The sequence below is a fragment of the Limanda limanda genome, chromosome 18 (genome assembly GCF_963576545.1).
Source record: "Limanda limanda chromosome 18, fLimLim1.1, whole genome shotgun sequence".
Classification (NCBI taxonomy): Eukaryota; Metazoa; Chordata; class Actinopteri; order Pleuronectiformes; family Pleuronectidae; genus Limanda; species Limanda limanda.
Window position 1 is genome coordinate 4729439 of NC_083653.1, and position 70713 is coordinate 4800151.

General features: G+C 41.5%; 5 protein-coding genes across 10 annotated transcripts in view; 3 read left to right on the forward strand and 2 right to left on the reverse strand.

The window, feature by feature from the left end:
• The first annotated feature begins 17280 nt into the window (after nt 1-17280).
• Nucleotides 17281-19569, forward strand: knstrn (kinetochore localized astrin (SPAG5) binding protein). Of its 2 annotated transcripts, none has more exons than XM_061091843.1 (9): nt 17281-17345; nt 17643-17671; nt 17768-17870; nt 18353-18382; nt 18465-18564; nt 18654-18768; nt 18858-18919; nt 19213-19287; nt 19401-19569. In XM_061091843.1, the coding sequence occupies exons 2-9, from the start codon at nt 17650-17652 to the stop codon at nt 19527-19529; spliced, it is 636 nt and encodes a 211-aa protein (XP_060947826.1). In that variant the 5' UTR covers nt 17281-17345; nt 17643-17649; the 3' UTR covers nt 19530-19569. The 2 variants fall into 2 exon arrangements, with proteins under 2 accessions (XP_060947826.1, XP_060947827.1); XM_061091844.1 differs by lacking the exon at nt 17281-17345 and adding an exon at nt 17450-17497.
• Nucleotides 19570-28661: 9092 nt separating this feature from the next.
• On the forward strand, nt 28662-33400 carry mtif3 (mitochondrial translational initiation factor 3). Its single transcript, XM_061091882.1, has 4 exons — nt 28662-28714; nt 30282-30738; nt 32118-32269; nt 32994-33400. Exons 2-4 carry the CDS (start codon nt 30285-30287, stop codon nt 33234-33236), a joined length of 849 nt encoding a protein of 282 aa, XP_060947865.1. The 5' UTR covers nt 28662-28714; nt 30282-30284; the 3' UTR covers nt 33237-33400.
• Nucleotides 32967-44051, reverse strand: heca (hdc homolog, cell cycle regulator). The gene is made up of 5 exons (XM_061091881.1): nt 43530-44051; nt 37914-38934; nt 36262-36428; nt 34872-35026; nt 32967-33848 (listed from the first exon to the last, which is right to left on the reverse strand). Exons 1-5 carry the CDS (start codon nt 43765-43767, stop codon nt 33684-33686), a joined length of 1746 nt encoding a protein of 581 aa, XP_060947864.1. The 5' UTR covers nt 43768-44051; the 3' UTR covers nt 32967-33683.
• A 1060-nt stretch (nt 44052-45111) lies between these two features.
• On the reverse strand, nt 45112-49691 carry abracl (ABRA C-terminal like). 2 transcript variants are annotated; one of them, XM_061091337.1, is made up of 4 exons: nt 49607-49691; nt 48589-48654; nt 47445-47666; nt 45112-47177 (listed from the first exon to the last, which is right to left on the reverse strand). In XM_061091337.1, exons 2-3 carry the CDS (start codon nt 48647-48649, stop codon nt 47482-47484), a joined length of 246 nt encoding a protein of 81 aa, XP_060947320.1. In that variant the 5' UTR covers nt 48650-48654; nt 49607-49691; the 3' UTR covers nt 45112-47177; nt 47445-47481. The 2 variants fall into 2 exon arrangements, with proteins under 2 accessions (XP_060947320.1, XP_060947319.1); XM_061091336.1 differs by having other exon boundaries at nt 45112-47666.
• A 2225-nt stretch (nt 49692-51916) lies between these two features.
• Nucleotides 51917-70713, forward strand: part of reps1 (RALBP1 associated Eps domain containing 1) — a 19180-nt gene continuing 383 nt past the window's right edge. The window contains exons 1-19 of one of the 4 annotated variants that reach the window (XM_061091474.1): nt 51917-52644; nt 54154-54277; nt 55356-55585; nt 55934-56105; nt 56840-56970; nt 57858-58020; nt 58397-58460; nt 59105-59259; nt 61201-61322; nt 62587-62667; nt 64266-64353; nt 64895-64996; nt 65229-65289; nt 65471-65672; nt 65775-65969; nt 66238-66327; nt 67036-67190; nt 67284-67389; nt 68222-70713. The exon at nt 68222-70713 is cut by the window's right edge and continues 383 nt beyond it. In XM_061091474.1, the coding sequence (XP_060947457.1) occupies nt 52492-52644; nt 54154-54277; nt 55356-55585; nt 55934-56105; nt 56840-56970; nt 57858-58020; nt 58397-58460; nt 59105-59259; nt 61201-61322; nt 62587-62667; nt 64266-64353; nt 64895-64996; nt 65229-65289; nt 65471-65672; nt 65775-65969; nt 66238-66327; nt 67036-67190; nt 67284-67389; nt 68222-68290 (2463 nt within the window). In that variant the 5' untranslated portion in view covers nt 51917-52491 and the 3' untranslated portion in view covers nt 68291-70713. The remainder of the gene's footprint in view (nt 52645-54153; nt 54278-55355; nt 55586-55933; nt 56106-56839; nt 56971-57857; nt 58021-58396; nt 58461-59104; nt 59260-61200; nt 61323-62586; nt 62668-64265; nt 64354-64894; nt 64997-65228; nt 65290-65470; nt 65673-65774; nt 65970-66237; nt 66328-67035; nt 67191-67283; nt 67390-68221) is intronic. The other 3 variants (XM_061091475.1, XM_061091476.1, XM_061091477.1) reach the window with 3 other exon arrangements.

Genomic DNA, 70713 nt, shown 5'->3' on the forward strand with positions numbered 1-70713 from the left:
ATGGCGTATTTTGTATGTATGACTAACAACACTATGTAGTAGTTTCTGTATTTTAACCTGCTTTTCTGTTTTTTGTTCATAATGAATAAATGTCTTAAATTTACTTTGAAACTTTGACAATTAAGTATCCACCTTTCTATCTATGTATCTATCTATCTATCTATCTATCTATCTATCTATCTATCTATCTATCTATCTATCTATCTATCTATCTATCTATCTATCTATCTATCTATCTATCTATCTATCTATCTATCTATCTATCTATCTATCTATCTATCTATCTATCTATCTATCTATCTATCTATCTATCTGTCTGTCTGTCTGTCTGTCTGTCTGTCTGTCTGTCTGTCTGTCTGTCTGTCTGTCTGTCTGTCTGTCTGTCTATCTATCTATCTATCTATCTATCTATCTATCTATCTATCTATCTATCTATCTATCTATCTATCTATCTATCTATCTATCTATCTATCTATCTATCTATCTATCTATCTATCTATCTATCCATTTATATATCCATCTATCTATCTATCCATTTATCTATCTATCCATTTATATATCTATCTATCTATCTATCTATCCATTTATATATCCATCGATCTATCTATCTATCTATCTATCTATCTATCTATCTATCTATCTATCTATCTATCTATCTATCTATCTATCTATCTATCTATCTATCTATCTATCTATCTATCCATTTATATATCCATCGATCTATTGATCTATTGATCTATCTATCTATCTATCTATCTATCTATCTATCTATCTATCTATCTATCTATCTATCTATCTATCTATCTATCTATCTATCTATCTATCTATCTATCTATCTATATATCCATCTATCTATCTATCCATTTATCTATCTATCCATTTATATATCCATCTATCTATCTATCTATCTATCTATCTATCTATCTATCTATCTATCTATCTATCTATCTATCTATCTATCTATCTATCTATCTATCTATCTATCTATCTATCTATCTATCTATCTATCTATCTATCTATCTATCTATCTATCTATCTATCTATCTATCTATCTATCTATCTATCTATCTATCTATCCATTTATATATCCATCTATCTATCTATCTATCTATCTATCTATCTATCTATCTATCTATCTATCTATCTATCTATCTATCTATCTATCTATCTATCTATCTATCTATCTATCTATCTATCTATCTATCTATCTATCCATTTATATATCCATCTATCTATCTATCCATTTATCTATCTATCCATTTATCTATCTATCCATTTATCTATCTATCTATCTATCTATCTATCTATCTATCTATCTATCTATCTATCTATCTATCTATCTATCTATCTATCTATCTATCTATCTATCTATCTATCTATCTATCTATCTATCTATCTATCTATCTATCTATCTATCTATCTATCTATCCATTTATATATCCATCTATCTATCTATCCATTTATCTATATATCCATTTATCTATCTATCTATCTATCTATCTATCTATCTATCTATCTATCTATCTATCTATCTATCTATCTATCTATCTATCTATCTATCTATCTATCTATCTATCTATCTATCTATCTATCTATCTATCTATCTATCCATTTATATATCAATCTATCTATCTATCTATCTATCTATCTATCTATCTATCTATCTATCTATCTATCTATCTATCTATCTATCTATCTATCTATCTATCTATCTATCTATCTATCTATCTATCTATCCATTTATATATCCATCTATCTATCTATCCATTTATCTATCTATCCATTTATCTATCTATCTATCTATCTATCTATCTATCTATCTATCTATCTATCTATCTATCTATCTATCTATCTATCTATCTATCTATCTATCTATCTATCTATCTATCTATCTATCTATCTATCCTATCTATCTATCCATTTATATATCCATCTATCTATCTATCTATCTATCTATCTATCTATCTATCTATCTATCTATCTATCTATCTATCTATCTATCTATCTATCTATCTATCTATCTATCTATCTATCTATCTATCTATCTATCTATCTATCTATCTATCTATCTATCTATCTATCTATCTATCTATCTATCTATCTATCTATCTATCTATCTATCTATCCTTCCATCTATATATCCGTCTATCTATCTAGTCCACTTTTTTCACCAGAAATCCAAAACTTTGCTGAGAACCTTCTGACGTTCATGTTCCCCCGAGGATGAACCCTGAAGACGTTGATCCCTTCCCTCTCCATCTATCCACTTGCTTGCGAGTGAAAAACTCTTATGAACTTTTTGGGTGTTCCCCCCCCCCCAGGATGTGGATCCTACAAACTTCTTTTAATGTCGTCTAATTAATCCATTTTCTGCTAAATGCTCTCACGAGTTAAACCCTGTATTTTCTATTCAGACTGAAATTACCCTCAAATTACAGTGATGAGGAAAAACTGCTGCGATTATCATCAGAACAGATCATTTAGGAGCCTGTCGTCCCGGGTGCAGACATGAATACGACTTGTGACGGGCGTTCACCACGTTTACTCCACAGAAAATCGGGTTGAATGCAAACTGTGGGAGAAACTTGTTGAAAAGAGTGTTTGAATAATTAAATAAATAAAGCCGTGGAATTATGTTTTACTTAGCCAGTGTCATAATTAGATAATTACGTGAGGACGCATTGAGCTTTACTCTCAACAGATATAAAAATGGCCCAAACAGGCAAAGACTCGTCTACATACCAAACTTTAATAAGAAAGAACGACCATCACTTTAAAGTAGAGGAGGAAGAAATCTAATCGCTGTGTGTGCTGTTGTGTTATGAGCTGATGAATGAGTCGGGTGAAAAGTCTCTGAAAGGATCGATTAGAATGAAATTGAGTTGACCCCCGGCTGAGGTCAGCACACCCAAATGTCGGCCCGGTCAAACTTAACCCCGGCCTGGACACCCGGCGTGTCCCCGGCGTGGTGCGACAGCAGCCGCTGTTCCCGGGGGGAGGGACGGACGGAGAGAATGAGGGAGGAGCTCGTCTCCCCTGATGGCTCACTCGAGGGTGACGGTTTGGAAAGTCCACTTTGACCTTTGACGTTAGGGCTGCGGGGGGGTGGATAGTCATTCCCCCACGCCTCCCCCCCCGCCTCACACACATCCTCTCAGAGGCTGTTTGACCTTTCCAACGACCCCTGCACACTGTCCATGTCAGTCATGTCTCGCCTGTTGCGGTTCTGAGGTGGACGCAGCAGGATCCTGCAAATGTTTGAATGTTTTTCACCTTTTGTACAGCAACATAATCCTGATGTTTGAATCTGAGGAGTTTTCTCTGCAGCTAAACTCTCAAGCCGAGGAATGAACTGAGCTCCTACTTGAACAGAGATCACAAGGACGCCTGTGTTAGGAGAAAAATCTACAAATCCTTGTTAAAAACCATGGAATTCAGTGATTAACCCAAGACAATGTGAATGTCTGTTTTTATATTTAAGTAATAAAAAAACAAAAGCATAAATGTTGATAACTGTTGCAAAACTGTTGTCTTGAAGGTTTAGAATCACGTGAAAACTTTATTCTATAGGACTACTATGATTATTTTATGGATCCCAACTTGAATGGTTTACTTCTGTTTACTTAATAAACATATTTTAAGTATTCAGAGCCTCTAAAATCCTTCAAATTAACAATCACTCAACTGATATCCACACAACAGCTACTTCTCTTTTTAAAAGCTGATCATTGAGTTTCCACTGAGATGAGAACGTGGCGTTGGAGTGAATTGTGTATTTCCTGAGACCACAGCACCATCTCAAGTCTAAAAACAGAACAGCAAGAGAGGAAATGTACACAGAAGATTAATAAAGGAAACACTGAATACAATTTTAGGTTTTATTATTATAAAAAACAAGCTTTTTTATTATTATTCACATCATCAATGCCATCATCAATGTTGTTTTTGTAGGATTTGATGTGTTAAACACAAACACACATTGATAAGTGCAGTAAATACAACTGCAAAAAGAACAAGGGACAGGAAAAATTAACATTTTTAATGAAAATCTTGAAAGAGATTAAACTGATTAACAGTGAGAACAAAACAACATGAAAAGTATTTACATATGTAAACGACAGACCAGAGCTGGAACAACACGTGACAGATATACAACCTTTTGTCTTTTTAACCAACTGTAATGACTTGTTGCAGTGAAACAGTGAAATATTAAACAGGGGTGTTTGCTTCAGGACGACAGAACGAACGGTGGAAAACAACCACAGCTGCCGGTCTCAACACAGAAGGTGATCGTGGATCTTTTTGATAATCTTCGTCAGGAGGTTCTTGGTCGGAATGAACGACGCCACCACCTCTTCGATCTGTTGCCTCCTACAAAGCATCGAATATCAGTTAGTTCACCTCCATGTTAAGAGAGTAGGAGTCGTAGTATCGGAGTCGTACGTACCCAGTGTTTCCGATCACGTTGCTGAAGCTCTCGACCTGAACGACCAACAGCTGCTCGATCAAACCCACGGAGAAAACCACCTTGAACTTTAAAAGTTTCTTGAGGCTGCTGAAGACAATGTGAACCCTGGAAGAGGAAAACAGGACATTAAGCACCAATCAAAAACATATCCTACATCAATGAGTTATTCTATGATGATGATGATAGAGAATGAAAGCAGACCAGGTCCTAAGTGTCTCACCGAGTGTCCTCACAGCTGATGTCCAGAATGTCCAGTTTTAGACCCCCCCACATCTTCAGCAGACGCAGCTCTTCTCCCAGGAGACGACAGCGACTCACCACCAGGCCGACGTCATGGAGCAGCTGAGGAAATCCAACACAAAGGTTCAGTCTAACTTCTCTGTTGTTTCCTCGATGGAAAAAAACACTGGTTCTTATTCATCTTCGTCCTTTGGTACGAACCGTTGGCACGTGTCTGCTCGTCGGGTACTTCTCCAGCCAGGACGCTTCGCTGTCCACGTAGTGAGAGAGCAGCTTGTGGACGAGCCGGGCGTGGCACCGCGACTTCTCGTCTGGTGGGAAAACAAAAAAGCACAAAACTGTAAATGAGAGAGTCTAAGGAAATGAAATGTTCCATTGCTAATTTACTATTAAAACTAATTACTTGAGTAATAGCAGTCAGGGAGATTTCCTCTCAAAAAAAACAAACATACAGAACACAGGTGAACATCTTCTCCTGGCTTTGTTTTCTTTCTCACCGTTAAGTTGAAAATTGAAGTTGATGTGAGATATTTTCCTCTCGGTCTGATGATCAGCATCAGTTCCTTCAAAATCAAGACAAAAACAAACATTTGTAAATGATCATTTGTTATAAAGGAAAACAATTTCACCCCATATCTACAAAGTTAAGCTCTATAGAGTTTAGATCCAGTTTACACAAAAGTATATATTTTTTTCTACAGTTTCTCTACCATTTAAAACAATTAAGGGCTTATCATTTTCGGATCAAGACCATAATCATAATAATAAACACCTTTTGATTTTTCATACACCAGCTGCAGATGCATGGTGTCATGGAGAAACGTGTAGATGGAGCAGTTCTCCTGCTTCTCTCCAAGCTTCCATTCGTTTACCCTGAAACAAATGATTGAAGAAAAAAGTATAAACATGAACTTTATTTGTGTAGAAATGAAGAAAACAAAGACATATTGGCTCATTGATTAGATTTAGATTGATGGACTGCATTTAAAAAGAACCCTGATGAAACCTACAGATCCATGGAGGTGATGTGGTTCTCCAGGTTCCTCTTCTCAGTTTGCAGCCTGTTGAGTTTACTTGAATTCTGCTTCTTCTGCAACTCCAGTTCAGCCACTTGTCTGTAGCAGGTAGAGACAAAAAGAATAAGAAACAAATCTACATTCAGGTCAAACGTTCAAGAAAAAGTCAATATTCTCAACTCACCTGTCATTGTCGGCCAAAGCTTCAGAGACTTTCTTCATCTCTGGACAAAGAAACACAACATAAGTAAATGGTTGATGTAAGATTGCAAAAAGCAAACCAAAAGAGAAAACCAGACGAGTCCTTTACCTTCCTGACGTGATCTCAGACCTGGTTTCCCTTCAAAGCCTTTTTCTTCAACTGCAGCGAGTTCTAAAGGAGATAAACATGTCAGGAGTTCATTCTTCTCCACCTCCGTCCCGTAGCAACACGTTCACCTGTTCTCTGGGTTGTTATAAAGCTGGTGTTGGTCTGAATTGTTTAGTCCATTTATATAAAAAGCACACAGATAAGGAAGCATCATAAAGTGAACGGCAATAGGAACCACCATACCTGCTTCCATTTCATAAATACAGTCGTCCAGACTCTTTATCATTTCATCTGTTTCCTCGATGGTTCCTCTCAACTTCTGCTGCTCCTCCTGAAAACATGATAAATGAGGGTTACCATCCACAGTAATAACAATCTCCAATGTGGTCGCTCACTATGTCCGTGTGAAGAATCTCACAAGATTTGCCTGCACGAGATTTGAGTAGAGGACCTCCTTCATTTCATGCGACAGAACTTTGCCCGTCTTTCGGAAGAAGCTGTTTCTCTCTTTCAGTTTTAAACCAAAAGATTTGAGCTGTGGAATCAAACAAACAGTGAAGGTTAGAACCAAATCCTCTAACTACGTCCACACAGAGCGAAACGTGAAAAGCTTTGGCAGAGATCCTGTAAAAAAATTAAATTACAATAACATCGCAAATGGTTCTCTAATGGGGAAATCAGGGAAAGTCATATTGCATTACTTTTCATATTTCAAAAAACTGAATTATCAAATTAAACCTCTTTCTCTGTAGAATTTCTCATCTCGTCCCACAAAGGTTGATTCATCGTCTTCAGAGGTTTCTCAAGGTCCTGCAATCGAACCTTCAGCCTGTGGAAAACAATAAACAGGCCTCGTTTAGAGCCTCATTCATAATATTTGAGTTTCCAAGTGCAGGAAGTTGAGACAGCAACAAGAAAAGTTACATATGAATAGATTTAGTCTCAGTCATGACAGTATTTCAGCAGTCAGGCGAGTACGTACCCCTCCACCTTCTCTGTGAGGCTCAGGACGTCTGTCTCATACACCGTCTGTTTAGGACGACAGACGTGTCTCTCTATCAGTACGTCCATTTCTGTGCGTTCTGTGTCGGACAAAATCTGCAAAAACAAAATACAAAGTTAGCTCACTGCATTTATCTTTTAATTTAAGATTTAAAATGAATTAAAGATGAACCCACTCTGCCAGGAAGGACACTTTGCCGAGAATTGTGGATCACAAAGTCTATGTTGAAGAGTTTCAAGAACGCCAACACTGTAATGGTGCCGTCCGCCAATTTCTGTAATTAAAACATTAACAAAAAAGTTCAATTACTGACATCAACTAAAGAGATTTACTGATATTTGTTACTAAATACACTGGAAATGTACCTTTTGTGCATCACTTGTGTAATCTTCAAGCTGAGACTCATACATACTATGTTTAAAAGCTGGAAAACAAAATTCAAACAAAGAGGGATTATTGTATAAAAGAAAAACAATGTCAGAATTAAAGCTCCTCATCCCAACTGAGTGAAACCTACTTGACTCAAATGTAGCTTCACAGCGGGCGCTGGCTGTGTGGCCGCTGCTGCTGGAGCAGTCGGTGGTGTGTGTCGTCATGGTGGGAGCCGAAGAGAAGTTTCCATCATACTCCACAAAATGAGACTGGGATTCCTAAGAATAACAAACAAGAAATCAGGCTTTTATTGTGAAATTAAATGAATCATGTCCAAAAGGGAGAAGACCCGTGATGGTACGACATAGGGCGAATTGTACACTACTATTTATTTGTAAAAGGATATTTGAGTGTGTGTTTAAAACGCTCCAGCCATTTTTGAGAATTTACAGTAAAATTCCAATGGGACTCACCATATTATTGAAGTCATCGGCCTCCTCGGTGGAGGCTTTCATCCTCTTCTCATCCTCCGTATTGTTCTCATCATTTGGCAAAGGTCTCTTCTGCCCTGGGACCGCACTAATGAAGTCCTCCTCAAACACGTCTTCCTCTAGAAGCTCGATCTCGGCCTCCTGCTGATGACTCACTTTTTCAGGGATTTTCTTGGGACTTTTCGGTTTCAGCGTATCCGACACATCCTCACAGCTGTCGAGCTCTTCGTCGAATATATCGCTCACGTCGTGGTCGAAGTTACTCAGTTGTTTGGTGACGTTAACAGTCATGGTCTTCGTGTGCTCTCCTGCACAATTCAGCACCTTCGGATCACTGGGTTTACTTAATTGAGGGAGTTTGGCTTTGAACCCTCCCACCGACAGTCTCGACATCAGCTGTTTAGTCTTCAAGTTGAACGGAGTGGCAGCAGCTGGGGATTCTCCTCCTCGAGTAAGATACTGATCTTGTGTTTCCTCTTCATTGTTCTCCAAACTCACGTCGAGTTCAGGCTCCGCTGCAGGCAGGGGTTTGGTTTTGTCCAAGTCGTCGTCAAAATGAGGCAAAGTTTCCGTGCAGCTTTCCACGACGAAAGCGCCGGGAGCCGTGTTTATCATGAGACTCAATCGCTTGACCTTTGAGTGGATATCGGCTAAACTCATTCGTCCAGACTTCCGGGAACTGAACATATCAAAGTCTTGGTCAACGGCACTGAGGGAACTTCCATCGTCCATCTTTGGTGATGAAGTGGTTTCATTTCGTGGTTCGTGTTCTTTCCTGGTCACGATCTCACACGAGTCAACAGATTCTGTCGAGTTTGAGATTCCCACAGACGCAGCTTCATCGCTCTGTCGTGACTTTGCCTCAGTTTGCATCGAAAGCTCAAACTTGTGGTCCGAGTCTTGTGAGGAAGTAAAACGTTGAGGGAGTTCATCGGTGCAGCTTTGTCCAAAAATGCGGCCTGTTTGAGCTTCAGTCATTTCCATGGTCTGGTCAATTACTGTGAAGTCTGTCATGGTTCTTATTTGTGACTTCTCCAGGGCGTCATTTGTAGTATCCACAACAGGATTCTGTATTTGAAGATGGTCATTTGTATCGGCAGTCTCTGGAGGGCACTGTCCAGCAGGAGTCACTACTTTCACAGGATTAACCCACGGGCAACTCCTCCTCGAAAGGGAGTTTTTAAATCCGGGATCCAGACTACGTGCGGACAAAGACCTGCCTCTCTTCTTCTCAATGACATGTAAATCCATGTCTCTGTGGGGATCTGTAATCTTTGTTTCCTGGTGTGGAAGAACTGAATGTGATGCTGTTGTGGTGACAGCATTTACATCGAGGCAGTCGGTCACATTTGTAGCTGAATCATCTGGAGACGACCTCACAGATTCCCCTCTGCAGTCGTCCTCAGCATCAAACTTGACCTGAGCGAGTAAGACATGAAATACAATATGTTTATGGAGTTCTGGGCCAACACCACGATTCTATTTTTTTTTAAAAACATTTACCACATCAGTGAAACTAAAGAACTGTCTCATCCAACCAATGTACCACAAACTACATTCAAATTCAAAAATAAAATAAAGAGGAAATTAAGAAAAAGTTTAAGCTCACCTGAGATCTTCGCATCGTCATTCCTACAATCCGGCCTGTTTGAGCCTCAGTCATATCCATATCCATGCTAACATCGTCCTCGGGGTAGATTCTGCCTCCATGTACTGAGTCTCTCACGTTAGAGAAAGCTGCAGCTGTCGACGTCTTTCTTTCAAACACAGGATCCACTCTGGGGACACTGGTGAGGAACCTATTTGACTCTGGATCCAAACCGTGTGCTGATGAAGATCTGTCTCTCAAGGGACCACGGTTCTCACTCTCTGGTTTCTTCTCAGAAAGAAGAATTGAATTCGATCCTAAATTATTGTCAATATTCACCGTGAGGCACTGGGTCATGTCCATACCTGCGTCTTTTACATTGAATCTTATCGTTTTATCTTTGGAAGACAAAGAGCCCGGATGTTTGTGACTGAAGTCAGTGCCGATGTTGACAGTGTGACTTCGTGTCACATCCATACAGGCGTCATCTGCAGAAAACCTCACCGTCTTCTCTCTGTGGTCGTCTTCAGGGTCAAACTCATCCTGGGTGTGAAGAAGAAAAGAATAATCAGTGGAAGTATACTGCAGCATTCACCAAATGTATTTCTCTAGGAGATTTGATTCAATACATTGTGTAAAAATATAGTTTAATTCAAATAAAGCTATAAGAGTCTGAAACTTAGTATAAACAGGTGACAGGGACTCAACGTCACAACAGCAGGACGTTTACGTCAATGGTTACGAAAACCAGATTCTCCAGTTCGGGGTTCTGCGTTCTGAGTCGAGCGCTTCACTGAACTTTGAATAAACATGTGAACCAGCTCTTTGTGCAGAAGAAGCTTCACACTGTTTTGTCACAGGTCTTTACTTCCTGTTCCTGAATTACTGCAGATGACTTTTGCATTTTCAGAAAGAAAGCTGCATCTGGCATTACCACAGGCCGAATAAACAGTCCAATGAAAACAGGCAGGGCAATAGTTCAACTCTATATGAAATACACAGTTTGCAGAATGAATTGCTGTAAATAAACACACATGCATTAAAAACCTGAAGCGAATATTAGGCTCACCTGAGGTTTTTGTTTCTTTGTCTTTGAAGATGACTTCCATGAGGTTCCCATACCTAATGTGGAAATAAAGAAAAAGAAAAATAGCAAATGCAATCAAACCTATGAACCACATTCAGAAATAAACTGAACTATGGCACAAATACAGGTTTTGTGCCGTAAAACCTGCAGGGTGGTTGTTTACCTGTACGTTCAGAGGATCCCAGTGCTCCACTGCTCTTCCGTCCTGAAGTCATCTCGGCTATCTTCAGACAACCACTTTGGGGGTAGATGTCTTGTGGTGGGAAAAGACCCTGAAGAGGATCGTCTGTATGTGTCATTCCTACAATCCGGCCTGTTTGAGCCTCAGTCATATCCATATCCATGCTAACATCGTCCTCGGGGTAGATTCTGCCTACATGTAATGAGTCTCTCACATTAGAGAAAGCTGCAGCTGTCGACGTCTTTCTTTCAAACACAGGATCCACACTGGGGACACTGGTGAGGAACCTATTTGACTCTGGATCCAAACCTTGTGCTGATAAAGATCTGTCTCTCAAGGGACCACGGTTCTCACTCTCTGGTTTCTTCTCGGAAAGAAGAATTGAATCCGATCCTAAATTATTGTCAATATTCACCGTGAGGCACTGGGTCATGTCCATACCTGCGTCTTTTACATTGAATCTTATCGTTTTATCTTTGGAAGACAAAGAGCCCGGATGTTTGTGACTGAAGTCAGTGCCGATGTTGACAGTGTGACTTCGTGTCACATCCATACAGGCGTCATCTGCAGAAAACCTCACCGTCTTCTCTCTGTGGTCGTCTTCAGGGTCAAACTCATCCTGAGTGTGAAGAAGAAAAGAATAATCAGTGGAAGTATACTACAACCTTCACCAAATGTGTATTTCTGTAGGAGATTTGATTCCATTCATTGTGTTAAAATATTGTTAAATTCAAATAAAGCTATAAGAGTCTGAAAACTTAGTATAAACAGGTGACAGGGACTCAATGTCAGTGACGCTGTCCGTCAGGACAACAGGATGTTAACGTCCATGGTAACGAAAACCAGATTCTCCAGTTTGGGTTCTGAGTCGAGAGCTTCACTGAACTTTGAATAAACAGGTGAACCACCTCTTTGTGCAGAAGCAGCTTCACACAGTTTTTCCGCAGGTCTTTACTTCCTGTCACTCAATTACTGCAGATCCCTTTTGCATTTTCAGAAAGAAAGCTGCATCTGGCATTACCACAGGCCAAACAAACAGTCCAATGAAAACAGGCAGGGCAATAGTTCAACTCTATATGAAATACACAGTTTGCAGAATGAATTGTACAGCTTACTTGCCTTAAATAAACACACGTGCATTAAAAACCTGAGGCGAATATTAGGCTCACCTGAGTTTTTTGTTCATTTGTCTTTGAAGATGTCTTCCATGAAGTTCCCATTCCTAATGTGGAAATAAATAAAAAGCAAATTAGCAAACGCAATCAAAGCTACGAACCACATTCGGTAATAAACTGAACATAGAACCTGCAGGGTGGTTGTTTACCTGTATGTTCAGAGGATCCCAGTGCTCCACTGCTCTTCCGTCCAGAAGTCATCTTGGCTTTCTTCAGACAACCACTTTGGGGGTAGATGTCTGGTGGTGGAAAAAGACCCTGAAGAGGATCGTCTGTATGTGTCATTCCTACAATCCGGCCTGTTTGAGCCTCAGTCATATCCATATCCATGCTAACATCGTCCTCCGGGTAGATTGTGCCTCCATGTACTGAGTCTCTCACATTAGAGAAAGCTGCAGCTGCTGATGTCTTTCTTTCAAACACAGGATCCACACTGGGGACACTGGTGAGGAAACTATTTGACTCTTGATCCAAACCGTGTGCTGATGAAGATCTGTCTCTCAAGGGACCACGGTTCTCACTCTCTGGTTTCTTCTCAGAAAGAAGAATTGAACCGGATCCTAAATTATTGTCAATATTCACCGTGAGGCACTGGGTCATGTCCATACCTGCGTCTTTTACATTGAATCTTATCGTTTTATCTTTGGAAGACAAAGAGCCCGGATGTTTGTGTCTGAAGTCAGTGCCGATGTTGACAGTGTGACTTCGTGTCACATCCATACAGGCGTCATCTGCAGAAAACCTCACCGTCTTCTCTCTGTGGTCGTCTTCAGGGTCAAACTCATCCTGGGTGTGAAGACCAGCATGTTTCACTAACCCCAGTGCTCGACTGTTCTTCTGTCCTGACGTCATCTCGGCCTTCTTCAGATTTTCCCCGTGTGGATACATGTCTTGTGATGGGAAAAGAAACTGAAACGGATCTTCTGAACCAGAGACTCCTAAAATGCGGCCTGTTTGAGTTTCAGTCATCTCCATGGTCATGTCGATATCCGGACAGATCTCGACCCCCATGGAGGATTCTCTGCAGCTCCGGCTTGGATTCAGAGACCAATTTTCTTTGCCTGCATCAGGCATTGGTGTTTTTAACTCACACAAGGATCTGTCCATGTTGATGGTTTTCTGAGAGAATGCTACAGTCAATGGTGACACTCTCTCAATCCCAGGATTAACACTGGGGACAGTTGGCTTCGACAGACCGGTGAGGAAGTTCTTAAATCCTGATTCCGAACCATCTGAGGACACTGGCTGAGGAGCTAATGGACCAAGGGCAACGTTAACGGTGTGACTTTGAGTCATGTCCATAAACTCATCACCTGCAGTGAACCTTATCGTTTTATCTGTGTTTTCCTCTCTGGCATTAAGGTTGACCTAAAGAAGAAAAATCCCTGTTACAACATACTCACTAAAAAGTTACTTTCAAGTATTAACTGGCATAAAAAAAAAACTGATACATGATAACTGCAACTCATATTAATATACTACACAGGCTGATGGTCACTGGGTCCAGTATAACTCACCCTCCTTGGCTGAGAAGCATTTCGAGCAGGGTTCTTCGAGGAGGCCATATCTAAATCTGGAAATAAAAATGTAACAATCTTAGAGATGCAATAATAAGACATCAAAATAATAACAGATATGGCAGGACTGCTGCTTCGAGACATATTAAATGAGTCAGTTGTTAAATTCATAGAAATGTTGATACCTTTAGGTTCGGACTTGATCATCCTCACTTTGGCTGTTTGGGATTCTCTTTCGTCGGAGTGGGCGTACATGTCTTGTGTGGGAAAAAGACACTGGAATGGATTATCGTCATCTGCGACTGATGGTTTGCGTCCCGTTTGAACCTCAGTCAGGTTCATGCTGACATCAACCTCTGGGCCGAGTCCATAAGACGTTTCTTCTGCCTTCCTGGGTTTATTGAGTGACTTCTCCATCACGGCTGAAATGGACGCTGGGTGCAGATTCTCTTTGTCCACAAAAGCCTTTCGTGTTTTCACTTGAGTGACGGAGATTTTTGTGTCAACCGTGGCTAAAGAGGAAGGACCACCAGGTTTGGAGAGACTCGCCAGGAAATTTTCAAATCCCTGATCCAAACTTGACACTTGGAGGGAAGTATCTGCATAACTGGCCACGTTCATAGTTTGACTGTGGGTCATGTCCATGAAGTCATCATCTGTGGAAAACATCACAGTTTTCTCCCCAAAGCCTTCCACTGTGTCAAAGCTGACCTGGGGATGTTAATAACATATATGTCAATGAACAATTTGTCATATTCAATCTGTTCAGCACATAATCAGCTTGTAAAACATTGTAAAAGCAAAGCAACAGTGGGAATTGTGACTTCAAGCTCACCTTATCCTGTTGAGAGGCATGTAGAGGAGCATTCAGGAGGGTTTCCAGAGCTAAAAAGAAGATTTAAATTAAGTAACAGACATTTTAAATTGCAAAAAAAGAAGAAGCATTAACGTATAGTTGTCTTAAGTACAAACAAACATTACCTGTGGTCTGTGGACTCCCATCTTCAGCAACAACCACCTGGACCCTTGTGTGATAAAATACATATTAGTCAAAATTTAAAATGATCATCTGAAATACAGCTAAGTCGGTAAAGCATGAAAGTCATCTTACCTATTTTGTGCGGATGTTCCTGCTGTAGAGTAACACAGGACAAATATTACAAAGATGTTTAAATTAAAAAAAAGATTGTTGCACTGAAAAACTAAAAGAAATACATTACATACCTGCTGTCATTAATTCTTGCAAAGGACTTTGAGCAGGGGAGGGATTTTTCCCATCCCTGTAAAGATAAAGTATTGATTAGGAATATAAGTGTAATTGTATATGAATATTTAAAAGACTCAAGAGGTGTCTTACTTTGAAAACAGGAGAACATCGTTGGCAGGAGCAAAACTGACTCTTCTTGAAATCCTCTTTTCCACCGGCTTGGCAATTTCAACCTTAATCAATGCAAAAAAAATAACATAAACTTTTAAATACCCATACAGATATTTAAAAAGCATATATAAAGGTTATTAGGTTGAAATCTCAAATCAAACGATCTATTTACCTCATTTTCCTGTTGCTCCGGATCCGGGAATCTGGCTGATTTCCGTGGTCCCTTTAAAATCTAATAAAAAATAATAAATTGTAGATCGCACGGGTTGAGATTTATAAAAAAACAAATGATAAGTACACACATATTCATCTATGAAGAGATTTGTTGCACTCACTGAGGAAATGCGCCGCTTGGAGAATCCACTGCCTCTACTGCAACACAAAGCACAGTCAGCTCAAGTGTTTGTATATTAGAGGGGATTGTTATTATTATAATATTCAATGTGAATCCATCCTTATTATAAGAGACGTTTTAATCCTGCATGGCCTCTGGGTGACACAAGGACAGCACATACTGGTCAGCTGCTGTTTCTCAATACTTACTCTTTCTTTGAAAAGTCCTGGGGCTCCATCGTCTACTGTGAACATATGAAAATAATGTTTAAACCCATGATTGAAGCGACGTTAATAGAGTTTCAGGGATGTTTAGATTCTTATCCATCGCATAGCACCATCGAAACAGTGAAAACTGAATCCTACGGCCGTCACAAGCTCCACATCACGCCACAAGTAGATAGATAGATAAATAGAGTACTTTATTCATCCCCGAAGGGAAATTAAGTTGTCATAGCAGCCTGTATATTTGAATACAATACAATACAATATAATAAAATTAAAAATATTGAGGTAGAAAGAATAAAAAAACAGAAGCACAAGATAAAATACAATAAAATAGGTAGATAAGGTGCAGTGGCAAGATGATGGTAATAGTACTGATGATATGATGGTAATGGTATTGTTAGACAGTATATAAGAATAGTACAGTATATATAGTATATAATATAACATAATATATATTTATATATGATAGTAATTATACCAATATAAAAGCAGTATATGGTAATGGCAGCAACAGTATATATAATAATAATGGTGATATAATAATAGTAATTATAACATGTACACATGTATAAATATGTGTATATAGAATTATGTAAACAAGAATATACAGAGAGTATGATATGATATATATTAGAGGTATGAATATGAATATAAGTATTTGACTATACAATAGGTAATATAATATACTATGAGTCTAAGAATATGTAGACAGAGTGTGCAAAAGACAATATTATTGTATAAAATGATATATAATATCAATATGGTTTATATGAACACATATCACATATGATGTGAAGTACGTGTATATGGAGCGGAGTGTTGTACAGGTACACAGTGCAAGGAGACAGGTTTAGTGCAGTTCTGTGCAGGTCGATATGTGACGCTCAGATGATTGGGACTTGGATTTGTCAATAAACTATCTGACCGCCAGTGTCAAATTCATACTTCATACAAACACAAGGACAAGAACATCAACCTGGGAACGTATCAAGAGGAGATTATGATTCCAGAAGCCTGAACCAACCCACTGACCAAATCACAGACGAGATATTATATAGATATTTTTCGTTTTAATTGTTTTGAACTACACTTTGAGAAATGAACCCCTTTGCTCCCCCAGTTGATGTCACTCGATCTGATAATGAGCTAATGGTTTCTTCAATTACATCAGTGAAACATACTATTCATAACTATTGTGTTGTTCTTTTAAACACACACATTTGCACAACGACACAAGGATGAATACTAGTCAACAGACGCCATGTTGTGTTCCAGCAGAACCTCTTCAACACGCAGTGGATTGTAGTAACTTCGTAATAAAACACAATTTGGTATCAATGAGTATCAGTGACGAAGTTTAAAACACAGGATTTGTTTAAAGTTTTTCAGTTGAAGCTAACGTTAGCTTAGCACTACACACAATACAGACTGCGGCTCTTACCTCGCTGGAGCTACGAGCTAGTTCCTCCTGCTTCCCCGCGGCTGTTGTTCTTGTTGTTGTTGTTGTGACTCGTTTACGAACTCTAAACACTTTACATGTCGCAAGTGTTCGCCTGCTAACCGAAGCTAACCTGACAATCGAAGCTAACGTCAACGAGCGACGGGCATTTTACTGCTGCAGGTTTGAATTTAGCCGCCGCCGCGCATGCGCAGTACGCAGCGTCCCATCCCACTTACGTCGTCCACTTCTTCTTCTTCTTCTTCCTGCTTTTTTTGTTTTACTGCAGCAAAGTAATTTAACCAAATAGTTTACAACGTTTTTACAAGGAGTTGACAAAAAACAAATAAACAAACAGGGGTATAACTTTATTTTGTGCAGTACTCTACGTGAACCGGAAATGACGCAGAAAAGGGCCCGGAAGTGACTGCAGAGGGCGGGACGTGTTTTTAAAAATTTGCTGCCGCTCATGTTTTTGGGTTTGTTGACAACTTTTACATATTCAGCGTCAAATCTGAAGGTAAGTGTCGTTTATTAACGTTATTCACCAGCCGGAAACGCGTCACTTACACGTGGGCCTACGCTACTACAGCTAGTTTTCCTTCTTATTGTTGTATTTGAGCATTTCGCACCAAACTCCATTCAAAAAAATTGCCCATTTTTATGATCCGCGTACGTAATTTTTGATAACTCGTAGTTAAGCTGTTGAATCTTAAAATACATGTAATACGCATCTCTTTTAAAATGATTGAGTCGTATACGTTGAAGTTAAACAGCTAATTCGGTTAAACTAAACTTTAACTATTTGTCATCACAGGTCAACAATGTCTACAAAGATCCCCAGAGGTGAGCAGAGTCGTTTAGAAGCCGCTGAGTCAATGTGTGTGTTTTTTATTTGGTAAAAGTCAAACAGCGCTGATTGATGATTGGATATTTTTCCAGGTTTGCACGTTCCTGCAGAAACAAAGAGACCAGGTCGTAAGAATGAATCCAAAGACACAGCGAGCGCTGGTGTCCTCAAACCTCAGAAAGAAAACACACAGCGGTAAGACGGATAATAATTATTACACTCAAAAGTAGGATTTGTTTTTATTAGTGTTTATTTTTCTAAGTTTTACACAACGTCACACAACACACCTCAAACGAGAAGCAAATACAACTGAAATATTAAAAGTAAATATAAATCGTAGAGAGAGAGAGAGATTAACATTACATATATTTACAGTTCACAGATTGGTTCATGGGGATGATTGACTGTCTCCACTTCTTGAGACATTTCCTTCCAGACATCATCACACAGCAGATATAATCCATTTACCTTTTACCAACATGTTTTTTAGAGAAAATTAAAATGCCAAATGGATTTTGCAGGAAAATAATGTCAGTGAGTTAAAAACCCATCATCGGTACATCAACAGAATCACATCTTCACAACCTCCAGTCTTCTGCAGTCTGTCCGGACTTGTGTGTTTGTACGTTTGAATCACAGCTGTTAAATCACATTATTTCCCCTTTTTTATCATTCAGGAAAAACGTTGTTCCTAAAGTTCACAAAGGGTAAGTCACAGACTATATTGCATATCTGGAACCATGAGGTGAACTTCATTTTTACAACTGAACATGTTGCGTCCTTCCATAGAGTCTCCACTCGTTATGGGCAAGAGGCGGAGCTCAAGGAGCAAAATCAGCATTTGATGACCGTTAATGAGGAGTTGCAGAAAAACCTCACAGACACACAGGTACGAAAATAAAGTACTTATATTAATCCTTAAGAAGTTCTATATGAATGAATGTATGTCACTTTGTTTACTTCCTTGTTAAATTGCAGCAAAGAGTCGCCGAGTTGGAGCTGCAGTTCAGCGACATTGAAAAGGAAAATACAGATGTACAGAAAAACCTGAAGAACTGCCACGTTCTCCTTGTCGCAGCAAACATAGACCCAGGTGAATATGTTTCCTTTCCAATTTCTTAAGATGATCTTGCCCAGGTTTACTGGTTGCATGATAGAAAGTGACGTAAATATATTGTCTAGTTTCAGGAGGAAGCGTTGGAGAAGCTGCACAACAAAATGAAGATCAACGGAAAGAAGCAATGGTAGATAACGTTTTTTTTTTTACCTGCACTGTTTTATATATATTTCATTTTTCATCATTAAAGTACATTTGAATCAAACTCCCACAAATAACTACAACTTGCAACACAGAGGAAATTCTAAACATGCACATAAACCTCATAACCCAACATAAGTCCTGACAAAGAAAGACTATTTTGTGTATATGTAATGTGTATATGTATAATAAATCTATATTTGCATTTCACACATGCAAAGGCTTTCAGTTGTTATGAATAAAATCAACTCAACTCATCTTTCCTCGTCTCTTTTTCAGAGCGTCTCCGCAGACCTGCTGAGCGAATTGAGGACGTTCGGTGACGCTGCGTCTCAGCAACGTTCTCGGCTCGAGGTGAGACAAAGTCCCTCCCCCTTTCTGTCTGGATCGATAAGTTGGAGATGATGATGTTAGTTATGTGTGCGGTGTATTTTGTTAATGTCCCATCCTCGGCATGCATCTTGCAGGAAATCCAAGCAACGATGACAGACCTGGCCAGAGCACGAGAACTCATGCTGCAGGAACGGGAGAACTTCTCGCTGGAGGCTGCTGAGATGGAAAAAGCTCTCCTGGACGCAGAGGCTCTCTTACTGTGATATTATATGTCCATTTGAATTGAGTTTGTATGAGAAACTTCATGTGTTTATCAATGTTTAATTTGTGTTTTTAATGTAAATGTTAAAATAAAGAAATGTATCCTCACGTTACTCTTCCCTCATCATATTTCAGTCAACATACGATTTACCACTAGGTATTCGTATGGTTAAAGCAGGATACATGTAAATAAATTAAAAATGAAACAATCCTTTCTATTTCTAATCAAAACCTTATTGTGATCGTGAGATAATAATAAAAAATACACTATTAAAGCTATATACTAATGTCAGGAAATACCCCTGTTATTACAGCACTCTGTTTTACATCCGTACAGTTCATTCTCTTTACTACCTCGAAGTCCGTTCCTGGAGCCGAAGACTTCCTCACACCTCAGTCGTCCTCTAAAGGTTTTTCACTTCCCTTGCACGTTGATGTAGGGGTTGTCGAGTCCGAGCAGATCAGGTCCGATAGTGGTGGTTCGACTGGCGCTAGTTGAGTTATCGCTCTCGCTGGTGTTCGGTGGCGTGCTGCTCCTGCTTTTGTAGTAGTAGATGAAAAGGAAGAAACCTACAAGGGCAAATACATGTGATCAATGAGCTGCAATTTGAAGTGACGTTCAATTCAAAACAACTTTATTCGTCCCTGGAGTGCAATTCAAAATGTGTTATTAAATGTTTGATTCTTCTGAAACCACATGTATTCATTTGGTGTCATTTTTCTGGCCACCTTAAAAAATGTAGATCTATCATTTATTCCTTCTTTAGCTCTTTTCTGATCTCTGTCTACTTCTGAGGGGTAAAATCTGGCTGGAATGCAATGAGTATAAAACAGGTCTTAATTAATAATTGATACGAGATAAATTGACAGATTATTAGTTCTACGAGATCCGAACTGATCACAGATACCTTGAAAAGAATTGAGAACGGTGAAAATGTAGTAGGAGGGAATCATGAGGTCACCGTGGGCGAAGAAGGCAAAACCCCACGTGATACCCATCATTAAACACAGGCCCACGACAGTCATCAAGCTGAACTCGTTTTGGCCTGCCGGCTTGCCGTCCTTTTTGGTCCTTTTCTTGAGAATGCAGAGCCATGACAGCATGATGGTGAAGGTGCTGAAGGTGATGAGGAAGACGATAGCATAGTAGCCTATGTTGACAATGTAGTGGACGTCCCCGTCAGTTATCCAGCACCTTGGAACAGAAGCTTATGTCAGTAAAGAAAAGGAAACATATGATCCGCAGGCGTCAGGATTGTTCGACTCGCTAGACTCACATTTTCACATTTTCTGAAGTGTCATCAGCGCGTATGACTTGTTCACCATATTTGCCCAAGACGAGCAGGACAACCACGATCACACTGGGGGTAACTGGAAATGGAGGAAGGAAAATAAACAAGTCAATGACTGAACCGCAAAAGTCTGCCTTGAGAACTATATAAATCCAAGATATTATTATTATGAACTCACTCCAGCTGGCGAGGCAGACTTTGAGCATGTAACGATTGATCACGATGTTGCCCTTGGTGTACAGCTGCAGGCAGAGGTGCAGCGCCTGCACAGCAAACCAGGTGAAGGTGGCCAACATGAAGTAATGCATGAGCGCCGCCACGATCTTACAACCTATAGCGTTCTTCATATCGGCCACAGCGCTGTTGATCAGGAACAGGAGGTCCAGCAGGCACAGGGCTAACACCAGGTGGATCAGGAGCTTGGTGGAGTCAGTGGCCTTGGTCCTCCTGTGAGACGAGATGAAACAACATTTTGCAAATAGAAACATATGTGTTGAGTTTTGGCCAAGAGCAAGAAGGAGCGGGTCAGAAACAATTGATTAACTCATGTTTAAGTTTAATTAATAAAAGCACCGAATATTTTCTGCCTCCAGTTATTGACTCTATGTTGAACAACCTCAAGAGTAAATCCAGGGCGTCAGGATCGCCCCCTGCTGACAGGCCGCAGTATGGGTAATAAGACCTACCCCCTCCATGTGAGTGGATGGGACATGGGCCAAACTAAAAAGTCAAAATACATATATCTCAAGTGTTCATGTTTCTGATAAATTTGTTATTTGATGCTATAAAACATGGCGTGAAACATCATGATTGACAGCTGACTGGCGATTGAGTTACTCAAATAATGCTGGATCTATTCAAACCTGGACCCACGTAAGTAATATTTATTTAAATATTACATAATCATAACCGTGACATGGTGAGGAAAGGGTAAACACTTTTCCTTTGAAACAATGAAGCTATTCAACAGTCTCATTTCCCTGCTGTGGCTATTTTGACACAAGCTACCACATTGATGCAAATAAGGAGGCGTCACTTCTGTTATTTACTTATTTACATCAATGTTCACCACATCAACGTCACTGGAACAAGTTGTTGTTACCAAGGCTCAACTCTGCTCAACTCTTTTTACTCTGACTTCAAATTCAGATGCATCAAGCTCTATTTTCATGCAAGCACTTGGAAATGATTAATGATAAATCTGTTGTGAAGCACGTTGCACTTGAATAGAAAATGTCCCTTCAAATAAAAAGCAGGAACCAAAATGTCAATAAAAGTTAGGTACAGTTCGGTTATTGTTACCTTATAAGAAAGTGCATGAAGAGGACGATGCAGAGGAAGAACATGGACAAGCCGCAGCCGATTTTAGTGATGGTGGTGAGGTTTTTCAGATCAGCAACAGAGATGGTTTCATTCAGGGGAGCCTGCACAGGAACAAAACAGGGAAACGGTTTTGAGACATTTTGGGATCGACAATCACAATGAATTTTAGGATTTAATCTATAATGGAGGGGAATACTGAGCTGATAAAGTGCAAAATGAAAAGATGGCCGTGCAGAAGATCTTCAATAACACCAGGCAAGGAAATCAAAGGGGTGAAGTTTGGTATTAAATATTACAAACCAACAAGATGGCGAAAAACGTCAAATGTGTACACTGGCATCTGATGTTGGTTCCTTCCATCGTAGTGTTACATCCGTCAGAGGTCCAGTTTGGTAGATTGCCTGCATGTGAACAGTGCAGAGCAGAAACTGGGGCTTCATCAACGTATTTGAATGAAGATAAAAGACTTTAGCATTAACTCGGATTAGATGAAAAGCATTTGCGGCCCAGTTTACTTGTAGACCACCACAGATTTCAGCTGCATTTCAAGTTGTATTAATCATGATAAATAATTCAACTTTATTGCTACAGCAGTTACCTAAGCAAGGTCATAAAGTCCTTTACAAAATACTGCATTTTGGATGTGGACATATCCAAAATGTCATCATTGCACATTTCTACGGGCGTCTTACCTTCACCGTTCCATGATTGACAAGATGGATATCCTTCCTGTAAACAAATCAACAGCGCTGCACTGAACATGTGCTCTTGAATGGTAAAGACGTACATTTAACTATGCACTTTATTTTTTAACTTACGTAGGTCAGGTCGAGAAAATTGAGGCCTATGCCATCTGTGAGGTTGGCGATCGTGGTCCCCATTTCCACGCCTAAAACCTCATCACCTAAAACAGTGCTGTTCTTCTCATCCTGAGAAAAAAGGGATCATTACAAACTCTAACTGTAATCGTATATAAAGCTGCGTCCATCATTGAGGCGGGAAACTGTTTTTTATTTTGGTCTTACCTGAGCCATATTAGTGAATCTGATAACCGCTACGAACGGGACAGAGATGTTCGCGTTGAGAGCTTTATCCATCGCTTCTTTTGACACCGAGACCGATCTCTTAAAGGTCTGCAGAGCAGATCTGTCACTGATTATCTGCAGGAAAGAGCAGAGGAGATTTCAGGGGGAGTTGTGAGCTTTCTTCTGAAGCAGCAGATATAAAAACTTTAAATTGACAGAATAAACATCGTAGAAAATATAAATAAATATAAATATAAGAATATAATCTAAAATACCATTTTTGATTTGAAAGTTATATTAATATGTTTTTGTGTCAAGGCTGTTTCTCTTGTGCATCCAGTCTTTGTGCAAAACTACTTTAACTCACTTTTATTTGACTCAGATTGCATGTGTATGAAGGTGAGATGCACTTACACTCAAGTTGTCCTTTGGAGAACTATAAGCAAAGGAGACTTCTTCAGTCTCTGTGATTTTCATGATGACGCCCTGGACTCCTTCTCCTCCAGACAAGGCTGCTGAAGATTCGTTCATGGTGAAGGCTATGTTGGCCGTTGTTACCATGGTTTTACTGTTTACAGAAGAACAAATATTCATGTTTCCTGTCAAACATCATGGAACTCTTTAATCTGTACAGCTCCTGGGTGGTGAAAAAGGATCTTTCCCGAAAAAACTCTTCAGTTAATAAATTCAGGCGTTACCTAGCTGCAGCTGGGTCCATTTTTTGGTCAGGAGCCAAAGGTGTTTGAGGCAATGTGATTTTACTGTCGGGCTCTCTTGCAGGTTGTCTACAGTTGTAACAGGTGTTGATAGTTGCTGTTATGTTGATAATGTACTTGTCGTTGATATCTGGAGGTGAGAGAAGAAAATCTGGTTATAAGTGTCAACTCTGATGAAGCATGTGGTTATTAAGCCCTGTGCACATCTGCAGACATTTACTCCTCTAAGATTATTTTTATGTGACAAAAAAATTACGTTACTCGCTCACTCACTCGCTCATTCACTCACTCGATCGCTCACTCACTCTCACTCACTCACACACTCACTTGATTACTCTCTCAGTGACTTACTCACTCACTCACTTACTCACTCACTCGAATAAGAATGAGAATAAGAATAAGAATAAGAATAAGAATAAGAATAAGAATAAGAATAAGAATAAGAATAAGAATAAGAATAAGAATAAGAATAAGAATAAGAATAAGAATAAGAATATCATTGTTGTTATTCTTATTATTGTTTTTATTCAGGGAACTCACCAATTGCCTTGCACGTGTTATCATCATACTCAGGTTTTTCACATAGCGTTTTGGCACAGACACGTCTAATCTTGCAAGAACCTTTTAATAGAAACATTTTTTAACATCTATGCACAATCATGAAGAAATACAACACACAGAATAAAACCTAAACTAAAAAAACTACACTGAAGGGACATGACACTTCACAGACACCTGAGAGGATTTCATTTTTGATTTCATCATTCGAGTTTCTTTATAAATATTTAATTACTTCATCAAAAGACACTTGATTTATTCCAAACTTTAAATCCACTGCAAATAAGAACATTCATTATATTGTGCCTACAGTTTTTCCATCCCGGCCGTACGAGCTTACCTTCGTCATGGAGGGGGTTGTAGTCTGGGTTGTTGTTTGAACTATTTTGACAACCTGGATTATAAAAAAAACAAAAGAATATATGTATATATATATATATGGATCAGCTTTAAAGTTCATTCACATCACGAGCCCGCACATATCTAAATCTGTAGATAGTGAGGTGAGTGAGGGGGGGCTATTGGCAGAAATTGAATTTAGAGTAATCCTAGTGAAGTTTCACCCAAATTTGACCAATTGTTGTTTTCTTTACCCTAGATGAGCCCTTTATATTTAAATAGTTTATATTTACAACAGGAGCGGGTTCACTCTACGGAGGCCGCCATGTTTTAACAATTGCCCAGACTGGACAAACTAAACGCCTTTTGAGGTTTTATGACGACTGGAGGCTGCCACTGGTTCTCTTTCATGTTTGGAATGGGAGGGTGAGGTGAGTCCCAAATTTCTAATTCGACCTCATTGTCATTTCAGTTTTTCCATTCCGGCCTGGACTGTTGGTGATATGAACTTACCTTTTTTGGCGGCGGTGTTGGTGGCTGAATTATGAAAAAAAATAAACAAAAAATATATCATCGGTTTTTACCTCTCATCACATCACAAGCTCACCACCATCTAAATTTGTAAATCATGAAAAAATAAATGTCAACTGCACTTGTTCCATCACCTGTGAAGTTGCAGTGTGCTGAGCAGCAGTTCTTCCCACTCACGACATACACCGTATCAATATTTTCAGTGTACCACTTCGACAGGATTAGCAGATGAGATGAACCTTGTTTCACCATTCGAGGCCAAAAAAGATTTTTCGAGATTTCTGGTAATTAAAATAACAAATACAGCTTAATATGGCTGAAGGTTATGCTTTAAATTTCAAATTCACAGGCAGTCTCTAACCAGGCCTGACCCCTATTATAAAGAAATACACCTGGTAAACAATAGGTGGTAACATTTACAAATATAATAAACACACAGATGAACATATAATTCATCACAATAAAGGCCTGAAGACCGAAACACACGGGCCAGACAAACCAAAATAAAACGATCATACTCATGAACTTGACAAGTGAATAAATAAAACAAAATCAATAAATCCCCTCTGAGAAGGAAGCTCTCAGGTATGTTCAGGGTCTCTCTCTCTCTCTCTCTCTCTCTCTCTCTCTCTCTCTCTCTCTCTCTCTCTCTCTCTCTCTCTCTCTCTCTCTCTCTCTCTCTCTCCTCTCCCTGACTCTAGGGCTGCGGAATCCAGATACAACACTACCATACTAAACATGGCGATCACACAACTGTTCCTGGTCTCTCTCTCTCTCTTACCACCCCTCTTCCCCACTCATTTCTCCCCTCTCTATTAATAATACTGTAAGGTCTCCACCTGACTAATTGCCCTGAGATGATGCACGTTGTGATGCCAATAAAAATTTAATTGAAAAGTCTGTACTTACTGTCCAAAGTAGCCAGTTCTTTTATAAATACGAGGCAAGCTGTGAAGTAGAGTTTTTTTTAAATTATTATTATTACTAAACAAGCGTATGACCATAATATACTGCTGCATATAATCAATCTTACATCTCTTACATACTTTTTCACAATATCTTTACAAAATTCTCACCCTTATCATCCAACGGATTCGTGGTTTCTTTTTCAGACGTTGATCGGTCTAAAATTCATCAAACCATATGCACATTATAGTTTGTCATGAATCAACAATTCCTATAGTGAAAATGACTGTTGCATTTTTGACTTACTTCTGAGCATTCCAGTCGTACAATCTACTTTACTGTGCTTGTGGGGGTTTGTTGCATGGGTGAAATGGTTGAAGGTGTCAGCAAAAAAAATTATTTTCCCATTATTCTCCAAACTTTCTTTCAGGTTATTGTAAACCTTCGGTTTTCCTCCGGCTATAACAACAGAATCAAAACAGAAAAATTTACATTTCTCAAAATTATAGGTTTACACATTAATTTAACTAGAGCCTGGATGATAAAATAGATCGCTAACAGCCTTTTACAGACATATAAGTTTCTTATCGTACATATAACTTATTCTACAGAATGAACAGTAACGATAAGGAATCATAGTTGTGCCGAAGACTTTCAATTTAGATTCTCAAAAGTGAAAATTTATTCTACTTACAAGCAACTGAATTCCCCAGAAGGCCTGAGAGCAAAACCCACGTTATCCAGCACTTTGGCGTCATGTTCTTCTGAAGGCATTAAGATGTGTGGTCCATTCACTGCTACAATAAAATGAAAAACAAATATTAATTCAGTGTGTATTTTCTATCAGGTCTCATCAGACAAACATGCACTAAGTATTTCAGCTCTTACCTCCTCTCTGCTTGAAGTCACCTCCAACCTCTGAACATGAGCAGCAGCACTACGTCAGTTTGCTGACTTTGCTTTGCCGAGCTGACTTCTTTCAGCCGCCCTGTGCAAAACATTTGTCTTGCAAATTCACTTTTTTCCTGGTAGATTAGTGGGAAGGTTCATGCTGATGCCCCTGTCCTATGCAAAATTAGTTAAATAACATGGCGCTTGGATGAACATGCACGGGAGGTGTAACAGTACACAAGGAAGATGCTTGTATAGGTAAATAGCACTATTGAGATAAATATCTTATTACTTGACTAAATAACGCACAAAAAACTTCATCGGGAATCAAATTTCTCATCATCGTCAGTGAGTTATTGTGTGTAAAGTCAATGGCAAATAATCAAGAACTCCACGTTGTTACAAGAGTTTTGCAGCTGAAGCAGGGAAATGTGCACTGATAAGATCGAGCTGCTGGAGTATTTATAGCATAGAGTGTGAGAGAGAAAGAGGAAATCAACATTTTTATCAGCAGCAACAGTGGAGCTGGAATTGTTGAAAGTGTGTGTGTGTGTGTGTGTGTGTGTGTGTGTGTGTGTGTGTGTGTGTGTGTGTGTGTGTGTGTGTGTGTGTGTGTGTGTGTGTGTGTGTATGTGTGTGTGTGTGCAGGATGCAGTCACGACTACATGTTAAGTGTATGTGCATGCATGTATGTACAAGTATCACAGACTGTATGTAGAGATGGACGACATGACAGCTCCTGAAAACAACACAAGTGCTAATAAACAGTAAAAACCACAGCTTCCACTGCTGTTGATCTACAGAGGGGCCATTTTTTTTCAGTTCCTCCGACCTTGAAATTCCGACTTTAGGCCGAGCTCCAGTTATGACTTCTAACTCTGGGGTCGTAAAATTCCCAACCGCGAGGTCCTAGGAAATGGCCTAAAGGCAAACAAGGAACAACTTGAACGTGTGTGTCACTGAATCACGAGTGGCGTGATCATATATTCGTTCCCTCTGTGTAAACTGTGGCCCCTCCATGGCCCCTGACCTGGAGAAATCCTTGATCTGCAAGTTAGTACATTTTGAAACTAACAATTTAGTGGCACTTAAATATCACTTATTTATAGCACTTTGTAGTTTTGCTTTATTTTTGATAAATTGTACTGTATCTTGATTCTTGTTGTTGTTGGTTTGTGCCCTCGGGGTTGATGCACTTACTGTAAGTCGCTTTGGATAAAAGCGTCAGCTAAATGAAATGTAATGTAACAATGTAATGTAGTAAGCAGCACGACAATGGCACGGATTCATATTAAAACCATATAATATAGAACGTGTATCCCAGTAGAACCTGAAAAGATTCTGGTCTGAGGATTTTTTTGTGTTTTCCTTATTCTTAATGTTGTGTTCTCCACATGTGACCTGTCTCTGTTTTCCACCTCTCATAAATAAATAAACAAATAAATAATAACTGTGAGCTGCAGCGTCAGAAATCACCAAGTGAGCCTGCGTTTCCAGCTTTGTCCACAGGGGGCGATCCTGGGGTTTCTCTTGCTTGTGTGTTGGTTTTGATTCAGAGAAGAAGAACACAGCGGAAGTAGCCATGAGTGAACGACATTGACGCGAAGTGAGTAAAAAAACACACTATTGAAAACCAGCGTGCGTTTAATGACCCACGTGATTTGCGTTTATTTATATTATATTATATTATATAATTTTTTGGCGTTTTGCAGTAATATTCGTAACCGAGGTTGTGTTAGAGTACAATCACACGTCTGTACACACATCTACACACCTTTACACACATGTAAACACCTTTACACACATGTACACACATATACACACCTGTACACACATATACACAGCTTTAAAAACACATGTACACACCTTTACATACATGTACACACCTTTACACACATGTACACACCTTTACACGCATGTACACACATATACACACCTGTACACACACATATACACACCTGTACACACACATATACACACCTTTACACACACATGTACACACCTTTACATACATGTACACACATATACACACCTGTACACACACATATACACAGCTTTAAAAACACATGTACACACCTTTACATAAATGTACACACCTTTACACACATGTACACACATATACACACCTTTACACACACATGTACACACCTTTACATACATGTACACACCTTTAAGCACATGTACACACCTTTACACGCATGTACACACATATACACACCTGTACACACACATACACACCTTTACACACACATGTACACACCTTTACATACATGTACACACCTTTACACACATGTACACACATATACACACCTTTACACACACATGTACACACCTTTACATACATGTACACACCTTTACATACATGTACACACCTTTAAGCACATGTACACACCTTTACACACACATGTACACACCTTTACATACATGTACACACCTTTAAGCACATGTACACACCTTTACACGTATGTACACACATATACACACCTGTACACACACATACACACCTTTACACACACATGTACACACCTTTACATACATGTACACACCTTTACACACATGTACACACCTTTACTCGCATGTACACACATATACACACACATATACACACCTTTAAAAACACATCTACACACCTTTACACACACATGTACACACCTTTACACACATGTACTCACCTTTACCCACCTGTTAAAAGAATGAAGTGAGTTTGGTGTTAACCGAATGATAGAGTTGAGCCAGAAGACGTGAAAAAACAATGTGTCTAACGTGTGTGTATGTGTGTGTGTGTATTGACAGATAAGTTAAATGATCTTTAATTGGCTACTCTGTGAATGGGGGCTGGTGTGGTGGGCGTGTGCAAACTGACACAATCAGTAAAAAACTAAACCTATTTTCTGGGATTAAAACCAGAGGCTTTTTTTCATTCTCCTCCTGAAACCACTTTTAAATTCACCTCTTCCAGAACCATCCGTCCCCTGAATGTGCCTGATGGTTCAAAATCAAGATCCATTAGTTATTCTCTGATCAGAATTTATGAAAATCTTGAAAAAGGCCACCAAACTGTAACAGGTTCTCTCCAAACCCAAACCGCATCCTTCCACCAAGTTTCGTGGGAAGCCATTAAATAGCCTTTGTGTATTCGTGCTACACATCTGACCGCCTCTCCTTCTCTCCAGGCCATGTCTGCAGGTTGCGTGCGGTGGGTGTTGAACCACGGCGTCCGAGCCGTGTGTGGCGTCCCTCCTGGCTCCCGGAGCGCAGCATCGCGGTTCCTCACCTGCGGCGACCGATCAAACCTGGTCTCCTGGAGCTGCTCGCCGTTCTCCACAGCGGCCGACGATGCAGAAAAGACTCCTGCACAGACGAAGAAGAAGAAGCCGGATCCCAGATCCCACACCACGATCAGCAGCAGCGGCCGTAAGATCCCGCAGAAGCAGATCCAGGTGATGAGCGAGACGGGCGAGGACATGGGCCGGATGCACCGAGCAGATGCCATCAGGGTCATGGACGAGCAGGGTCTGAAACTGGTGCTGCTCGATGACAACAAAGAGCCGCCCCTCTACCAGCTGATGAGCGGCAAGCAAATCCACCAAGAGCAGCTGAGACTGAGGGAGAAACAAAAAGCGAAACCAGGTGTGTGGTGTCCTGAGAGAGAGGTTTCACAGCTGAGTGCGTCCTCAGCCCGTGAAGACAGTTGTTCAGTTTCCTGTGTCGGTCTGGAGCAGCTTTGACAACTCTTTAAAAGAATCTGCTGTCAGATTAGAGACAACAGAAAGACTTCGGTACACATCTGGGATTTGGAGTTTCAGAGATGCAGGCATCTAATTTATAGGGATGGGGGAAAAAATCGATTCAGTTTCAAATCGCGATTCTTGTGAATGACGATTTTAAATCGCCATGCTGCCTCCCAAATCGATTTTTAAAACATATTTATTGGTTCATACGGGGGGGGATATATGGGGGGAGCAACATCACCCCAGAGCATGTTGACCAGCTCTTGTTTTTGCACAAGAATCTAAACATACCCAAGCACTAGCTTTGCATCGGCTACATGCAAACAACAATAGCCTACTTCTTGTTTATTTCAAAGTTTATATTTTAAGTAAACTTTTATTCATTCTATTTAATTTACCTTTTATTTATTGTTTAAAAGTAGCCTAAGTGGCATACATTTCTTAATCTGTCAGTTTGTGTGCAGTTGACAGGGGCTATACAATAATAGGGCACATTTTTATTTATTTTCTCTATTGGCTGCCCGGCAGTCATTGAGTTAAAGTTAATATTTGAAATAAAACTGGTAAAGCTCTAAGTGAATTTGACTGTGTTGTATTTGAAGGAATGATTCAACATTTTTCCATGGTCCAGTATTTCGAAAAAAAAAAATAACCAAAAGAAATCCCAGGAAATCGCAATATCGAATCGCAACTTACAGAATCGCAATACATATCGTATCACCACCTAAGTATCGTGATAGTATCGTATCGGGAGGTCCCTGCCGATTCCGTCCCTACTAATTTAAGACACGTTTTTTTTTTTATTCACCTCTCAGGGTGAAGTACAAGTGAAGCATTTTGATTTAAAAACCAGCAGGTAGAACTGCTGTTTTGAAATGAACTAAGAGTTGCATGATGGGAAATGTCAGATCCAGTGTGTTTGGAGCTTCAACTATGACCAAGTCTAAAAGTCAGGATGACTTAAGTCAAGAGGAAGTTGAACCAGCTTCGTAGAACAGGATCCAGGTCAAGGACGAACATTTAGAAAATATTACACATAAAAACCTATTCTACTGTCTTATTCTCTCTAATTAATTGTGTAGTTATTTGCTAAATGTCAGCAACATATTCTCAATAGTCAAATTCGACATCTTCAAATGTTTATAATGTAATTTCCCGTTGTTTCAGCTCTGCTCACTCGTCCTTCTACTTTAAACGTAACAATCACTTACTGGAAAGTCCTTTTCATGTGAATCTGTGACACGCGGTGGAACATGTGACCGACTGTTTCCTCTGCAGCGTCTGTGCAGGTGAAGGAGCTCAGCTTCACATCTGGCATCGCACCTCATGACCTCAGCACCAAGCTGAAGCAGGTGGACAGCTGGCTGGAGAAGAAGCACCACGTGAGGATCACTCTGCGCTCGGCACGCGGAGCCCCCCCCGGCAACCTGGTGAGGACCAACACACTTTTGTTCCAAACTTCTTCAAGTTCTGTCGTTTTTTAGGCTTTTCTTTACGACAGGAAGAGACGACAGGATGTGAGAGGAGACGACTGACGTACTGTATAGTTTGTGGTCGGCCATCAGGGTTTCCATACACTCCAAATTACGAAGCATAAACAGCAAATAATGCTATTAACTCGTATGGATACAAGATACATAACTAATCAGTTCCTGATCTTCATGAACGATGATGACAGGAAATCATCTTGAAAGAACCTTAAAGCCAAAACAGCTCAAGCTCCAGGGATTTTCACACGATTTCACTCGATTCACCATATAAGGACTTTTTGATGAGACAGGTTATCACAGATTAATTGTCATGTTAGTGTTCGTCTACCAAAGAAGCGACAAACCTAAGATGTGTTTGAGGGTCATGCAGGTTAGTTTTTCATCTGTCCAATCTAACCTTTTAAAATAAACAGCTCAAACTAAAGAAAAGTATTTTTAGACTCTGTAAAGTAGAACGTGGATTTTAAGATACGTTTGAGGTAATTTAGAAATGTTGTCATGTTTATTAATCTGTTTAATCCAACCCTTTCAATTGAGGTTCCATATCTTGGTTGCAAATGACAGATTATCAATAAAGCTTTGAAGGAAACACGGATCTCTGGCAGGATCTTTTCTGTTATTTTCAAGTATCGGCATCTTACTCGGGGAAATCTTCTTTCCACAGGACACAGCGCTGGAGCAGATGGTGGAGCAGCTGGAGGTGATGGTGGGATTCGTTTCCAAGCCGACGGTGATACGTGACGGCCGAGGAGCCACGTGCATCCTGCGTCCGGCCTCGGCCAAGGAGATCGCACAGAAAGGAAAGAAGTCTGCGGCGCCGCGGTCGGACGACTCCGGGTCAAAGGTCGCCCGGAGCCAAGCGTCCGCTAGCAGCGAGGAGGCGACTGACGGCTCGACACAGCCGTGACCTGACGGGAATCGAACTTTTGTCCCGTTTCATCGAAGGGAAAACGTGTCTCGACGTGAGGAACATTTCAAACCAACACTCGTGCTCATCTTTCTCTGCTTCATTCAAGATTCATCTTTATTTCTTTTTGTTAAAAAATAAAAGTAAATTTTGGCGCACAGATACATTCACTTGTCACAGTAAAATGTGTTTGCTTGACTTAAAAGCGTCAATGCCACATTGTCGACACCGTTCTCCAACAGCAGAGATCCTGTCCCGGAACTTTGATTTATTTATTTTTTTTAAACTAGAATCATTCTCTTTTCTTATACATAAAAAATAAAAGCGTGAACTTAGAACACATAAAACCACCATAAGGCCCAAAAAAATAAAATCTTTCCTAGATTGTGTTAGAAAAAAACCAACGAGAACTGGAGCAGCCGTACGAGCATGCACACACAACATTTGTCAATAAGCCTCGAGAACTTTGTAGGAGGAGAAGGGTTTGACAAAGTGATAGTCCAGGTTGCCGCAGTGAGGGCACTGCTGGACGTTACTGTACTCGGAGAAATACTGCATCCCGACCCGCACGTCCACCACCGGCTTCCCGCAGTGCTTACAGTTCAGTCGAGCCTGAGGACGCAAAGGGAGGAGAGGGGACGCTGGTTGGTTAAACTGCATGTGTGAGAAACTAACAACACAGATAGCTTTCCAAGATTAGGAAGAAGCAGGCCTTGGGTTCTAGATTTTAGTCTGAAAAAATCTCATACTATTAGGGTTGCAAAATTCCGGGAATATAAGTTGGAAACTTTCCATGGGAATTAACGGGAATTAACTGGAATTAACGGGAATATACCGTAATTTATACTAACTGTATTTACCTTGTCATATACAGACATAAATATAAACATTTTGTTTTGTCATAGGCTGATTTGAGCCCTGAGGAAACTTTGGGCACTTGACTTTATGCTTCTGCATCGTTGTGTCATTCTTAACATAGGTCTTTGCACAGTATTTGCAAATGTACACAGCCTTTCCTTCTACATTGGATGGGGTGAAATGTCTCCACACATGAGATAGTGCACGTGGCATTGTTCTGTAGAATAAGATGAGAAAAAAGTTTGTAAAAAAACACTAATGCAATGCCAGAGATATAAATAGTTAGCCAAACAATTGGAATTGTCTGTAAAAATATTTTACAATTGATGGATAAATGAATGGAAATAGGCTAGATGAACAGATGAACAATCCTCAATCAGCATGCTAATATATTTTCCCAGTAATATCATTGAAACTTACCTGACTAGTCCTGCACACTACAGCAGGCCTCAATAGCCCTGCTGTAGAGTGAAGGATGCTGGGAGTTATCTCTGCATGTGATGGAAGAATGCTCAGTGGAGGGTTGAAACTCAACGTGCAGCGTGTGCTGCATTCCATACATCTTTAAAATAGAGTTTTGAATGATGTTTTTCTTGCTCAGCGTTAAATTTCGTAGTTTTTTTTTTCTTCAAAATTCCAGAGCTAAACTTCCCATGGAAAGTTTCCGGAAATATACAAATATAATAAACTTTCCGCCCCTTTGCAACCCTACATACTATACATGTTTGTGTCAGTACTGCGGCCGATACATCAGCTGGCAGAGAGGAGAGTTCCTACCTGGCAGCACGGGGAAGCAGCCAGGATGTCGTAGGTGTACATGGTGCCCAGCTGATGCCAGCTGCCGTCCCAGCGTGACTTGCATTTGATGCAGACGATCTTGTGGACGCCTTCTAGACAGTCCACGCAGATGGCGTACAGGTGCATTAACCTGCCTGTGAGAAACACAAGAAAAGACAATGAGGAATGCAACGGTGTGTGAAAGAGGAACATGTGTTTTTAGATTAGCATGATGCCACAGTTCTCTGCTGATGTGATTTCATTTCCTGAGCTACGATGCCACTCAGTGGTCACCTAGAGTAAACCAGGCTGCACCGAGTTACACACACTCACAAATAATCAGCTTCTTTTCATCAAGATAAATAATTTGTTCCCTGGAAAATGTGTAAAAAATGTTGAAAAACTCCCAACAACAAGAAAGTGATGAATAATTCATGGGCCTGTCCCCGGATCTGGATTTACTCCCTGACCCATATTTCATCTCTCCACTCAGTTTAGTGTGAAGCCATCATGTTATTTTTGTATAATCTTCACAATATAGGAACAATACAAAACATGTAAACCATTACAATATTAGTGAAATTATTGGTTAAATTCTTGTTAAATTCCATCTTCGGCCTGTTCTACTGAAAACTGTGTAAATGTAAAATTGTGTGAATCCAATAAAAAAGTTGAGAGAAAGATTCTGCTGTGATGAAGATGATGAAGATCAAGTGGATCCCGTTTTATTATGGTGTTTTAGCAATTTAGAAAAACTGAGAGGTTTTCATACTGATTTTTTGACAGAATGTTTCAATATTTGATCCTGATTTTCTGCAGATGAATTTTCCATCGTGGTTGCTGCTCAAAGTTCAGTGAGGAACGAGTCAATTTCAGGGTTAGACCATAACTCCAGTTTCCTCAGTGTTTTCACATAACTAACATTCATTAAATGTCAATCATGTTACAAATAAAGTCGAGACAACACGTGCCAGTGAAAACCACGTCTCCTATGAATGTACTCGGTCAGTATTGTGTTTTAATAAACCACCTGACGTTCGCTGTAACAGTTTCACATCTGACTGTGTTTAATCTCCTCGAATCCGATCAGAATCAACGTGCAGCCTTCCTCTGTGAAACACTGCTATTTTGCTTGGTTGCTATGGAAACGGACTTAAGAGGACCAACTTCTTAACCAGCTTTGTAGAACAGTTTAACACTGAGTCACTGAACCAGGGTTTAACCCCGAGTTCAGTCAAGAGGAGGTTGAACCAGCTTCGTAGAACAGGACCCAGGTCAAGGACGAACATTTAGAAAATATCACACATAAACACTTATTCTACTGTCTTCTAACTATACTGAGAAACCTAATCTCAGGTCTCGTGCCCTGATCCTGAAGCCCAGCTCTGACCTTGGAGGTGACAGGGGACGTCGTACTCGATCTCGTCGTGGCGCGAGGGGCTGAGGAACAGCGTCCCGTCCACCAGGGGGAACTGCTCGAACACCGGCAGCGCCCGGTGGCACAGCGCACAGTTCACCACGTTCCTCTGGCTCGCACTGAGGGCCGACAGGATGAACCTACAGGACAGACCACAGGGACACGCTTAGAAATCATGAACAACACCTTCATCACGTCTGCTTCTCTAGAATCATCCTTTTCTCACTGGTCTGGATTTAGCTCGTCTTTAAATCTGAGGAGTCAGTTCCTTCTGATCTTTACTTTTCTTCCACCTGTGACACAGACGATTATCAGATGTCGATATTAGTCACAGATTAAAACCTCTCAACTCAGACATGAATGTTGCTTTGTTTTGCTCAAAGTTTCAATAATCTGCTGAACCTTAATAAAACCGCTCAGCAGATGAACAAAGACTGAAATTCATAAAAACTTACATTTGGCTTTTTCCTACGATCTGAAACGTGAATTTATCAAATCACTGATCACACGTGAACCACAATCTAGATTTAACCTTTAAAAAACTCACAATCATATAAAATTAAATTAGTTAATCAGTCATTTAGTGGTGGGGGAAAAAATCGATTCTGTTCAGTATCGCGATATTTTGCGCCCGCGATTATATCGATACTGTAGCACAAAGTATTGCAATATTTTTTTTTTTTTTTAAATACTTTATTTACAATTATATATGTAACAGCCCCTGGCTGGCAAAGCATGACGAGGAGAGTTTCAGAGTTTAAAAGATACCTAGTGTGTATGTGGAAAGGATGTTCTCCACTGCAGGAGATATAGTAACGACCCAGAGGAACTTTAACATCTGAGCATGTTGACCAACTCCTTTTTCTGAACAAAAATGCCAATATTCCCAAATGAATTTAACATTTTGGGTCATGAGCTTGCAGCCAACTGGACTGGACTCTAGTAGTACACATTTGTTTATTTTTCTCAATTTGATTGAAGCTCTAGGTTACCATCATACCATCATCTTGCCACTGCACCTTATCTACCTATTTATCTTGTGTTTATGTTATTTATTCTTTCTACCTCAATATTTTTTATTTTATTCTATTGTATTGTATTTTATTGTATTGAAATATACCGGCTGCTATGACGACTTAATTTCCCTTCTGGGATGGATAAAGTAATCTATCTATCTATCTATCTTATCTATATGATTATTCTCAGGTTTAAGTTACTCTATTATGTCTGCTTGATGTTACTGTATTGTATTTAAATAATTGTAAGTTATGTGCTGGGAGCTCAGTGTTCATGTGAGAGGTCTCCTATTCAGAAAATAATTACAAAGGTCCTGTGTCCTGAATGTTGCAGGACAAAGTATTTGCACTTCAGTTAATGTGTAGAAGACAATGTTGTTCACAGAATTAAATGTGACATTTGAAGTGAGTTGAACAGTCTTATTTTCCTCATTTTTTGTAAAGCCTTTGAATAATTTGGGGGACATGAATCACAATATATCGCAGAATCGAATCGCAATACTTGCAGTATCGCAATATATCGCAGAATCGCAATACTATTGAATCGTCACATTTTTGCCAATTCCCACCCCTACAGTCATTAGAAAACCACTGTCCCTGGAGCTCTACCTGCGTAGCTCCTCCCCCTGGCCGGCCTGGGCGTCGTCCTCCATGCGGACGTGGTAGGTGTTGAGCTTGTGCCGGGGGACGTGGGTCAGCAGCTCCGAGAGGTCCAGCCTCCTCAGGAACTGCACCGGGTGAGAGTGGGCGCCGTCCCCCCCCCCGCCGCCCGAGGCGAGGCGGTGGTGCAGCGGCAGGGCGAAGGACAGCGGCAGGGGGAGGGCGGAGCCGGGGTCCAGGTGAGGACCCCCGGCTCCGGAGGCCCTGCTGAGGGCCCCCCCGACCAGGAGGTGCTTCCTCTGCGGGTCCATGTGGACGGCCGACTTGAGGAACTCCCCCAGCTGACGGGAACCCCTCAGGCCGGCCCCCCCCGACCCGGGAGCAGCAGTGGGGGAGAGGGAGAAGCCGGTGGGAGGAGATTGTCCCGGAGAGTCACATGGAGACTTCTGAGGGAGGCCCAGAGGATAGGCTCCTCCTCCTCCTCCTCCTCCTGCTCCTCTCTCCGAGGAGTTCTGTCGGTCCACTGATTGTCTGCGAGGTAAATCCTGACTGGAGGCCCGGTGGGACAGTTTACCTGCTCCTCCTGCTGCTCCGGGGGTCTTACTCTTCTTAGGCTCCTCAAAGGGGCCGTCCCCGGACCCCACCGCCCCCCCGCCGGCCCCCGTCCTGCCGGCGCTCCTCTCCGACGGCTTCTTCTTGCGCTCGTCCGGCGTGCGCTTCACCTGGTACCAGTCGGTGTCTTTCTTCAGGTGACCCTGGCCGCAGCGGCAGGAGCAGAACCTGAAGGCCAGGTCGTAGCCCTTCTTGGTCCACATGTTCTGCCGGCACTGCTTCTCGTTCCAGGAGCGGGCGCGGCCGATGCAGTTGAACTGGACGAGGATGGAGCTCTCCCACTCGTAGAAGCACTGCAGGTGCATCCAGTTGCCGAACGGGCAGAGCTCGTTGTTGCAGAGCACGCGCTGGTAGTCGTCCTTCTCCAGGTCGATGGGCCGGCCGCGGCTGCAGCCCAGGGGCGTGGCACACTGGCACTCTGAGGGAACAAGAGGAGGGAGGAGGAGTAGTTTAATGTGATTCTCCTGAAAGTTTCCATAAAAAGAGCCTTAGGGTTAGGGTTGGTGTAACTGTCAGCAAAACCGGCCAGTTTATGCAGACTGTTTTATTCTTTTATTTTAGGGTTGGGCTATATATTGTTCTTATGTTCAACTAAGGTTTGGGTTATTTTCGTTGTCTTTTACACGTAGCGACTCCCCTTGCATAGTTACCTGCAGCAAAGGAGCGGACGGTTATATTCGACACACCTGATCCCTCGTTTCCGCCCCAGTGCAATAAAATACCTGCCGTCAGCCCGGCACAGATAGGAAACCAAACCGGACGCCAGCTTTGCGGCATTTCTCGGACAGAACCATCCAAACAACTTTAGCTTAACACCCCTCGCCAAGCGGAACGAGGTAAGGAAGCTGGTCCCATTTACTTTGCTGCGGGTAGTGCGGAAGGGAGTCGCTGTCACGTTAACGAGTCAGATGTGTCTCACGTGGCGATTTGTTTGTTCATTGTATTTTAACGTTCGTGTTTGGTTTTAATGATTCAAATCTTTGTAACTTGTAACTGTCATTACAGTTTTACGGTGTCACTACGGCAAACCAGATGTGAGAATAAAGAGCCGTGTAACATCAGTTCAAGAGACTCAGCGTTTGTGTGGAGAAGCGGGGGGCCGTTACAGTTAGTATGATAGATGATATTAGTACAAGTACAATACATATTTAATATTTCTTTCTTCTAATCAATGATGTAAATACTGTTATTTTGCAGCTACAGCTTCTTCTTTCCATCCTAGGAGAGGGATCCCTCACCTGTCTCTCTCTCTCCGAGGTTTCTAGGATTCATAATAAGACAGCCAGGTCATGTTATTATGAGGAAAAGAGTTGCTTCACAAGGTTAACCACGTAAATTACGAGCATAAAGTTATTGGTCGACAATCATGAAGTTGTAATATCACGAGAAACAAAGTTGTACCTTAAAAACCTGTGAAAATGTGAAATGAGGCACATCATGTGAAGACAATACTCCATTGGCACATTTGGTTCCATTTGCTGGTTATTTCCAGAACAGAAAATAATAATTCTTTTTCTGAGCAATCGGTTCATCAAAAATGTGTAAAAGCTAAGTTTTGAAGTGAATCCAGCAAATGTTTGTGCAGAATCAAAGTGGAATAAATTTAATCAGGCAAATTTATGCACCAAAAGGGGGCAAACTGCGACTCGTTGCAAACTGCTTTCTATTGTGTGTGTACTTTATAGGGATGGGGGAAAAAATCGATTCAGTTACAAATCGCGATTCTTGTGAATGACGATTTTAAATCGATATGCTGCCTCCCAAATCAATTTTTTTTTTTTTTTAAACATATTTATTGGTTTATACGGGGGGGATATATGGGGGGGAGCAACATCAACCCAGAGCATGTTGACCAGCTCTTCTTTTTGCACAAGAATCTAAACATACCCAAGCACTAGCTTTGTATCGGCTACATCCAAACAACAATAGTCTACTTCTTGTTTATTTCAAAGTTTATATTTTAAGTAAACTTTTATTCATTCTATTTAATTTACCTTTTATTTATTGTTTAAAAGTATCCTAAGTAGCATACATTTCTTAATCTCTCAGTTTGTGTGCAGTTGACAGGGGCTATACAATAATAGGGCACATTTTTATTTATTTTCTCTATTGGCTGCCCGGCAGTCATTAAGTTAATGTTAATATTTGAAATAAAACTGGTAAAGCTCTAAGTGAATTTGACTGTGTTGTATTTGAAGGAATGATTTAACATTTTTCCATGTTCCAGTATTTAAAAAAAAAAAAAAATAACCAAAAGAAATCCCAGGAAATCGTAATATCGAATCGCAATACTTACAAAATCGCAATACATATCGTATCGCCACCTAAGTATCGTGATAGTATCGGATCGGGAGGTCCCTGCCGATTCCCGTCCCTATTTGAGACAAGAGACAAGTTACTAGCTGTATGATGTGGCAATTCCAATATCCACAGATTTGCAATTTTATAAATTTGAAAAATCATGTTATTATTATTTATTTAATTTTTTTTTTCTCAACACATTAACTGTGATTATGCCTGCAATTGAAATGTGATGCATACTACCCTGCTCTGTTGGTTACATGAGAGAATTTAGAGTTTAGACACAGGTTTTTTCAATATTTGACTTTGGAATTGAGCGAGTTGTGTGAGTGTGATTCCTTTTTCTACTTTTCGCACATTATTGATATTTCGTGACCCAGAAAACGAACCCGTTGACTGTGAAACTAACGCACAGACTAATCCGTAATCAACATTTTACATAAACTGACAAATCAAATAATGATAAACTGTAGGAGATATAGTAACGGCCCAGAGGAGCACTTTAACATCTGAGCAGGTTGCCCAACTCCTTTTTCTGAACAAAAATGCCAATATTCCCAAATGAATTTAACATTTTGGGTCATGACCTTGCAGCCAACTGGACTCTAGTAGTACACATTTGTTTATTTTTCTCAATTTGATTGAAGCCCTAGGTAACTCTTATTTATATAATTATTCTCAGGTTTATGTTACTCTATTATGTGTTAAATCTGTTAAAAATGTTCTTCTTAAAAATCCAACCTAAATGAGATTTCTTCATCCAATTTACATTTCCTTTTCTTTATTTCATTATACTTACACTTAAAAAATAAATCTCAAATTATCCTTCATGTTTTATTTCTAATAAAACATGAAGTTCACAGTCAACGGGTTCTTTTTCTGGTTCTCCAGAAAACGAACCCGTTGACTGTGAAACCAACGCACAGACTAATCCGTAATCAACATTTTCCATAAACTGACAAATCAAATAATGGATTATTGTCGTAAAGCAGCTTTGAAGCCAAAATGTGTCTCCATCAGAAGTTACATCATCCACGTCGTTCTCATCATGAACACACCCGATGAGATTATTAGTCGAAGCGAGCGACTCCGGCGTCTTTCTTCTGCCTCGTCGCCATCGATTTATGAAATTCAACTCGGCCATGGAAGCCTGTGAGCTTCTCTATTCAAGCCTTGCCAGCTCTCAAATCTGGATGTGAATCAAGCTAATGTGGGCACACAAGCTGATGATAAAACTCTGTGGGGGTAGTTTCCTTCTTCCTTTTCCTGTGCACTCTCGGTGCTTTCATACAAATGGAGGCGGGCGGGGGGGGGAGAAACTTGAGAAAGTGCTGCACTGGATTCAAACTTCATCATGAATGAAAGTTGGAGAAGTTCTCTGACGGTTTTAAATTGACTTTTTACATTGTTTACGCTCCGATTATCTTTAAATCAGACGCTCGTCACGACTTCCCAGAGACTGAGATGTCGTCATAAAAGAGCTTGAATTAAATGATCATTTTGAGGAACATTCTTTTTAGCACAATGTGAGACATGAAAAGAAGCAGTAAATAGTCAAATATTCAAGGCAATTAATATAAAATGTATGAGAAGTAGTTTTTGCTTAATTGAGCTCCAGTGAATTGACTTGTTTCCGCACTGCTTGATAGTCTAACATCTAATTATTATGACTATTATTATAACTACTAGCTAGCTAACCTACAGTGTGATGATTATCTCTATGATTTCAACATTCAAATAAGATCAGTGCACTGATTTGTGTTTACTTTGCTTTCTCCTATAGTTGTAGCAGTCTTATTATATTAATATACAATAACTACACACGGCCTGTACACTGCACTACATCCATAGATTACATCCTAAACTGGCTTTCTTTATGTTTGTTTTGTATGAAGTCTATGATATCAGAAGAGAGGTGGGTTTTCAAAGTAGAAGTCTGTATAAAAAAAAACAAGTATTCTTAATAACGATCAGAGGGTGAGGAGGCAAAGAGGGAGACTCTCTCTCTGTATTTCAAGTCTGTTTGGGATGAAGTTGAATTTGAGTGCGCAGACCAGCGGTGAGGTGTCAGTACTACCCTAGAGGAGGAGGAGGAGGAGGAGGAAGAGGAGGAAGAGGAGGAGGAAGGCCACAACCAAACACTGAGCGGATAAGGAAACAGAAAGAGCTGAGGCCTGCACACTACACGTTCCAGCCATCGAGCCTCAGCGTGCATGTAAACGCTGATAACCAGGGTTTTTATTATTATTATTATTATGATTCAAGAACCAAACTCCATTACAGTTTCCCACAATTTAAGGATTCCCAGCTCCTCGGGAAGCGTCAGATCATATTCAGTGATATTTCATGTGTTCACCCGAAGGGACACAAGTCACTTTCACTTCTCCACCTGCTGCTGCACAACACGAATCACTCGCATTACCCGGGGACTCGCCTGAAGGTGGGAACCAGTACACTGTCTGGTGCTGGGACCCGGCTACTTGCTGGTTTTCACGGAAACACGCACGACACACGCACGAATAACCAGTGAGCCCAGTGAGTGCAAGGCCTTGGGTCGTGATGGAGCCGTGCAGCCTGCAGGAGGAGGGGTGGGGGGGTAGCGGTAATAACACACAGCGACACTTCTCATAGAGGTCTTGTGCACGGACACCACGCAACAGCAACCCCCCAAAACCTCCCACCGCCCCCCGGAGCCAGTCCTCTGGTTCTTACCGCTCGACCGGCCGCTCCGGGGGGCGGCAGCAGCCCCTGCCGCTCCCGCCGCCGCTCCTCCGGTTCCCGCAGCCGCCCCTGCCGCCGCTCCTGCCGCTGCCGCCGCCCCTGCCGCTGCCGCCGCCGCTCCTGCCGCTCCTGCCGCCCCTCCTGCCGCACAGGCTCCATTCTCCTGCTCGTCCCCGCTGCTGTTGGTGCGGCGGCTGCGCTTCCCCTTGCTGCTCTTCTGGTTCGGCATCGTGCGGGACACCGGGCGGGACACCGGGCTTGTCTCCGGGCGGGACACGGTGCGGGACACGACCTCTACGAGCGGCCGCGGCGGGACATGTCTCCGGACTCCATTACGGCTTCCTGTGCAGCTGTGGCGGCAGAAGGAGATGCGATAAGCGGCTGTAGCCTCAGTGCCTGTCTGCCTGTCTGTCTGCCTGTCTGTCTGTCTCCCTGTCTGTGTCCCTGTCTGTCTCCCTGTCTCTGTCTCTGGGTCTGTGTCTGTCTCCGGGTCTGTGTCTCGATGAGGGCGTGTCCGTCTCTTGTTTTGATTCCTGCTCTGCTGTTTTCTTCCACCCCCTGACGTCACAAGGCAACGCCCCCCCGCCATTGGCTGTCAAAAGATTCACGCTGCGTTCACGCACCGGAGGGAAAGCTTAGATTTTTAGCACTTCGAATACCGGCAGAAGTTTTACATTTTAAGTTTCAAGTTTTATAATAACAATAAAATAAAAGCAAGGTAAAAAGACCTTACTATTAATATTCAAGTGCAATACTATACAAAACTAAGGCTATATACATTCAAAGGTTTTTGGACTTTAACTGGATGGAGTGTGTGTTAGTGGACGTACATGTATGTGTGTATGTACAGTTTATTGCACCGTGTGTGTATAAGTTCACATTTTCAAAAAAGTACAGGGGGAGGGCTGTGGTATATATTTAATATATCTTTCTTCTAATCAATGTTTACATTTAAATACTGTCATTTTGCTGATGTATACTGTTACAGCTTCTTCTGTCCGTCCCGGGACCCCTCACATGCGTCTCTCTGAGGTTTCTACGATTCAGAATATTATGGTTCATGTTATTATGAGGAAAAGAGTTTATTCACATAGATAACCGCGAAAAATTATGAGCAAAAAGTGATTATTTTACAAGTTGTTTTTTTTTACAAGCGTACTGATGTAATATCACGAGAATGTTTTTTTACCTAAAGAGAATAAAGTTGGTATGTTATAAGAGATGTAATATTAGGTTACATGTCATTTTATGGAGGAAATAATACAAGATCCACCAGTGTTAAACTGCTCCTTTGGCAAATTTGGTTCTCTTTGCTGCTTATTTCCACAACAGAAAAAAAAATATTTATTCAATTAATATTGTGTTTTCTTTCTTGTTAATTTATGACTTTGCTCTTGGTGGCATCTTGAGTTTAAAAAAAATTCCAGGATGTTCAGATATTCCCACAGCACATGAAGGCAGCAGCAGAGTGGAGTTCCACAGCCAGAAGATGAGAAGAAGTCATGAGTATAAAGAATGTGATTTCCAGGTCGTTTTGAGATCAGGAAACATGAGAAAGAAAGAGACTGAAGGGTTCAAGTGTAAAGATTTTATTCTTTTGATCTGTATTCCACTGTAGCAGACACCTCTGTTCTTTCAGGAATATGTTATTGCCGATACAAAAGACAGTAATGACGCACTTGAACACGTTGCGCGGGCATCCCGACCCATGAGTTGACAGAAATGGATCGAGTTATTGGCACAGCTCAGATCATAACTTTCCCCTCTGACTAAATACCGCCACACAGCGAGTGAAGCAACAGCAGGTTGATCTTGAAAATCCAAAATGACAGTGATACAAGCAGCAGGTTTCTTCCTCTCTCTGGCTTTTCTCCAATGTCCCCACAACTTCTACTAACCCATGATTATATTACACACGACTGATCTTTTCTTCTATATTCATCTTCATTCCTAATCAGAATATAATCAAGCTCCTTCTCTTGATTTCACCAGTTTTTTTTTTTGGTCCATCTATGCAACAAAGTTTAAGAGAACTGCCATGAAGCAGGTGAATGACATCTTATACTGATCAGAAAAATAGATCAAGTCAAACGCAATCAACAAACCAACACCTGAAACACAAAGAGTTTGGCTAATACAACAGCAGTGAACATGAGACGAGCCTCAGGAAACCTGCAGACCAGGCGTGGATCCATTATCACAGGAAGATATGAATCTGATGTGTGAACATGAAGGAAGATGTTTGATATTATTCATGTGGGAACAACAGCTGCCAAGTAGATGTTACATTCAAGCAAAAATCTGTTAAATTGCTGGTCTTTCATGTGCATGTAAATAATTAACAAGTCTATGGAAGCCCAAGTGGTCAAAATTTGATTTAAGAGTAAATACAGATAATATACAAATTTACCTGTAAAATAAACATTTTTTTAACTCCCTATATGAAATCTGTTGCACCATAAAAATGATCTTTTCCATTTGATTTCAGCAGTTGTTTTTTTTTCATTTATTCTCTTGAGTGATATGAGGCAAGTAATGCATTAAATGAAAAGCAGCATTACAAAATTAAATGGTCACTTTGAAAATAAATTACATTTTGAAATAAAAAGACCTGCTGGAATTAAATGAAAAGGATACTACATTTTATTTTGAGAAGATTTTTTTTGAATAAACAATCGGTATTAATTTCTCATTTCATAATGTCTTATTCATACAATTTTGACTACTTTGGGCCTCCATACTAAGCAATGATATTATATTTATTGATGGGGATTTAAGCTGTTAGGAAACGGAGCAAACTGGTCACGTCTGATCTGCAAGTTTCATCGGACCTACAGTACTGAATAAAAACTATAAATCTACATAATGTTACAAGTAGGGAACCTAATTCCACCCATAGCAAGTGTTACTTAACATATTTTGGTAATGTTGATTTGGTCCTGAGAATCAATACAAATCATCTTTTGCATTTGGCACCAATCACCCTGTAATGAAACGGCAACACAAAAAAAAGGCACAAAAAGAAAAGGTTTCTGCATTTGCTAATCAACTATTTCTTATGAAAGGCAAGTTCAGGAGTTTTGTTGAGCAGAGGAAGTTCATCGTTGATCACATATAAAAAAGATGGAATAAAAACTACTCTCGGCGGCTGCAGTCGATACAAATAGGTGCAACATTCTTAAAATGCAATTGCACTTGTCATTGTAGTTTCCGTGAAGGAATTGTTGAATTTCAAACAGCACTGGTCCTTTCAAGTCTTTTTTAAAAAAGTCCACAAGAGGTAGTATTAATGACTCATGTAAACAATAAATGGAACGGCCATTAGGTGACACTGTTGGTGGACTCACACTTGCGCTGTATTAAAGCTGCACTAGATTAATATGTGAAAACAATCATTACAATACATGATTTTCGATCGTTTAGGTCTTGGTTAAACTGCCACTTGAGGCTGATGAAAAGGAGATTTTGCTAATGCAGTGCTAAAACTAACCAGTATCCTGCCATTTTCACGATACTGGTAAAATCAAGAGGCATTTCGTTGAACCAGAAAACCCTGAATTAATGTGTTACAAAAGCTATAACACTCCCAATTTGTGCGTTTGTGACATCACAGACCCGTGGTTGATAGGAAGGCAGCGCCTGAAAAAGAGAAACTTTACTTTGTCATTTTTAAACTTTGAATGATGCCGTTTGCCAGCCCATGAAAACCCTAAAATATTCTCAAAACTGGCACAAATCAATCTGAAGCCGACCTGGCAGCTGGCTCTGCTCAACATGTTATACTGTGAGGTGCAATCTGTGGGTTTTGGGTTTCAAATATTGAGCCGTATACATGGAGGAGGATGACTGGAAACAGAAGCTCAGGGACAAGAAGCTCAGAATTTGGAAGGATTCAGTGAGACCCACAGTTGCGGTAGAAAAGCGCCTGGTCCAGATTTCCGTCTCATTCTTGCAGCAGGACGACGTCGACCTGGTCGTGGACGCCCTGCAGGAGCAGCTCGCCCTCGAAGCTGATGATCTTCTTCCTCTTGGCCGCTCTCAAGGTGCCCACCAGCGCCTCGAAGATGTTGGCACAGCGGTCGTCGCTGAACAGCACGCCGAACTTCACGGTAGTTTGACCTTGATCATCTGAAATAGTAAGTAAGAAACCATGTAAGTAAATAAAGTTAATTTCCTGTTAAAAGTAAAAATTCTTGCTAAAAATTGGCAAATGATCATGATAAATGTATACTTGCACGTCTCAATTAGCCAAATGTATAAATCAAGTTTAAAAATTGTTGATTATTTTGCTGTCAATCAACTAATCATTCAATTGACTAAATGTTTTTGGTGCCAAGTGGCTTTGCAGCACTCGCCACGGATTTGCATGCTCAGCATTCTTCTTCTAAGTGCGAGTGACAGATGTGTGGACATTCCTGACATGACATGAGAACGGCTTCAGCATCAAAGATAGATGCAGAGAACAAGACTTGGACTAAAAAGACAGACGCACACAAAGAGACAATCTTTAATAATATATTAGGATTAAGATACATGTATTTGTCCCAAACACATGCACAAGCACACTCATGCAATTGTAGGGAAATTTAACCTCTGCTTTTAACCCATCTGGTGCAGGACACACAGAGCAGTGGGCAGCTATGTACGGCGCCTGGGGAGCAGATGTTGGGGGAGTAAGGTGCCTTGCTCAGGGGCACTAGACAGGGTAGGGAGAATCCTATTGGATTTTTGGACAGATCAATCCAGGTTCGTCTTTTTGTTGTTTCTCCGTGGAGTCGAACCAGAGACGAACCAGAGACCTTTTCTGCCCATAGTCCAAGTTTCTGCCACTAGTCCACCGCCTCTCAATTTTGAGTTATACGTGTGTGCAAATGGACATCTGCAGGCTTGAAGTGATTCATTCATTTCCATGTAATTCCCATGTTTATACATTTATACATCCAGCATTACTGAGGCAGAACACCACACACACGCACGTCACAATACATCAGCGACACCCACTTTAATTAAGAGTTTACATAATGTAGCATGATTCTGACACCGGACTCACTTTTACTGCCGAGTCGCTGAATCTCCACCACCAGCAAATCTATTTCATGGGCCACATTCATTGTTGCTAAAAAAGGGGGGAAACAAAATACAGCAGATTAGACAACACATTTGAACTTTTACTACATTTAGTTTTAAACAGGTCGTTGGACTCATGAGACGGAGCAACTGTCTGTGGTTCATTCCACTGAGGAGCAGAGAGACGCTTTATTTTCAACGAATTCCTTCTTACAAGTAGAAACTCATCCATTCTTCAACTCGGCAGGAACGTGACCCAACAGGGAGAATTGTTTTCAATTAAATGTTCAACTTTTCCATTTGACATCATGTGCACATTGGGCAAAGCAGGGGATTTATAAATCGAATTATTCCCTGCTGGGTGATCTAATAGAAGCCGAATGCTCCAGAGGGAGAAAGTGGTTCAGATTAAGTTATATCTGTAATTCACTCCATTGTTAAATCGGATTAAAAGCAAGGAAATGTGAATTATGACCATTTTCTCCAGGGAGTCTGGGGCTGAGATTTGTTTTCTTATAATAATAAAATACAGATTTGAGACGAGAGAATCAACACACATGATAATTTCAATCCTCTTCAACCAAACATGTAAAAGAACAAATAGCAAACAGGCAACACGTGATCACTTGAAGGTAGCAAGCTCCAACATGCACAGGGCGGACTGTCAATGCGGAAGTGGAGCGTTAGCACCGGCTAGCATCGGCTAGCATCCACCCGGAAGCTCCCCGGGACTCGGTCGGTGCACAGACCGAGGACCTGTCCACGTGTTCGGGTTTGTCCTCGTCTGTCTGTGCAAGTGTCTCCCGAGGAGGACAGGTTGTCTCTCTCTCCTCTGGAGCCGGAGATGCTAGCTCGCCGGTTAGCCTCCAGCTAGAGGAGCTGCAGCCGGGCTGGAGTCACCGATAACCGGATTAAATCCCAGGTCAGGCCGGTAAACACATTAATCCAACCCTAACCCGGGCGGGGTTAGAACGGGACTATGATATGAACGTGTTGTTTACCTGGTTCCTGTGATGCTTCCTCGGTTGTGAACTCAGGAGTTTTTAAAGAGTCTTCCTCATCCACCGGCTGGAGGCTGCTGCTGGGTTCAGGGTCGGCTCGGAGGGTTTTAAGCACTTCTAAACAGGGGCGGATTTCCAGGGGTGGGGGGGATCGGGACAACACCCCCTAAAAGAAAATGCAAAGAAGTGAACTATGTAGTCAGACAGGTCAAAGTTTCCATTTAAAAAAAAAAGCAGGACAAACCAGATAGAAAATATTGCATAGGGGAGGACTTTGGAATTTAACCTCTGGTGAAAACTGAAGAATTCAAGTTTCTGTCTCAGGGGAGTTTGACCAGAACTTTTGGTTCTGTTGTTTAGGGGCAGCCGGTTATTTAAAACCCATTAACCATTGTACTTATTTATTTAAACAAATACATGTGGTTTGAAAAAGAAAATCTCTCTCTCTCTCTCTCTTTGTCTGTATCTTTTACCTTCTTGTTGATTTTACATAAGCAGAATATTTCAAATTAGGGCAATGGTTCAGATGAGGTCTTTAACTTGAATACGACCCATTGTTAAATTGGATTATAAACAAGGTAATGTGTTGTATTTCCTGTGTGGCCAAATTTCCCATAACACGCGAAGGCACCATAAAGGCTCATCTGACTTCATTGTGACAGATGTGTGATTCCTGCAGGCTGCTGCCCCATATAAGGCAAAGAAGAAGAACAGGAGCTCGTTGGACTTGTTTTCTGCTTTTCAATAAAGTTTTTACCTTTTGAACTCAAGTCAGAATGACGCATGTAACCAGTAACACAGATGTTGAATAAGTAAATATGCAAAATTACAGAAAAGCTCTTGATATCAGACCCCAAATAACTCACAAGAAGTTTCCAACTGATTGTATGTGTGTAACATTCTAAGCAAAATGAAACTACAAGTCACTTGTTTGTGCTGAAAGCTCTGATCCCCTTTCCTCCCACTGTTAATTGCATCTATTTGTTTCTTCATCATTTCCCCAGCATCCTGTTCGTTTCTGTTCTCTTTCCCTCCATCACCCTCCTGCCAGAAGCAGGCCTGTGTCATCACAGCATCATTCATTGTATTATTCACACCAGAGTGCCAACTTCTTTAGGTACAGTGGAGGATTTGTCTTTGTTTGCACCTTTTATATCTTTTCATTTAAATGAGAAAAACTTTGGTGCATAAAGAAGTAATTTCAGGGTTTTATAAAATGGTATATGTTATATTTTCCACCAGCAATCAAGGGTTGTTAGAGTTACAGCAATGTATGTTGTTATTTATTGTGTTAAATGTTCATTTGCAGATTTAATAAGTCAGGTAACATAGTCTACTTCTAGGTTTCAGTGAATTCTTGAGGATCAAACTGTGCTTTAAAACTCATGAAACTTGGTGAACTCACATTGAGGGGCTCGGCGCAGCTTTTATTTTGAAATATCTCATCCGGGTCCCTGCAGGATGAGCGAGCTTGCGCTGACGTCAAGTTAGCCACAGGTCACACGAAGCCAGACCGGAAGTTAAGAGAGTTCTACTTCAGACTAAAAGCGAGCCTTTGTGTTTCAGGGGACTTACAATGCTTGAAGAAACTTTTATTAGAAAAGTGTGTGGGCTCCCACTGATCTGTTTCTTGAGGTAACTTGGTTTAACACAATTTGTATTTGTGAATATGTTCCAGACAGTTCTTCCTCTCTGACAGACCAAAGGTTCCACCCACTGGGAGGTTCTCCTCATATCAGTTTCTACTGTGATTAGAAACATGTCCAACTAATCAAATTACCAGAAACTACACAATATATATACATAGAAAGATTTTAAATGACACTGGGTTGCATTTGATGTTTGTATCCTTGTTTTTATTTTTGAGTGATTATTATAGGGGCCCCATGGGAACTATCCACCCTTGGTCAGGTCTTTTAAAGGTTCAGTGTGTATAATTTAGTGACCTCTAGTGGTGAAGTTGCATGCTGCAGCTGAATATCTGTCATACCAAACACCAACACCTTCAGCCTTCAGTTGACATAAAAACTCAAAAGATGTTTAGTTTGTCCAGTTTGGGCTACTGTAAACAAACAACAACAAAGAGATAAAGGACCCTCTTCCTGATGTAAATATAAATAATTTAATATAAAGGGTACAGAGAACAAAAAATCGTACAATTTAGGTGAAACACACTCGTGTAAACATCACTAGGATCATTTCATATCTCAAATCTCTGCCAGTAGATCCCTCTCAGCTCCATTTCCCACTCTGGACCTTTAAGTTGAAGGCGCCCAGGCGGAAGTGTGGTGCTGTCTCCGGGTGGATGGACGCTGGCAGCAGGAATGGCGGCTCCGATCACCAGAGGAAGGAACCCGAGGACCCAGAAACTTTGCGTGTGACGGCCCCGCTCGGGAACTTCTCCCGCAACGAACCCACGCAGACCCCGCGGGTCCCGCAAAGCTTCACGCACACACCACGTCACAGGGGTGAACGCGACACGTGACCCGGGGCGGAGGGAGGGGGGGTGGCTGGTTAGCTTAACGCTGGTTGCCTGTGTGTGTGTGTGTGTGCACCCAGCTAGCCGTTAGCTCCTCTGCTAGCCAGCTGTTGGCTCCCGGTGGCCCAACAAGTTCTCAAAGTGCCCGGGAAGGCTCCGTGTCCCCCCCCCTGCGAGGAGGCGATCGCCGGCCCCGGTTAGCTGTTAGCACCGGGGGGCTAACCTGCTAGCTGTTAGCACCGGGGGGCTAACCTGCTAACCTCCGAGCTAGCTGGAGCACCGACCGCTAGCCAAGTTGGGATCCTGAAGACTCGCCCATTTCCTCGGGATCCTGCCCCGGCCGTTGGCTCCGGGGCTCATCCACGGTTGTTGTTTTGTGTTGTTGTTTTGTGTTCCCGGTGCCACGATGGAAAGCCTCACGCTGACCGACGTGGAGCAGAAGTATTACTCGGACCTGTTCGCCTACTGCGACACGGACAACACCAAGAAAGTGGCGTCCAACGGGAGGGTCCTGGACCTGTTCCGGGCGGCCCAGCTGCCCAGCGAGGTGGTCCTGCAGGTGAGCTACAGCCCGGGACACACGACTTGGTGGTGGGGGGGGGGGGGGGGGGGGGGGGTAGGGTGGGGTGGTGGGGGGTGTGGTGTCTCAGAGACGTGCCCGGCTGTCAGAGAGGACCTGTCAATAATCAGGTGGGACGTGAGGTTAGCAATGCTGCGCAGCGACCGAGACACACCTTCTTCTGGCTAACGTTAGCCTCATTAGCCCAAAGAGAGAGAGAGAGAGAGACAGAACCCCCCCACACACACCCAGCTGGAGAGCAGGTTCTCCTCCTGGATCTCAGAAAAGAACCTGATCTCTCCCAAGTGTCTCCTGCTGGGTTCTGGTTCTGATCATCAGGGACATGTGTCTCCGCTGCATCATGTCCAGCTCTCTCTCCTTCCATGTTCCACTTCAACATCTGCTGTTGTGTTGTTCCCCAGGTTGTGTTGACATATTGGGAACGTAGACAAAGATGTCATCGAACTTAGACTGTCTCAAAAGTACACGTTGAAGAGAAGAGACTGACACACACACACACACACACACACACACACACACAGACAAGTACTATCTAGGCACTCTCTAAAGGACATGCCTCCACCAAGGCCTGTTAGTTCCCTTAAATTCAAACAAGCTGCACTAAATTCCACATGTTTAGTTCCCTAAACGTGTCTGATTCTTCTAGTTTCATCAAGATCCTAAAAAAATATTCCCCGAATCCAGAATCCCAACAGCGTCCTTCAAGTTTCATGGAAATCTGTCGAGCAGTTTTTGCGTAATCCTGCTTCCGAACATTCCAAGCAAACCAGCCAACAAGCGAAGGGACGGGGGTGAAAACATAACCTCCTCTGCTGCTGTAGCACCCCCCCCCCCCCATTCTGTCTGACAGCTGACAGACACCATCAGTCAAACAGCAGCAGCTCATTCTGGGGACTTCAGGCCCAGTCTTTGCCGTTTGTGACTCAGCATCATTTTCAAGGTCAACAAGGGGGGGGGCTGTGTTGTTGTGTTGTCGTCCTCGACTGTGCGACATGCACACTGAACGCTGCTGTGGCCTGTGAGTGAGAGAGAGAGAGAGAGAGAGAGGGAGGGAGAGAGGGAGGGAGGGAGAGAGAGACGGGTACGACTACAATGTCGTGTTGTAACAGGCTGAGGAAAGTGACTGGTACTTTGTATCCCCACACACACACACACACACACACACACACACACACACACACACACACACACACATAAGAAAGTTCTTTGTCAGCGAGACAGGGATCAGTCGGCCGTGTGGGTTGTCTGTGTTGTGGCTCACGTGGCTGAAGGCCTCACTCTTCAGGAGTCATAACAATGTGTATGAAGTTTAATTCCCTGTGTAGTTTATTGGAGCAACACATCAATAATTAAACCACACATGATCCGCTCTAAAGGTCTGAAAGTGAAGAGCAGCTCCTCCTTCCTCTTTATCAGTAATCATTCATATCAGAGTTTCAGGCCGAGACGACCTTAACCGTCCCTTCCTGTGCTCGTCTGTGGCTTCAGATCACCGAGCTCTGTGGAGCCACTCGCCTCGGTCACTTCGGGAGGAGCCAGTTCTACATCGCTCTCAAGCTCATCGCCATCGCCCAGGCCGGGCTGCCCCTGCGGGTGGAGAGCCTCAACTCGGGTGAGTCCACGCTGGACTTTGAATCAGTGCCATTGTTTTTTTTTTGCCCTTTTCTCCTGCTTTAGATTGGACTCTGACACCAGAGATTCACCAGGAAATACCATCGCATAACAGCTGACCAGTAACTCTGGCCACTTGACTTTTCATTTTGTTTAAAATCTTGAAGTACACCATGGTGCTCTCGGCTTTTTGCTTCGTAATCAGTTCTTCATTAATCCTTGAGCTGCTGATTTGATCCCAGGCTCCTCCTGCCCACGTGTCCTTTAGCAAACCCAGATTGCTGTTTTGAGCGTAAGGGGAAAAATATGAATCACCTTGAATAAGAACAACTAATCAGAAAGTAGAGCCAGTTGTCTTTCAGCACAATTATAGCAGTTTAAACTAGTTCCTATTTCCTAACTAAACAAAGCTGCTTGTGTAAACCCTTCGAGGGTTTAACTGAGAAATTGTTTTTTTCTTGTTTGCTTTTGGTGTGACTGCTTTAAAAAAACACAAGGGAAGATGTCCCACAGTTACTTGTTTAGGGTGAACTATTACAATATGAAGTTGCGGAAAGGATTGCATCACTTTATGTGTTTATATGCATCATAAACTTCATCTTAAGCTGCGAGATTACAAGTTACAACGTACCAGTCTGCAACAATCCACTCTGCGTTCTGTTCTCAGTCCCGCGACAGGAGAGAAATCAAGATTCTTCTCTGTTTTCACTGTTTTGCTCCGACACTGAGCTTCATACAAATCCACAGTAGAAGACACAAACACACGTGTCCACAGCTTTGTATTAGTTTGAGGAAGCAGCTCTACTCTCTGATGAGATACTTGAGATACAAACCACAGCTGATTGCAACAAATGAGTGCTCCGTCTCCAGGCATTCTGGGAAATGTATGCATAGTCACTCAGTGAAGTAGATGAAGTAGAGATTCTTCTCTGGAAAACTAAACCCAAACAGCAGAAACCTACTCCTCAGATCCTCTAAACGTCACAGACTGATGATGTTGCTGTTCCAGCCTCATTCCTTAAATCAACATGAAACAAATCTCTCCTCTAATCCTCTGAATGGATTTCCTGTCTCTCCAGTCAAGGACCTGCCGCTGCCCCGGTTCGTGGTGGGGAAGAACGAGGCCGAGGCGCGGCACGCGGCGCTCTACCCGGACACCGACAGCCAGGGGCTGTACCCGGCTTCTGCCACTGCAGTAATACCCAGGCCACCGGCCAGGGGACTCCAGAACAAGAAAGGTCCTGCAGCCTCCATTGCACTTCCTGTCCACGAGGTTGTCCAGCCCCTGGCAACAAACATAGAACCACAGGTGTGTTATTTATTTCAATTTTAACAGATGAGGGTATAGTTGAAGGCTTCGGGTTGAATTATAAATACGTGTGCTGTGTTTTTCCACAACTCGTTCTGTGATAACTGGATTAAATCAGCCTTAATACCATCATGTATCTCTGGGGCAGCATTGCAGACACATGCTATTTCCTGTCACTGCTGCAAACTGTGTTTATTAAAGATAAGCCTCTAGAATACAGCTGCATTTCCTGTGTTTCTTCCTGTGTCTGTTTCATTGCCTCCAGCTCTTAAAGTGTTCTGAAAGCTAACGTCTCTTTCTTCCTTTATGTGTAAAATTAAAATGTTTAATTATATTTCTATCTATTAGCAGCCTGAACCGACGTCCCCAGTGGTCTCCCCTGACCAGTCCCCCCCCACTTCCCCTCACTCCTGGAGGAAACACCAGCGGCAGCACAGCGGAGGAAACGTAGACCGGCAGCCGGCGGTGGTGGCGGCGGCAGCCGGAGCCGTGTGGACGCAGTTCAGAGAACCACCACCGGGTAACAACCTCCGACCTACATTGTGTTAGAATGAACGTCCAGCGACAAAGAGTTGTCGAGCAACAAACCCCCAAAATGTCTGTGGGTCATTTTTTGCTATTTCAGCAACATAACAAAACCCCCCCAAACAGATGCTCACGCTGATTCCTGGATTCTGATATTAAAAACAGTCTACATGACAGACTCCAGGTGTGGACAATGGAAAGAGAAGTTGTCACTAGTGCTGATGATCTTGAAAAAGAGTCGGCGTGTGAAGCGTATCAGTTGGTTTTTACTTCCTGCTGTTTGCCGCTCGTACACTATAAATAATTCTTGCTGAGTAAGGCAGTAACTCATAAAGGAAACAAAGTAGACGACACGTGACCTTTGCTTTACTTTTGTTATTACAAAATGTGGAGGAGATGTAAGGTTAAGGCAATAAGTCGAAAATGAATTGCCTGCTTTTTTTCATAATCCTTATAATATATAATTATAATTTATAAAGAGATTTTCCTAGTTTAAATGGCAAAACATTTTCTAATTCCACTTTCTCAAATGTCAGAAAAACAAAGCATTTAACTTATGACACAGATTGGTCACTTCTGGCTTTTTTAACTTTTTAAAAACTAAACATTTCAATGGAGAGTTAAGTTAGTTATTGTTAGTTTCAGCCTTGATCCTTTCCTAATACCACACTATATGTATTTGTGTTGCAGTGGATGTGACTGTACTTTTTAAACTCTTCCTCCTTCCAGGTCCGGTTCCCGGTGAGGGCATGTGGCCGTCCCACTCGCCCCCTTTACCAGGTCAAGAGAGTTGGGTCAGTTTCACAGCAGACACCCCCCCATCCAGCACAATCCCTGGAATGCATCCCTCATCAGCCCAGGTAGGCCACTGCTGTGCTTCTGAACAGATCTGCCTTTCACCTGTTAACGTACATATTGGCGAGGCGTACGTGTCGTGCCTCAGGACGCACCAGTGACCGACTGGAGATTAATAAGTCATCGTTATCAGAAGAGCAGATTATGGGATTGACTGTAACGTTTGTGTTGTAACGGTAAACATCATCAACCTCTAACAGCAGTAGCCGTCACACACTGCAAACATAAAGCCGGATAGATATCATAGTCCCCACAGCAGCACTTCAAACATCCGCTAAAGGTTTATATCAGAGCTTTATCTGCCGGCGTCGCTGGACTGAACCCGACGCAGCTTGTGAGGCCGTGTTCAGACAAATCCAGAAAGTGTGAAGGCTCCTGCAGCCAGTGACGAGATAAACACTCAGCCAAGGGGGTTGTGTTTTCATTACTGTCTGCATGTCTGCCATCAGGATTGCTCACTAACCACTGAACCGATTTTAATTAAATCATGTCGAGGGGTGGGGCACGACCCAAGGAAGAACACATTAAAGTTTGGAGCAGATCCAGGATTTTTTTTTAAAATCTTTTAAACACAGAGAGGGAGGATATTAGCCTTGGCAGAGGTATGCGCTTTTCCGAGTGCCCTTGATTCTAGTTTCTCAGATAATGTTATTCCTTTCAGACTCCTCTGTCGAGCTATTTTAATATCCAATAAAAATAAATAAAACATTTTGCATCATCACCGTTGTATTACATTCTTGAACGAAACAAAAAGAAGCAGACAGTTGACACCGTCACTGAAGAAACCTTTTTGTCCTAACCTGCTTTCATGAATTATGTATTTAATTATGTAATTTTAACAGGGACTACTTTCCTAATAGTTTCTGCCAATCTTCCACATGGTTTCTCACAGGATAGCACAACGATACGAACTGCGGCCATGGCAGGGTCGGCCAATGAGATGCAGCGACAGTCCAGTTGCTACGACGATCCCTGGAAGATCACGGACGAGCAGCGGCAGTATTATATTAACCAGTTTAAAACCATCCAGCCGGACCTCACTGGCTTCATACCTGGTAGGAAAATGCATAGTACTACTGTATTATCCCACCTATAGTGTTTTCATATTTATATATATTTATATATTTATCTTGCTCATAGTGTATTCATCGTACTTATATCAGACCATACCTCCTAATACTGTTCATATTCCATATCCATTTCTTACTGTACATATCTTATTTATTTTACATATTCCACTTTAAATATGCACATTCTCTACACTTTTACTGCTTTGTTTTGCACTTCTGGTTAGATGCTAAACTGCAGTTCGTTGTATAAGTACTTGTACTGTGCAATGACAATAAAGTTGAATCTAATCTAATCTAATAAAACAAACAGGTTATCAGTAAAAACCTGAACTGATCACAATCATGTTTCTGTGTGTCCCAGGTTCAGCAGCGAAAGAATTCTTCACCAAATCCAAACTGCCGATTTTAGAGCTGTCGCATATTTGGTGAGTTTGAATCCTGAAAGTCTCGGTCTCAGCCGTGTTCGTCCGTCTCGAGGAGATTAAAGTGCTTCGTCAAGATGTCTGAACCATCTGTGCAACTGTTGCTGCACTTGTTGACCATATGGTGAACTGGTGATGGCTTTTACAACATGGAAGACAGAGACAGGATGAAAGGAAAAATGTCTTTACTTTGGTAACTGGGTCAACTTGACGTGGGGAACCATTAAAGGTTCTAGTGCTTAGGGCAGGAACCCGTGATTGGTTCCTGTCAGAGCTGACCTAACCCTCATCATGATGTTGCAAAGCTCTTTTATGTGTAATGTGAAACCGAGTCTATCAAGGGGAAATAAAATGTTCCTGAATAATTACACAGTTAATCCCTGCACTGCCGCCGGCTCATGTTACCAGTCTGACAGGCCTGTTTGCTTTCGTGTGAGAAATCATTTAATTCTTCCGGATCATGAGCAGGACTCTAACGTTCCTCGGATCATGAGCTTCACACACTATATAAAAGAAGAACCTGCGTAAATAGTGATGTGCCCACTTTGATGCACCCAATAAAACAGAGATAGCAAAAGGCAGAAGTTGACTTTTAAATGTATTATATCAGAGCTGCAGACTCAGTCGTGTGTGATTTGTCTCTGAAGGGAGCTCTCGGACTTCGACAAGGACGGAGCACTGACCCTGGACGAGTTCTGTGCCGCCTTTCACCTGGTGGTGGCCAGGAAGAACGGCTACGACCTCCCGGAGAAGCTGCCCGAGAGCCTGATGCCAAAGCTGATTGACCTGGATGACTCAGCCGGTAAACAGCCTCGCTCGCACTCTCTCTCTCTCTCTCTTTCCTCCCTCCCTCCAGCTTGTCAACCTCGGGTCTCATAAAGTCTGTCAGGTGTAGGGTTGCAAAATTCCGGGAATATTCAAAGTTGGAAACTTTCTATGGGAATTAACGGGAATATAAGGGAATTAACGGGAATAAACTGGAAATGTTGTGGGTAATTTATACTAACTGTATTTACCTTGTCATATACAGACATAAATATTAAACATTTTGTTGTGTCATAGGCTGATTTGAGCCCTGAGGAAACTTTGGGCACTTGACTATATGCTTCTGCATCGTTGTGTCATTCTTAACATAGGTCTTTGCACAGTATTTGCAAATGTACACAGCCTTTCCTTCTACATTGGATGGGGTGAAATGTCTCCACACATGAGATAGTGCACGTGGCATTGTTCTGTAGAATAAGATGAGAAAAAAGTTTGTAAAAAAACACTAATGCAATGCCAGAGATATAAATAGTTAGCCAAACAATTGGAAACATCTGTACTCATATTTTACAATAGATGGATAAATGAATGGAAATAGGCTAGATGAACAATCCTCAATCAGCATGCTAATATATTTTCCCAGTAATATCATGGAAACTTACCTGACTAGTCCTGCACTCTACAGCAGGCCTCAATAGCCCTGCTGTAGAGTGAAGGATGCTGGGAGTTATCTGTGCATGTGATGGAAGAATGCACAGTGGAGGGTTGAAACTCAACGTGCAGTCTGTGCTGCATTCCATACATCTTTAAAATAGAGTTTTGAATGATGTTTTTATTGGTCACAGTTTAATTTCCGTATTTTATTTTTTTTTTTCAAAATTCCCCAAATTCCCAGGCTAAACTTCCCATGGAGAGTTTCCGGAAAGTTTCCGGAAATTTAACGGAAACTTTCCGCCCCTTTGCAACCCTAGTCAGGTGACAGCGTGCAGCACTTTCCCTCTTGTGGGTCGTAGGTCGCTCTTTTTTAAGGGGGCTTTACCTTTTCATGCTACAGCCACGTGTCCTGCTGCCAGGCAACATGAAGTCCACTCATTAGCTGATCCCCAGAATCAGCATGATGATAAATGGAAAAAGACTCCAGGGGAGCTCATTGTATTTTAAGAGTTGAAGCCTCACATGATGCTAAATCCCTTTTATTTGAGACATACACAAAACCTTTGGTGATAGATAATCAAACAGAACACATGCAGAGTGTGTATCCCTGCTGTTGACAAAAGCTGCTGTTCCTACTACGGCTGCTGATAGTATTAGATCCTCTATTTATACTCATATCAGAGAAATTGCAGATAAGGAAGCTGATGCAACAAATCAGCAGTTCAGTAATTCATTTATTTCATTTCTGTCGGCCCCGGCCGTGCTGACCATGCAGAAGAGTTTCAAGACTGTTGTTGCTTTTCCGTCCTACTTCAATTTGTAATAGTTAAATGATAATTAATTGAAGATATTGGTTTTCCTTCTGCTTCTTCTGCTTCTGCACCAAATCTCCCAGTGTTATTTAGAGGAAAAGTCTTTAGAGCAGAGGGATGACACTTCTCCCATCTGCTTGATATATATGACACCAGCACCAGCAGCCACTGATCTTCCCTTGAAGCTGCAATGAAGAAATACACTGAGCTTCTGTACGGATCAAACCAACAAGGTGTATCCTGTTTATTAGTGAAAGTCCATTTGATTCGTTTAACTGATTCAATATTTGTTTTACTTGTTACTTTGGTTGAAGGAAATTGCAAAATCCCTTTCTCAGATTAAAAACAAAGATAATAAGTGGAATTTTTCGTGTAACTTCCAAAGGAAACATTCCCAACACTCATTTGAAGTCAATTTATTTATCACATGTGTTAATTATCGAAAGCCTCATAAACAGAATGGTCCAAAAGTCTGTTATAGAGTATAACCTGTTTGTACTTTTCTGACACAGAGGTCCCGGAGGCAGCTGCTGACGTGGGATACTCGGGCTCTCCCGTGGAGGACCCCCCCAACAAGTCTCCCTCCATGCCCTCCCTCAACCAGGCCTGGCCAGAGATGAACCAGAGCAATGAGGTTCACACGCACACACAAGTCACCTATTGTGTTTTCACACGTAGGGTTGCAAAATTCCGGGAATATTCAAAGTTGGAAACTTTCCATGGGAATTAACGGGAATAAACGGGAATATACGGGAATTAACGGGAATAAACTGGAAATGTTGTGGGTAATTTATACTAACTGTATTTACCTTGTCATATACAGACATAAATATAGACATTTTGATTTATCATAGGCTGATTTGAGCCTTGAGGAAACTTCGGGCACTTGACTATATGCTTCTGCATCGTTGTGTCATTCTTAACATAGGTCTTTGCACAGTATTTGCAAATGTACACAGCCTTTCCTTCTACATTGGATGGGGTGAAATGTCTCCACACATGAGAGAGTGCACGTGGCATTGTTCTGTAGAATAAGATGAGAAAAAAGTTTGTAAAAAAACACTAATGCAATGCCAGAGATATAAATAGTTAGCCAAACAATTGCAATCGTCTGTAAACATATTTTACAGTTGATGGATAAATGAATGGAAATAGGCTAGATGAACAGATGAACAATCCTCAATCAGCTGCTAATATATTTTCCCCAGTAATATTATCGAAACTTACCTGACTAGTCCTTCACTCTACAGCAGGCCTCAATAGCCCTGCTGTAGAGTGAAGGATGCTGGGAGTTATCTGTGCATGTGATGGAAGAATGCACAGTGGAGGGTTGGAACTCAACGTTCCATACATCTTTAAAATAGAGTTTTGAATGATGCTTTTATTGCTCAGCGTTTAATTTTGCCTATTTTTTTTTTTTTTTCAAAATTCCCAAAATTCCCGAGCTAAACTTCCCATGGAAAGTTTCCGGAAAGTTTCCGGAAATTTACCGGAAACTTTCCGCCCCTTTGCAACCCTATTCACACGTACTGTAAACTCTGCGCCTGTTTGCTCTTTGCTGTGTTTGATCCATCTGACGTAATTGCTGAGGGTTAAATGGGCCACGCGGCATCTTCTTCATCCATCATCCGTCATGTATCGACTGCCGCTCCATCCTCTTCATCATCAGACATAATTACTGATAATTCACCAACTCTTCTCTCGCTTCTTGGACTGCGGTGGTTCTGTGTGAAAGTCGGCGACGTCTGTTGTCTCCACGCTCGCCGACCACGCCGTGTCATGACGTCACATTTAGGGATGGCGGCGGCGGCGGCTCAGACTGATGATGTAAATGTGTGATGTCACTGCACTGGCCGACTGACCTGTTTTTTTTCTCACTGTCTGTCTGTCTCCTGCAGCAGTGGGAGACGTTTAGCGAGCGCTCCTCCAGCTCACAAACTCTGACCCAATTTGACTCTAACATTGCACCAGCTGACCCTGTAAGTCAATCACTTAGTAATGCATGGTTTCACCAATAATGGACAGACATTAACCTCTCTGGATCTCTCTCTCTCCACTCTCTCGCTCCTCTCTCCTCTCCTTCTTTTTATGTCTCTCTATCTGTGCATGAAGTTCTTTGTCAGTGCAGCCGTGTGTTGTGATCTTTCTGGCTTAGCTACTCTGGGACTAGAGTTGCAAAATTTCGGGAATATTCAAAGTTGGAAACTTTCCATGGGAATTAACAGGAATTAACGGGAATAAACTGGAAATGTTGTGGGTAATTTATACTAACTGTATTTACCTTGTCATATACAGACATAAATATAAACATTTTGTTTTGTTATAAGCTGATTTGAGCCCTGAGGAAACTTTGGGCACTTGACTATATGCTTCTGCATCGTTGTGTCATTCTTAACATAGGTCTTTGCACAGTATTTGCAGATGTACACAGCCTTTCCTTCTACATTGGATGGGGTGAAATGTCTCCACACATGAGAGAGTGCATGTGGCATTGTTCTGTAGAATAAGATTTGAAAAAAGTTTGTAAAAAAATACTCATGCAATGCCAGAGATATAAATAGTTAGCCAAACAATTGGAATCGTCTGTAAACATATTTTACAATTGATGGATAAATGAATGGAAATAGGCTAGATGAACAGATGAACAATCCTCAATCAGCATGCTAATATATTTTCCCAGTAATATCATGGAAACTTACCTGACTAGTCCTTCACTCTACAGCAGGCCTCAATAGCCCTGCTGTAGAGTGAAGCATGCTGGGAGTTATCTGTGCATGTGATGGAAGAATGCACAGTGGAGGGTTGAAACTCAATGTGCAGTGTGTGCTGTATTCCATACATCTTTAAAATAGAGCTTTGAATGATATTTTTATTGCTCAGTGTCTAATTTGCGTATTTTTATTTTTTTTCAAAATTCCCGAGCTTAACTTCCCATGGAAAGTTTCCGGAAAGTTTCCGAAAATTTACCGGAAACTTTCCGCCCCATTGCAACCCTATCTGGGACATCACTATTTATTTTCCTCCAGTGACATCCACCAGTTACTAGTGCACATTGTGTCGATAGTGTTTCCTTATATGGTCATTGCTATAGGTTTTTTAAATTACTTGGTGCTGCTTTCCAAGTAGTGGAAATCTTTTTTTGTCTCTCAGGCAGACTTTTCTCTCCTTACAGCAATAATGTCGTCCTGGAGAGACACAACATAATTACATAAGTAATCTGATGAAAGTGGGAATTGGCCACAACAATTTGCCTCCTTGCATCTTTTCAAATTGCTTTTATGTGCCTGGTAATTCTGGGCCCGAAAGTCCAACATTAAAATCACTTAGCAGAATCTGAATGGTGAAATAAATCATCTTTCAATTTATAATTTTTTCCACCCTCACATTTTGGAATAGCAAAAAAATAAATGATGTGCAGCTTGGAGGCTCAGGCGGTGGAGAAAGACGTATTCAGATCCGTTACTCAAGTAAAAGTAGCGTCAGTGCAACGTGAATTTATGAAACTGTTTTTAAGAATCAGATTCGGTTCATGATGGAGACGTGTCTCACCTCCTGTCGTCTCTTCTGTGTCGTCCAGGACACAGCCATCGTTCACCCGGTTCCCATCCGGATGACGCCCAGTAAGATCCACATGCAGGAGATGGAGCTGAAGAGAACTGGCAGTGGTGAGAAAACCCCCTCAAGCCTCATGTCTGACTGTGAACATCCTGAAATATGTAATATACATGCTGATATGGCCTTTGATATAGTTTAATTCTCTTTAAGTCACGATGTTACTCTGCACTGTTCATAAACATGCAGCAGAAATCCTTATCATCAGATTTTGAAACTGCTCTGAACTGCAATAACTGTAATACCTGCATATTTGCACCAGCACCGTAATAAGCATATTTGAATATTTGCACTCCTGCACAAATTGAACTATTGTTGCTCTATTTTTGTCCTCATCTGTAAATATATATATATATATTATTTTCTATTTTAAATTTTTGATATTCTATTTTATTCAATTTTATACTATTTTTATTTTATCTTTTTGGTTGAAATCACTGAGCATTGTTAAAAGAGAGCCTGTGACCCAAGTATTTCATTGCCAGTGACTGCTTCATGTTATCTCTGTGCATTTGACAATAAAAATCTTGAATCTTGCTGATCGGACCTCAGACTCAAGGCGTTTCCTTTCCCTGTTATTCCTTTAACCTGCAGATAACAATCACCCCACAAGTCCTCTGCTCACCAAACCTCCAGAACTGTCAGAAGAAACCAATCTACCTGCCTCCTTGAAGTTTGCAGCCTCTAACTCTGGAGGTAAGTCAACCAGGGGCTTCTGTTCCAGAGAGGCAAAGCTTATGAGACAAATACTTTGGGCTCCTGAAACTTTTCAGATACATCATGAATTGCATTAGGTATATTAGCAATGAAGTCCATTGTTAGTTGAGCCATTTTGTACTGTGTTGATGTTTTATATCTGTATACTTGAAATGTTATTTAATGGTTTACACTTGAGGAGGTTGACAGTGTTTTTCTTTGTCTTGTGCAGGTGATGGTTACAGCAGCTCAGACTCCTACACCTCAGACCAGGAGCCAATCACAAGACAAAGGTCAGTAGATAGGACTTCAATGATTTATTTTTATTCATTTATTTCTTTATTGCTTTATACTATCAGCAACTTCTCCTATGGCAAGATTCCCTTTTTTACTTTGTCGTATTTCATAAGTGAAGTGATTAACATTAACTCTGGCCTCTGAGGGATTGAATGTTATTTCCCGTCTTGTCCTCAGGTCTCATTCGGGGACGTCTCCGGAGACCCTGAAGGTGGTGGCGGCCCCTCCTCCCCCGCCCCCCCGGCCTCACGCCTCTCACTCTCGCTCCTCGTCTCTGGACATGAATCGCACCTTCGCCGCCGCGTCGGCCCCGGGACAACAGCCGTCCTCCACGATAGCCTACCCCCCCGCTGTGCCTCCTCGACCGCTGCCTACACAGGTCAGACTGAAACACGTGAAAGTCACTTCACACGTCATTTATATTCAGTTCGCTCAGCTTCAGGTTTCAGGGATTAAAAGACTCTTGACTCCTTTTCCACAGTCATCAGCTCCACATCCTGGGCATCGTGCGGAGGCAGAGGCTGCACCAGCAGGGGGCGCCGGACTCACCGCCACCTCCCCCCACCAGATCCCTCAACAGCCCAATTTCGCAGACTTCAGTCAGTTCCAGGCCTTCGCGGCCTCGGAGCAGCCGTCCAGTCTGCCGGAGGTCGACAAGCACAGCGAGGCCGGACAGGTCAGTTCTCACCGGGACGGTTGTGTCTCTATTCCAAGGTTCACTCGTGGTGAATATTTAGCAAAAGAGTTCAAAAACTCTGGAAGCCGAGTGAGTCCCGCTGCTTTGGAGACGGTTTCACACCGACACCTTTTTATTGCCCGTCGTTCAGAGTCGTTAGATTACCGAGTCATTAAATGCTTCATCAGAACCAGTCAGAGTTTTTATTAACCTCATTGAAAAGCCGCCTCAATCCCCTTTGAAACTGTTTGTGTGTTTGTGTCCACAGGTGGAAAAGGCACCAGAGGGCGCTGGTCCCTTAAGAACAGTGAAGAGTGACGGTCAAGCAGACGAGAGAACCGCAGCTACTGTGAACTCTGTAAGTGAACATCTGCTGAGAAACCACTGTACCACACCACAGATGATCTAATAAACACCATCTCTCCATTCCAATCAACTTGTTAACAAGACAAAGGCCAATGCTAACGAGTGTTTTATCCCACTCACTTGCATTTGCATTGGCCAGCCCTGTCTGGAAAAAAGGGATGGTCATTGGAAGATTTATATTTACAAAACAATCATTGGGCTACTGCCACTATATCTCTCCTCTCATCAGCTGGAATTGTAATACCCACAATACCCGCTCCCAGAGCTGGCTTTCATTATATCTGCCTCGTGTTAAGACCAACTTGGGGAAGACAGCTTTCTGTTATAAGGCACCCTACATTTGGAATGAGGTCCAAAAATCTTTAAAGTTTTGCTCATTTGTTTCATTGACGGAGTTCTCGAGTCTGGTCTCGTGTACAGCTGACTTCTCCTGCAGTGATTGTAACTGCTAGTTGACTTGGCCATAGTATTTTATACTGACGAATTGTTTTATACCTTGTTTTACTGTATATATATGCATATTTATTTCATTCTTATTTATTCAATGTATTAACTCTTCAATGTATCAACTTTTTATTGCACCCTCGGCACCATTCTAAATGAGGGTCTTGTCCCTCAATGTGTTTTCCGAGGCTTAAATAAATATTCAGTCAATCAATCAATTTATACATTTTTCTCTGTGTTTTCTTTTCGCCATCAGGCCAAAGGTGCGTCTGGTCCACCGGCTCCGCCTCCCAAGCCCGTGCGTCGGAGGTTGAAATCTGAAGACGAGCTCCGACCGGAGGACGAGCAGCACGGGCCACAGAAGTCCAACATCATCGCTGCTGTGCTCGCCACTCAGCCCTCCATCCCCAGGTAGGACACACACCTTGGAAGGTTTGGTTAAAGGCAAGTGGTTCATTTTAATTTGTGTAACTTTAAATAAAAAGTGTGTATTTGTGTCTTCAGGTCGGTAGGAAAAGACAAAAAAGCGATTCAAGCTTCAATCAGAAGAAACAAGGAGACGAACACAGTTCTGGCGCGACTCAACAGTGAACTGCAGCAGCAGCTGAAGGTAACAAGCACCAACACTCAGATGTTAGATAGATAGATAGATAGATAGATAGATAGATAGATAGATAGATAGATAGATAGATAGATAGATAGATAGATAGATAGATAGATAGATAGATAGATAGATAGATTACTTTATTCATCCCCGATGGGGAAATTAAGTCGTCATAGCAGCCGGTATATTTGAATACAATAAAATACAATACAATAGAATAAAATAAAAAATATTGAGGTAGAAAGAATAAAAAACAGAAACACACGATAAATAGGTAGATAAGGTGCAGTGGCAAGATGATGGTAAAAGTACTGATGATATGATGGTAATGTTATTGTTAGACAGTATATAAAAATAGTACAGTATATATAGTATATAATATAACATAATATATATTTATATATGAAAGTAATTATACCAATATAATAGCAGTATATAGTAATAACAATGGCAGCAACAGTATATATAATAATAGTAAATATAATAGTAATAATAATAATAACATGTACACATGTATAAATATGTGTATATAGACTTATGTATACAAAGAATATACAGAGAGTATGATATAATATGATATGATATATAGTAGAGGTATGAATATAAGTATTTGACTATACAATAAAAGATAATATATATACTATGAGTGTAAGAATATGTAGACAGAGTGTGCAAAAGACAATATTATTGTATAAAATGATATATAATATCAATGTGGTTTATATTAACACATATCACATATGATGTGAAGTAAGTGTTCCAGTATATGGAGTGGAGTGTTGTACAGGGTCCACAGTAGAAAAAACAAAACGTTAACTCCCAACTGGTCTTTTCACAGGACCTGCTTGAAGAGAGGATATCTCTGGAAGTCCAGCTGGAGCAGCTCAGACCTTTCTCTCATCTTTAGAGGAGGAACCTGGCTGTGGTTCATCTGAAGCAAAGCTGTGGCCCTCGGTGTGAATCCCTCCCTCCTTCCCTCCCTCCCTCCCTACCTCCCTCCCTAGCTCCTTCCATCATCCCGGCTTTCCCTCGAGGCTCCGACCTGCCCCAGGGTTCTCCGTTTAAAACTCTCTCACTTATCAACCATCAACCCGACGGACCGGAGGACCCAGTCTCAGCCGAGCGGGACCAGGCGACAGGGGGGGGTGCGCCCAGGGGGGGGTTTCACAAACTGGCACTTTTTCAATCTTCTCTGAAGAGAGGCGAAGGTGAGGACGGCGGTGAACTGAGGAACGGTTCCGGAGAAGCGGACGAGACGCTGCAGAAGCTGGCGTCTAATTAACTCTGAATGACTGAAGAAGAAAGGCGGAGTGTGTGTGTGTGTCACGTGTTGGTGCGACTGTTTGTGTATTTGTGTTCCTGTTAAGTGACTTACTTGAGGCTGGCATCCGTATGTTTGTTCCTCTCTTGGAGTTACAGCCGCGCCGTATTAAAAATCTGGCATATTTAAAGAAAAGACCCGAGATCATTATCAATCTTAAGTAAATATATTAAATTTTTGCAGAGTTTGCAAGTGTTGAACAACTTCTTTAATTGTCGTCTCGCTCATTTGGCACAAGTTCTGTCCAGCTGCCGTCAATGAGGACATTTAACTACTGGAGAAAAACAGGACTTCAGCTCCAAATACCATCAAAGATAGTCGGTTCTTGTCGACAGGAGCCTGCGTCACTGGCTCTCCCAATATTTCAAAAACCAAAATAATTAAAAATAGATCACAGAAACATGCAGCAGCACATTTGAGAGGCTGCGGGGAAACATGTAGAAAGTACAACAGGAGCTTACATGTGCCAGGAAACGTAAGAAACATTTACCCGACTGGAGTTTGCTGTGGACTCTTGTGTGTGTGTGTGTGTGTGTTTTTTTGTGATGCATTTAACGGCTAAATCATGGTGAAGGCTTTTTTCTGACTCATCCTGTGACATGAATTCAGCCCTGACCCCTCACCCCTCTTCTTACTGCCCCCCCCACATCTGCGTGTGTGTGTGTGTGTTCGGCGACGACCTCAGATCCCGACCGATTCCTTCCCTCCTTCACGTTGCAGTGTTTCGGGTTCGATGTGACTGAATGGTTTAACTTTAATGCCAAATGACTGAACTATCACTGCTCTCTACTTCTACTCAGACTGTGTGTGTTTCCTTTTTTTCAAAGAGATTAAAGAACACCGCAGCTTTCTCTCTCTTTTCCTTTTTGTGCCGTAGCCGTGGCTCCACATTTCAAACGCTTCGAACCCTCGTCTTCTCGCTTCCTGAGGTGGTTGTTCTCCTGGTCTTTAAGAGCAGACGTTCACATGAAGGGTTTGAAGGCTTCTTTCTTTTTCCAGCTGCTTGACTGCAGCAGGCGGCGTTTATGAAGAATTGTGTTGCTGAGGGAGAAGACGTTTTCCTGTGATTTTGTTTAGTTAAGTTTTTTCTACTCTGCAAACACGCGTGCACAGATTCAAACCAGTGGTGCAGATAGAGTCTGATAACTGTTCTCCAACCCGGGCAGTCGGCACTATGCAAGTACGGGCGATTCATCTCCACAGACCAACTCTACTTAGCTGTTTGTACTTTGATAGTAGCAGCTGTGTGAACAGTATACTGATTTTCTTTTGTATCATAGATCTTCCAGATAAATCTACTGTATGCTCGTGATTCATTTTGCCTTTTATTTTTTCGTTGACGAGCAGTCCACCTCCCTCCCTCCCTCCCCCCTCCCTCCCTGCTCCCAGCTCCAGAGAGAAGTAAACTCCAGATCAGTGTTTTATTATCGGGGCGATTCTCAGCTGAAACCTGCAGGAGGAAGCTCAGCAGCCGGAGACCTGAACGACCCGACAGCACTTTGAACCCGACTCCCCTTATTTCTGTTCTTTTCATTCTGTTACGTCCCTCCTCCTTTCTTTCTTTTAACCTGCATGTTGTCCTTATTATTTTTTTTTTTGTGTCTCACGTGTATTTAAACAAAAGAAGATGCTTTAAGATGAGAGACAAACTGAACCACTCGAGTTTTATTTCGTCAGTACAACCTGGAAACTAAGTTTTCTTTGTGCCAGTATCCTAAAAGATCCCGTCTTGTGTGGTTAATCTTTTTTTTTTTTTTTTTTATGATTATTATTGTAAAATGTTTGGTCCCTGGAGCTTTATGTGTGTTGGTGAAGAATCTGTCTTCTTCTAAGGCCTTACTCCCCCTCCACTGGCGTTCAGGTTTCCACGGCGACTGACTGAACTCCCTCTTCCTTGTCGTATCAAGGCTCGCCTTCTTTTTTCTGCTGTTGAGGACGATGATGTTTGTGTGTTTGTGTGTGTGTGTGTGCGAGCGAGCGTGTGTGTGTGTGATGTTTTCCAGACCTGG

Bases quoted from the DNA above. Each gene is read 5' to 3' on its own strand.
- knstrn (XM_061091843.1), top strand. From the start codon at position 17,650: ATGTCTACAAAGATCCCCAGAG. The intron at 18,769-18,857 runs GTGAATATGTTT...TATATTGTCTAG, and splicing joins CGCAGCAAACATAGACCCAG to TTTCAGGAGGAAGCGTTGGA. The intron at 18,920-19,212 runs GTAGATAACGTT...TCTCTTTTTCAG, and splicing joins ATCAACGGAAAGAAGCAATG to AGCGTCTCCGCAGACCTGCT.
- mtif3 (XM_061091882.1), top strand. From the start codon at position 30,285: ATGTCTGCAGGTTGCGTGCGGTGGGTGTTGAACCACGGCGTCCGAGCC. The intron at 30,739-32,117 runs GTGTGTGGTGTC...TTTCCTCTGCAG, and splicing joins GAAACAAAAAGCGAAACCAG to CGTCTGTGCAGGTGAAGGAG. The intron at 32,270-32,993 runs GTGAGGACCAAC...TTCTTTCCACAG, and splicing joins GAGCCCCCCCCGGCAACCTG to GACACAGCGCTGGAGCAGAT.
- heca (XM_061091881.1), bottom strand. From the start codon at position 43,767: ATGCCGAACCAGAAGAGCAGCAAGGGGAAGCGCAGCCGCCGCACCAAC. The intron at 35,027-36,261 runs GTCAGAGCTGGG...TGTTTCTCACAG, and splicing joins CGTCCCCTGTCACCTCCAAG to GCAGGTTAATGCACCTGTAC. The intron at 33,849-34,871 runs GTAGGAACTCTC...TTGCGTCCTCAG, and splicing joins CTGCTTCCCCGTGCTGCCAG to GCTCGACTGAACTGTAAGCA.
- abracl (XM_061091337.1), bottom strand. From the start codon at position 48,649: ATGAATGTGGCCCATGAAATAGATTTGCTGGTGGTGGAGATTCAGCGA. The intron at 47,667-48,588 runs GTGAGTCCGGTG...TTACTATTTCAG, and splicing joins TCAGCGACTCGGCAGTAAAA to ATGATCAAGGTCAAACTACC.